Source organism: Lissotriton helveticus, chromosome 11 (assembly GCF_964261635.1).
Source record: "Lissotriton helveticus chromosome 11, aLisHel1.1, whole genome shotgun sequence".
Taxonomy (NCBI): Eukaryota; Metazoa; Chordata; class Amphibia; order Caudata; family Salamandridae; genus Lissotriton; species Lissotriton helveticus.
Window position 1 is genome coordinate 515,273,917 of NC_136072.1, and position 72,089 is coordinate 515,346,005.

Here is a 72,089-nt window from a genome sequence, read left to right on the forward strand (position 1 = left end):
CCGACCTCCTGGTGGAAGATCTGGTCTCCAACTATCTTGCTCCCGCCAGACTTATCTAAATTCTTCGCGGTCGAGCGTGCACATCGAATCCCAGGCGGAAAGGTTAAGCCGGGTGCCCCCCCGAGACCTATCATTGCTAGACTATTCCATTTCAGGGATAGAGATGCCATCTTGCAAGCCTCTCGGGACAAGGGCCCTGTGAAGTTCGAGAATGCCACCGTGAACTTTTACCCGGACTTTACCCCATTCGTTCAGAGGCAGAGAATGGGATTCCAGGGAGTCAAAAGACAGCTACGGGACTTAGGCCTCAAGTACGCCATGCTGTTTCCGACCAGACTATGTATCGAGTACGAGGAACAAACGTTTTTCTTTGATCGCCCGGACAGTGTCAGTGACTGGCTTGATTCTTTGCCAAAAAGGGATGATCGTACTGAGCACCCCGGCGGTGCCGACGGTGGCTCGCCGGAGCAGGAGTGACTTGTGGATCCTGACGTCTGAACTTTCCAACTTTCCCAGCTGAGTTTGGACAATTATTCTTTAGTTCTTCTTTTAGATCGGCCTGAGGGTGGCGGGGGTGAAAGGGACTCTTCCTCCTCCGGGGTTCTTTGTGTAGATTAGTTTCTTGATGGGGCGACAGGCACACTGCAAGTTGGGGTGGCTTTTGAGTCTTCCGCAGGGGTGCAGGGTGGGGGGTGTTGTAACGGGTTTAAGTTGGGGAGTGGTGTTGGGGTGTGTGTGTGATTGTTTCCGTTCACAAGGCATCCAATTGTTTTCTCTAACTATTTCGGTCATTGGGCTCCGTGTGGGGGGTGCTCTGCTTCTTCTCTGGGATGGGGGGTGGTGAGTTGAGACTATTATCATGGAATGTTAATGGGTTGGAGACAGGATAAAGCGAGGGGTAGTGTTGCAGTTCCTCAGACGCCATTCACCCGATGTTGTTCTTCTACAGGAGACTCATCTTATAGGGAATACGTGTCGAGCCATGAACAGACGTGGATACCGCCTAGTTGCTCACTCCGGTTTCACCTCTGGCTCCAGGGGGGTTGGCATTTTTATCCGGTCTTCTCTCCCCCTTGAAATTGATGAAGTTATACTTGATGATAGAGGGCGCTACGCTGCGCTCACGGGTAGATTGGAAGGGAAGACACTGTCCATACTCACGATATATATCCCCCCGGGCCTACAGGCCTCCACATATGCCGATTTGTGTAGGGTCATATTGGGGCTGCCTGAGGGTCTTCTTATCCTCGGTGGGGATTTTAACTCCGTTGTCTCTGGTACTGCGTATCGTTTTCCCCCCAGGGACTTGGCTAGATCTCATATGTGGCTGAGCGACTTCCTTGATACCTTTGGGCTCATAGATAGCTGGAGGTTGATGCACCCTACACAACTTCAGTACACCTTCCATTCTGGGGCACATGGTAGTCTCTCCAGGTTAGACTATTTTTTAATGCCATCGGCCCAATCCTCCTCCATCAGTGAGGTTCGCCATTTTCCCAGGGGTATTTCTGATCACTCCCCCTTGTGGCTTCGGCTTGCGGTAGGGGTGGGCAGTGTAGGCAGAGTGGCTCCTATTAACCCCTGGTACTTTCGTAACCCCAAAACCCGTTCTGAACTTGTTAAATCCATGGATCATTACTTCAATGACAATGTGGGGTCTGTTTCTTCTTCTGTTTCTTTGTGGGAAGTTTTTAAGACCGTCATTCGTGGGCATTCTCTTTCACTGATTGCCGCTGCTAAAAAGGCTAATAATGAGGAGCTTGTGCGCCTAGAAACTGAGATAACTGCACTAGAGAGTGACCTTGATACAGGAGTAACACGTTTTAAAATGCATTCTCTCAGTCTGAAACAGGCTGATTATAGGTCCATCGTCACTGACGCGGCGAAGGGGATGAACAGAGGGCAACAGGGCAGGATGTATGATGTGGGTGACAAGGCCGGTAAGTTGATTGCGTGACTGGACAAGAAAGAAAGAGTGAATCGTGTTGTCCCCGTGATTGAGAGGCCGGATGGTGAGTGTGTCACTGACCCAGTTGTGATCGTTGAGTGCTTTGTTGACCACTTTAAAACAGTGTATGCCTCGGTCTGCGATAGGGACGAGGAAGACTCCCGGTTCTTGCTTCGTGACATCGGGTTGCCCTGCCTTTCCGAAGATGACAGAGACCTCATGGATGCACCCCTTACGGCAGACGAAGTAGCGGGGGCTATACGTTCCCTCCGCTCAGGCAAAGCAATGGGCCCCAATGGATTACCCATTGAACTTTATAAACTGCGACCCGACAAAATGGCGCCCTACTTGAAGGGTATGTTCCTTGAGGCTTTGGACTCGGGTTCCCTTCCCGCTGATCAGGGACTTGCCACTATTGTGGTAATTCACAAGGAGGGTAAGCCACGGGATCGCTGTGCCTCGTACAGACCTATATCTCTGCTTAATGCCGAACCCAAAATCCTAGCTAAACTGTTGGCTAATCGTTTGATTAAGGTGATCGGGGACCTGATCTATCCAGATCAGTCAGGTTTCATTCCTCATCGAAACACCGCCCTTAATCTTCGGAGACTTCACGGAGTTCTCGCGAGGGCTGAGACTCTCACTGAGTCGGCCATTTTAGCTTCCCTTGATGCTACCATGGCTTTCGACACTATTGAATGGCCCTACCTTTGGGCGGCCCTCTCAAAATTTGGATTCGGCCCCGTGTTCATCGCTTGGGTGAAACTTCTTTATGAGATGCCCCTTGCCCAGGTGGTGGTTAATGGGAAGGCGTCCGGTGTCTTCACACTTGGACGTGGCACTTGGCAGGGCTGCCCGCTGTCTCCATTGCTCTTCGCCCTCGCACTGGAACCGTTGGCGGAATAGCTCCATTGGGAGCCTTCTATAAAGGGCATTCGGTGGGCTCCCGACTTCGAGGATCGTATCTCGTTATACGCAGATGACATTCTCCTATATCTTACTTCCCCTCAGAAATCCTTGAACGTGCTCTTCGATGTTCTGACCTTCTTCGGGAAGAACTCGGGTCTCATTATTAATTGGACTAAATCCTGTGTCTACATTTTGGCTGGTGGTCTCCCCCATTGCCTCGTAGATTTCCGATTCAAGTAACTGAGACCGGCTTCAAATACTTGGGGATATATGTCTCCTTGGACCCCACCGTTCGCTACGAGCGCAACCTGCTATCCCCTCTTCAACGGCTGAAGCTAGATGTTACACGCTGGCGTCATTTGCCACTTTCACCGCTCGGTCGCGCGGCTCTCTTTAAAATAATGTCGCTGCCTAGATTTTTGTACGCTCTCCAGAACTCATTTGACCCCGTTCCCTCTGGCTACTTTCGAGAGGTGGAAAGCCTACAACGGCAACTGGTCTGGGATGGCCATGCACGCATTGCTCTGTCTAAACTTACGCTTCCGTGGTATGACGGAGGCATCGCCCTTCCCGACATTAGGCGCTACTACTGGGCCTCCCAATTAAGCGCGGTTAATCACACAACATATGTTCCTGGTCCCGCCCCTGCCTTTGCAATGGATAAACACCCTCTGCCAGGGGGGGGGGGGGGGGGGGGGGACTTCAATAGGGTGCTGTATTCCAAGAGGCTCTGTAAAACACTGGCTGGACCCACTAAAATCGCAGTCCGTGTGCGGCATGATGTGAATGCGGCCTTGGGATGGAATGATAGACTCACCCGCGCGACCCCGTTGTATGACTCTGACAGTCTGGGTAATTTATGGCAAACGAAAGGATTTGATAAATGGGATATGATTGGAATCACTAAGGTGGGGGATCTTTGGTCTAAAGGCGACGTTAAGACCTTCGAGGCGCTTAAGACGGAGTATGAACTTGGGGACAGAGAATTCTTCAGGTACGCTCAAGTCCGACATGCCATACTGTCAGTCTTTGCTGTGGGTACAGATATTTCTGAATCCTCCCCCCTTGAGGATCGTATTCTGGATGGATATGTGCCCGACAGCACTATCTCATTAATTTATAAGAAGCTGATATATAACAGGGCTGACCTGCTAGTGCGCTTGAGGGCCTCGTGGACTGCTGACGGTCTAGAATTAGATGATGAGGACTGGCAGTCCGCTCTGTCCTCGCCGAAAGAAGTTGCCATACCCGCACGCCTTAGATTTGTTCAACTTAAGATCCTCCACCGTGTGTATGTCACTGGCCCGAGTCTGGTGCGCATGGGTTACTCTTTTGATGATTTGTGTAAGCGTGGCTGCGGTATGGCTGGTACCTTTCTTCACATCCTATGGGAATGCCCGGAGGGGGTTGAGTTTTGGTCCCGTGTGCATGTCGTGATGGAGAGGGTCACTGGGGTGGCGCTACTGCCCGAAGCCAGGCGCTGCCTCCTGAATGTCTGGGAGCCCAATGACTACAATACGGCACAGATCACCTGGGCGACCCTTGGCAATATGATCGCCAAAAGGGACCTTGCACAGTTCTGCGGTTCCCATAGACCGCCGACTGTAACGTTGTGGGAAGAGAATATGGACTGGTGCATGTTTCGCGAGAAGACTGTGTATCTGTCACGAGGAAGGCCCAAGAAGTGGGGTAGAATCTGGTAACAATGGAACACATATCGTGGCAATGTATGCACTCCCCCGCAAGATTCGTTTCCCGATGTAACCTTGTCCCCCTGATTGGCATTCCAAATATTGACTTAATTGTATTGTCGTTGGTTTCCTCGCTGCCCCCTTCCCACGAACAATTATGATTGTATTATAAATGCTACAATGATGATGCGCCGAGTACATGGACCCATGACTGTGTTCCCAATTTATTTTTCTGCCTTGTGTATCCTGTTATTGTTTCTGTTAATTTTCAATAAAATATTTTTTTTAAAAAACAAAGAGCAGAACAAAAGATTCATACGAACAGGTAGTAATACATGTCCATAATCCTGGCAGTGGAATGCCAAAATACAAAGTCCTGCGCAATTTCAAGGATGGTTAAAAAAAAAAAATTACACATTAGGCAATACTCGATTATTTTCTGTGACTTTCGATGGATAATGCAGCCATGCAGCCAGCACGTGTTTCATCTAAAAAATGACTTCCGAGGGACTGTTACGACACCCAAAGAAAAGTTTTTAAAAATGTAATCTGAATGCCCACGTGCAGTCAGCAATGGGGTGATCAAAAAGTGTTTTTGAAGGAAAGTAGAAGTTTTTCTAAGTATAAAGCAAAAATTGCCCAAAACCAATACTATCAAAAAAGAAAAACGTATCCAAAAAAATAATGAAAAACCATGTTGAATGGCAAAGAAAAGCAAACAGTTCAAAGTGTTCAAGTGTAAGAAACCACATACCAAAAGGAAAAAAGAAAAGTGTGCCAAGTAGACCAAGTACACCAAATGAAATAGTGCCATAAGTGACATCTATGTGATACCTAACCATTTTATATAAAGCTTTGTGATACAATAAGTCAAGCAAATGCAATTGTCTGCATATCACCTTCTGATCATAGTAACATATACTTGAAAGAGCTGATCGATTAAAAACCAATGTGCAATAGAATTGCATATATCTGCAAGAAAAATGATAAGGACTCCATTACAGCACGTAAAAGAATTTCACCAATACTGTGGAACCAAAATTAAAGGATATTACCAAAAAATGTACTGATGTAAGTACAAATGTGCCTTCTTAATATTCAGATAGCATCGCACATAAAAATAAATAGTGTACTCTTTACTGGACCATCCTCCATGTGCGCAGTACATAGACGTCTATGCAGAAATTTGACAAAGAGAAATAGCACATCAGAGGAAGCTCAGATTCTTGAGATGCAGAGCTTAGATCCTGTGACTATACAGAATAACCCAATATGTATTGGCTATATTGTATAATGCCATAGAAATCATAGTCATAATGGTTAAGAGATACCAAAAATGAGAACATGAGGAAAAAGCCACATGGCCTGGTACTTGCCGAAGACCCCTTTTAACGAAGAACCCCCCAAATCTTCCCTTGGATGTATGGGTACCCCCCCACCCCCCCCAGGGCAAGCATTTCAAACCACACTGTTCTTGGATTAGGGGGAGTGACCCCCCGGCCGTATTTATTACATATTAAAAACATTGATTATTTATTTTTATTATGTACACTTTATGCAGAAAGTCCAGATACATTGATAGATATATGTCACTTGCCTAACCCTAACATGCTCTAATACAAATTCCACTCCTAACGTAATCTACAAATGTAGATACTTTACTTTCTGCTTGTCCCCTCTAGAGCCTACGGCAAGGTCAATGACTGGCAGCCCCAGATCCTGTTAAACTACAAATACTACTCCACCGGAGTAAGCTTGCGTAGGGGGTACAGCTTATCGGACGGATACTTTCCCCTGGGCCTCCCCTACGCCCTAAGCCTTAAACTCCATAACGGGGGCACTGGCAGCCCCAGATCCTGGTAGAACTACAAATACTACTCCACCAGAGTAAGCTTGAGTAGGGGGTACAGCTTATCGGACGGATGCTTTCCCCCGGGCCCCTCTAAGCCTTAAACTCCATAACGGGGGCTGCAATTCTGCATACTTGCGCCCTGATGCACAGGCGCGTGCGAGGGTGGCCACTGGCCTACTGGAAAGAGTGACTCCCCTGGCCCCGCACCCTGACAGCCTACTGACCGGCTGTCACTGCCCCTGGAGTTACATGGTGCTGGCCGCTAAGGGCCGAAGACTATGCTTACCAATCATGACCTTACCGGCACAGGCCAGTATAGTTGCCCGACTATCTGGCCTCCCCCTGCGCTCCCTAGGAGGTCATGCCCTGTGTCTCGTGCCCTCCAACCATGCTTAAGATGTCTGCCATAAATTTGCAATTCCCTTTGGATGATAAGTGAAACCCTGGTTTGTTTTACAAAAGAAAATGCTCCCCCTGGATGTACCTATGCCTAATGACTTCAGTTTTTTCATCAGTACCCTATGTCCCAGGTGGAATAAGTCATTCCCGCTTAGGTGCGGGATCCAGATTGCTGGTGGTCCCTTACTAACGGGGGCTGCTTCTCGTAAAGCGCGGTTCAACAGCTCCCTGAATTTTCCTACCCACAGTCCACCCTATCCATGAAACACTATTTTAGTTTCTAAGTTACGCGCCCGGCCTCGTGGGCTTCTCAAAATGACAGACATATGATTGACCAACTACCCAGATTTCCTCCTGTTCCTGGGCCCTGGAATGCACTTGGGCCATCACCTGAGCTGTTCGTTCTTGGACTGTTGATCGCCGTCCATCTGTGTGACGAGGGTACTTCCTCCTGTCGTGGTGATGGGCCAATGCAGACTTCTCCCCTGAGTCACAAGGTTGAGAAACTGCAGGCAAACGTGACAAGAACAAACGTAAGTGCACTGCCCCACTGCCCAACTATTGGAGATAACAGTGGTCCCATACAAAAGAATTCTTTCAACCACAATGAATATAGACACAATGGAACTATATTAGTTTGACAGGTCCAGCCGGACAGAGGTCTCAATCTTTACTTAATCGGGAATCAAAACACAAAAATGTAAACGGGAATTCATCAACAGTTCAACGTAGTGGGGCACAAGCCTGCACCCAAGCACATACAGATTGTACAGTGAGGGAACAAGAAACAAAACAGGGCTATTAGGCAAAAGCTGCGAGTTTCTGCAGTATACAATAGGGCAGAACATTCAGAGATGCACCTTTACATATACATGACATAGTAAACTTTCTGTATAGGGTGCACAAAAAGGTCGACGGCGTTTCGATCCCACTACGTAATCATGGGGATCATCATCAGAATATTTAATACAGCCTAATATTGATAAGCCTCTATTGCCTAGAAGGAGGGAAAGGAAGGAGAGCATAAGAATAGTAGAGGACATGAATATAATGAATGCACACGTGAATCGGAATTAAAACAAATTGTGACTAGGGGGCAGAAATTCGGACCGCACCAGTTTATAAGAGGACAGTGTCATATAAGATGAACACTTATCCGGACTCATGGAGGCCCATCGGGTGTGGTGGTGAAGAAGGTTCGTCCGCACTAGTTAAATGTTACCATTGTATTAAAAGTCGACCGCGTGTACGAATAGCGGGAGGGGAGTGAAGATGAACTATAAGGCGGATAGCGTGTCCTATGTTCTAAGAACCGTGTTATAACAGTGCTTACAGTGATTGGTAAGACTACCGGGTAATGAAAGGAACGCTATTCATTGAGTCCAGTCTATAGGTGAATCATGACGGACGACGCGATAATAGTTTGGCCGCTACGTGAGTGTACAAGCTGTATGTGAAGGATTATAATTATACGTGCCGGCGCAAGTGAAAATTTGATTAAAAGATCGGCGCAGTGATAGGAAGTGTAATAAGAACCGGGGCTTACTTGGTGGCTTCACCCTGACGCACTCGTGGGTACGAGCAGGGGAGAGGGGTGGTGATTCGGGCTGCCCTGGGGATGGAAATAAGGGGAATAAGGATCGGAAACGGGAGTGAGTAAAATCAGGGCAGTGGGGAGGCCGAAGACGAGATTGTCCTACCAGATATGGGAGCCAGGAGGGGCGCGTCAATTGGGATGAGATTGCGTTATGGATAAAGAAAGGACCCTGTAGGAAGTAAACCGGAGATCAGTAACCTGGGGTGGGCTTACAGTGCTAGGAGTTATAACCAATGTGTCAGAGGCTTACCGGGTCAGTCGGGTTGTCTCCTTTCCTGTCAGTGCAGTGGCGAGTTGCCGGAGAGGGCTACAAATATGTAAAATGGAAGGGGGCTAGGGATTGGCCGGTAGGGGGGGCATAGAAATAGAGGAGGGGTGATGCGAGGGAAGCCATCTTGGGAAGGGTCATGGAATTGAGTGAGGGACTGCGGGATGTCATAGAATGGGAAGAAGGACAAGGGGGAAGCCCGGTTCTTCCTATGGATCGGTGATTGCAATGAAAAAGGGTGATAATAGATTGGAAAACAAGAATAAAAAGAGAGAAGGATCACGGTGTTATGCATGTCATTACTCATTTAAACAAGCAGCCTCATATATGATTACATAACCCTGTAATTAATGGGCAGTGATAGAATTAATACACTTGGAAAAGGCAGTTTCTGATGGATTTAGATTAGATCAAGGTGGTCCAGTCTTCTTGCATGTTCAATCCGGAGTTGAGACTGTCCGTTTTAATGATCCATTTCAATTCTTCTTTGTTGAGTAGTTTTGCGAGGTCACCTCCTCTGGGTGGTAGGATTACTTGGCTGATCACTGTCCAGCGGATATCATTTTCACTGTGTCCTTTGTCATTGAAATGTTCAACCAGAGGAGCATTGAGTGTTTTGCATCTGATCCTACTCCGGTGTTGTCCGATGCGTAGTTTGATTTTTTGTTTCGTTTGGCCCACATAGATCATATTGCATGGACAAAAGATGGCATATACGAGATTACAGCTGTTGCGGTTGATGAATGTCTTTAACTTGTTTCTCACATCTTTAAAGGTAAATTCTTTACACTCAATAGAGAGATCCCAAACAACACAAGTACCGCATTTGACATGGCCCCTTAAGGGCGGGAGTGACCAAAGATCATTGAGTGTAGTATTCGGTTTGGGAGTTAAGGGGAGAGCTGCCCTCACTAGATGATTTCTTAGGTTTTTGCTCTTTTTGAATGCAAATATTGGAATTTCCAGATCTAGGTTACCAGAGTTCAAGATATGCCAATTTTTCTTTATACTTTTTCGGATTCTGTTGGAGGCCATGGAAAACGTAGTAACATATACCAATTTGTCAGTGGATTTTTTAGGTTTGGGTTCCAAAAGAGTATCACGAAGGCAGTACCAGACCCTTTTCATTGCATTTTTGATCAGGCGACGGGGGTAGCCTCTATACCTCAGTTTGGCTGCAAGTGTATTAGCCTCATTGAAGTAATCAGTTTTTTGGGAACAATTCCTTCTAAGTCGCAGGAACTGGGAGTACGGTAGGCTGTCTCTAAGGGCTCTGGGGTGGCAACTACCGTAACTGAGTAATGTATTTCTCTCAGTTGGTTTGCGGAACAAGGAGGTGTAGAGTAAACCATCTTTATGTTGGATGCAGAGGTCAAGGAATGGAATGCTGATATTACTGTGTGTAAGGGTAAAGGTAAGACCATTACAGTTGTTGTTGAGCCAATGCAGAAAAGCTGTTAGGGTATCAATGGGTGCACCCCAGATGAGAATAATATCATCTATGTAGCGTTTCCACGTAAGTATCCCTTTGTGAAACAGGTTGGTAATGGGGAGGATGGTTTTACATTAGAGCCAGTCCATGTACAGTATAGCCAGGGTTGCTGCATAAATGGCACCCATGGATGTACCACGGACCTGTTGGTAGTATTCGCTATCAAACATAAAAAAGTATCTTGTGAGGCAAATCTCTAGTAGTTGTATGATAAACAGTGTGGGCACGTTGTGAGGACGAGGTCTACTGTTCAGTATGTTTTCCATCACCATGAGTGACTCTCTTTGGGGAATGTTTGTATAAAGAGACTCTACGTCTAACGTACATAGAGTCTCTTTTTCGGAGTCAAAAGGGTGATTCTCAATTAGCTTAATCATAAACATACTGTCTCTAATAAAACAAGCGGTACTAGGTACAAAATCCTTCAAAAAGAAATTAACATAGTTACCAAGTGGTTCAAGGACAGACCCACACCCCGACACAATAGGTCTACCTGGGGGATTCTCAAGTTTTTTTATGGATCTTCGGGAGGGTGTAGATCACCGGAGTTCTGGGGTTAGTCACATTTAGAAAACTGAGTTCATTTTTGCTCAAGAAGCCTATTTCATGTGCCTCTGTGGTGATTTGTTTAATGAGTTCTTGGAGCTCCCTGATGGGATTAGTTGGCAGTCGGCAGTAGTGATCAGTGTTGGAGACTTTTCGGGCCAGCTCAGTTTTGTGATTATCAATGTTCGGCAGAACTATACCACCCTCTTTGTCTGCTGGTTTTATGATGAGGCTATCATTATTCCTTAATGAGGAAATAGCCTTTTTCCCATCTAGCGAAATGTTGTATGGAATAAACAAGTGTGTTTTCTCTAAAGCAGCGGTTTCTTTGAGTATGACTTTCTCAAAGGTAGTAATCTCTTTGGGGATCATGTTGGATGTAGGGTAGAAAGTAGACGGGGGTCTGAATGGTGTGATGGTGGTTTTGGGTAGACTGGGATTTTGATCGAAGAATGCCCTTAGTCTGATTTTTCTAAAGAACCCAAGTAGTTCAGACTAGAGGTCAAGGAAGTTGGGGTAGGTTGTGGGGACAAACGACATCCCTTTACTTAACACATACACAACAGCACATAACTGTGTACCTGTGCAAGCTTCTCTCTGAGTTGCAGAATGAAGAACTTGTAGTTAATTGTGCAACGGAACCGGTGGGTTAAAGCATATGCCGCTGCACGCTGCGCTTGTAGCAGTTAGAGGACCACCTGCCGATCCTCTTGACCTGCTCCCTTAGACCCCTTGCCACTGCTTCGGTGGACGGCCTAGTTCTAAAAGAGTGGGTCCCAAAGTTAGCTGAATCTAGACCAGCGTCATGGGTGGCCAAACCCATGACTCTTTTGACTGAAAGATAGTGAGGAGTGACCCTATCGCCATGTGGCAGGAATGGCCCATTGATGACATCATGAGGCTGTACCCCCCCTTTACCACCCACACCGTCAGCCCAGGGTGCATAGTTACGGTGTGACACAACGCTGACCACCAAATGCGTAAAAAGTCACTGCATAGGTGCTGTGTGCCACCACATACGCATCTAGTGCAAAAGTGTACAAGCACAGGGTGCATAGGTACTGTATGATACGACCTAGGCATCTAATGCCGAAATGTGCCAAGCACACAGGGAATATGTGCAGTGTGACACCGCAGGAATATACTGCCTAATGTGAATAGGGTGCATAGGTACCGTGAGACATACACGGACATCCAATGCATAAGTGTTCAGGCACACGGGTGCTGAGGTATTGTGTGACACAATACATTAATAGTATAAGTGTACGAGCCCACAGGTGTGACGAACCCCAGTCATATACGCTTGATTGCACAAGCACAAGGGTGCATAGGTACCGTGTGACACAACACGGACAATCAATGCATAAGCGTTCAGGCACAAGGGTGTTGAGGTACTGCGTGATACAATACATAACTAATTATAAGTGTACGTGCACAAGGGTGCATAGGTATTGTGTGACAATCCTCAGGCATATATTGAGTACCTGTACAAGCATATAGGTGCAGAGATAGAGCGTGACATAAACCAATGCATACGTCTACCTGGGATGGGTGCATAGATGCTATTTGCCAACAGACTCCTAATCCATGTGCTGTGTGTAACAGCACATTCGTGTATATGGCACTCTCAAAAATTGGGACACAAGGCCTGGGATGCATTGATGTGACATCACAAGTACTGATAATGTATGTAAGTGACATCCCATAGGCAGGTGCCTCACAGGACTGACCTCAAAGACTTGGAATATATCGATGTGACCTTACCACATCTTGGAATGTCTTGATGGGACGCAATAGTAAGCAGTTATGTTTTAACCTGACAAAACGCCACTGGTCTGACCATTCAGTGGCAAATATTGGTCACTCCATGGGTGCTTATCATTGCATTCTTCGTGCTCGGATTGACCAGACACAGTCTTACTCTATGAGTAAGTTCTACGACAAAATGTGGCATGAAATTACAGCGAGGTAACCCAGGCTGTCATCACTGTTTAGCAAGCTGTGATATGTTTGCTTCCGCAAGGATTCCTTTGTGGAACTACAATGAGAATAACGGGTAATCTACTGTATATATACCTTGCTGGCTGACCCAAAGCGGGGCTTTTAAACTTTAGGTTGATCACAGACTTTCAAGTCCAACCTCTTAGCCTAGCCTCAGTTGTATTAAATCAGGAACATTTAAAACTTTACTTTCAATGAGAGCACCTAGCATATTGCCAGTTGCATCACATAAGTAACATTGAAATCTGACTTTCAATGAGGGCGCCTAGCATGGCACCAGTTGCATTAGGTGAGGAACATTGAAATCATACTTCCAATTAAGAGCGCCTAGCATAGTGCCAGGACACAGTGAAATCATACTTCCAATTAAGAGCGCCTAGCATAGCGCCAGTTGCATTACATAAGGAACATTGAAATCAGACTGTCAATGATAACGCTTAGCATGGCACCAGTCCCATTAAGTGAGGAACATTGAACTTAAAATTCTAATGAAAAGCACCTAGCATGGCACTAGTTGTATTACATGAAGAACATTTTACATCAGATTTTCAGAGAGATTTTGAGAGCGCTAAGCATAGTACCAATTTCATTCAATGAGGAACATTGAAATCGTACTTTCAAATGAGAACGCTTAGCGTAGCACTAGTTGCGTTAGCTGCCAAACATTGAAATCTGGGCATGACAGGCTGGTGTCCACTCGCGCCCAATGCAAACTGTGGCCAGATCACAGGATCTGCGCCGAATCGCAGTGTGCATTCTGACTGCTAACTTGAACTTTATTGTTTTGACCAGCAAACATATCCTTCTTAAAATCACAATCAGACAAATTGGTCACAAAAATGGCATCCCATATATCGGAACCTCAGTCCGCTACGCATTAGCACCAGAGACTTATAACAGCCATCTAGCCAGGTGAAAATCTAAATGCCATGTTCTTGTTATTAGTTACTCTCGGCGTAAGAGTACGGCTCATTTCATGGCTGGTTGACCCGAAGCTGAGGGACTCGACATTATGTTGAGAGCACTTAACATAGCCCAATCGCATTATATGAGGACATATTCATATTTGTTAGGCACCGGGAGATTAAGTGAACTCATGCGCACCATACGATACAGTCGTGCTAAGATGGACATAATACGTGTTAACCACCCCACGGTAACACACACTCTGTAACAGGTGTTAACACCCAGATGCTAACACTTATGTGGCAATACCCTAAAGCGCTCATGTGGTAACAGTCACTTTGATAACACACTGTACCATTCACACAGTAACAACCACTTGTTAAAACCTAAGTGGTAACCCTTACACAGTGACCCCTTGTTAACACCTATGTGGCAACACACGGTCACAGTCACACGGTAACACCCCCACGGTAACAGCACTGACTATGTTTGATTTCCGTGTTCTTTCTTATTCCCTCACGCCTTATCTCAACTATTTCTATCCTGTGGTCACGTTGCACACAATAAACGTTTGCGTCTGAATTTGCGATGTGGTACCTAAATCAGATGCCTAACCTCTCATTCAAAGGGCCAGGATGCACATGCCCAATCCAGCCACAGAGGTGGTAACCCTATTTGCTGTGCAAGCATCCCCAGGAGATCCCTGTCATATGCCTAAAAATTACAAGCAGAAAAAACAGCATTCCACTTACCCTGCAAAGTGTGCCACTCCTTTCTATAGGCACCTGATACCAGGCACATGAAATCAGGTCATTGATCAGCATTATTTTTGATACATCACCGGAAGGCTGGGCTCCCCAGCAATCAGAGGAATTCATACACCAAATGAATTTACTGGAATTCCACATGTGCCATAACACATGGCAAGACAGACGCCATTCCCCAGAGATAAACAAACTTCCGGGGGCTCGAACATGGAAACATTCGAGAAGTTGTGCGGCACTCCCCTCGCCCTAACACTTATGCCGACAACCACAAAGCCACCCCCTAGAGGAGGCATGAAATAAACTAGCTATCAGTGGCATTAACAAATCACCCTACCACTACTGGGAGGTGAAGAAAGTTTTTACATAACCACACCAAGCTTCCCACAACAGACATGCGTGGCCAGCATACAATAACCGATAACTTATGTATGAGAAAAAACATTTTCATTATTTAAGCACCACCACTCTGCAAGGAAAACCCTGATCCGTAACCCCAATGTCTTTTGCACAAAGCGCACAGCTTTGCATACCTCTTCACTATCAGTGTGGTCCAAAGTGCCTCAGTGCTCATAAGCTTGAAGTGGCACCCTCAAATGTTTAACCGCAAGAAATAAAGGATGAAACTTATGCTCAGAAGAAGAAAGGACTTCTCATAGTGCAGTGTCTGCTGGCATCGCCCACCCCGCATTTCAAGCACCAAGAAAAATGTTGGAGCAAACTTCCTCCACTGTGGGTCTATGCCATTCTACCAACAACGGGAAAGAATTCAAGCGAAACAAAGACAGCAGGCGTCTGTAAACAGTCCGAATTTCTAAAGCCAAATATGCTTCAATATTACGCATAGGTGAAAAGGCGGGATTTCACCTCTAGAGTCTGCTTACCATTCTCCAGAATCCCGTCACAGGTCGACTGGACCTTTTTACCTGTCATAGAGTGAATTTAGGTAATCTAATCACAGCTAAACAGTTCACTTCCGAAATACCAAATTACTTTCCCAAAAGAACCCCTGACTAAAGACTGAATTTAAAAGGTTTATTACATAACCAAAAATAACTGGAGATACAGGCACCTCAGCAAGAGGTTCAGGAGATAAACAGGTACTAATACAAACATAATCCTACGGAAAAGTCTCAACCAGCTAATGAAAAGAACAAGAATCAACTCCAGAATCATTAAACTAAACAGGATAGCTATAACTTGAGTCCTGGTACTCATCAGGATAAAAGACATAGATTCAGATTAGTCTGTCCCTACTCTATGCTAGATGACATCCCTACTCAACAATAGCCCAACATAACCAAAAGGTGTCAGCCGTGGAGACTTCCTAAGAAGTTCGCCACCTTCTCTCTTAGACTAGAATTTCCATCACCGCTGCTAAGCTCCTTGCCCATGCGACCGCTCTCTCTAGCTCCTCAGCCATCTGCTCTGTCTCCACCCTCGGGGCACTGTCCCTAATACCAAGCCCCACAATGTTAATGACACACCTTCTGATACGCCCCTCCAGAAGGTGTTGGATTCTGGAAACTTCCACCATGGCACTGGTCCATCCTTGTCTGTTCAGACGTCCTTGGGTCTCAGGCTTTTCATCCTTTCAAGTTGCTTCTGTAAATTCCTGGTCTACTCCTCCATGTCTGAGTCTAGCATCCTATCGCTCATATACAATGGGCCTTTCTACTTCTACTATCTGCTTGATGAGGCGCCTGCAAAAGGAATACACGCAAATAGCTCACAGTCTACAAATGTTGCCACATCTTCTAAAAGCTCTTTTATAAAACATTTCCATAGTTAAATGTTTAAGCAAGACAATTTTCAACAGGCCTGCTCCATTTCTGTGTACTAGGCCTCAGCTGGTTATAGGTCCAACGCTTTACATTAGCACTTCTTAGTTCACTAGGCCTCTTAACGTTAAACAGCAACTACATTTCCTACTTTAAGCTAATTATCGGGAATATAAAAAGTCTGTTATATTTCAATTTAATCAATCTGAAGGCACATTAGTAAACCAATTAAACACTCTTATCAATGGTGAAAGATTTCATTTCAAAGCATCTCTACATTATAGTAGTACATTACATTACGGGGTGCCGCTCGTCTTGAGGTTTTCCAGCGTTTGAACTTTGCCTAGCGCTACAGGAGTAGCCTTACTGTTTCCCAGCTTTTTGTGCCTGCAAGGGAGGAGAAAGTTACCTGCGAGGCCGCAGAGGAGGTGAGAGGCGCGGCCCCGGGACTGCGAGGTACAGCGTCCAATACCACCAGCTGTTTCCTCTTCCCGCGTGAGCCGCGCCCCCTCCCAGTGCCACGCCCCCTTTCCCTCTCTACAAACTTAAGCAAGGCCTTTAACGCGCATCGCGGGACGCGCACGGGTCGCAGCCCGGGGCGAAGCCCGGGCAAAGGGCGGGCCCGTTGTTGCCCGTTAGTGCCCGGGAGTGACCGGACCGGGCCACCCCCCTTGGTCCTCATTTTCAACCCACAACTGTTTCAATTCCTACTACTGTTAACTTCTAGAACCCAGGCCTTCTAAAATATGTCCACCATGCCTGGCAGAACTAGAAGTAACACCAAAAAAGCAATGGCTGTAGCACAGGTCATTGGGCCAATAGACCAGTTCATCTCCCGGGTCAATGAGACTATTGACCACAGCATTATTCTATTGGAGAAACAGGTATCTTTGGACCTTATGAATGCTAAACGTTCGTCTCTGGGTCATTTAGCAACTGTAAGCTCACCTTCTCAGCATCCCCTATTTAATCGTTCCCTCCCCTTACCTTCGCCTGCTGTGGGTTCCTATACTGTCCCTAATGCAGTCGATTTATCGGTCACCCATTCAGATTCTGACCCGTCGTATGTCGACCTTGAGGCCACTCCCGATCTAGAAGCCTGCCAATCATCTGAAAAGCCAGAGCTAATCGCAGATGAACTTCCCCAAGTATCAAGGCCAGGTGTTATTCCTGTATCCTTAGAACCAGGGAATTCTGGCTCTGCCAATAAGGCCTCTAAAACCAAGGGAAAGAATAAAACTAACACCAGGAACCACAACCTTGTTTCACCTACCCCTTATTCTGCAACAGGGGTACCTTGTTGGGTCGAAAACATGGTAATTGATCTGAAATCGGACCTCAAAGCAACGATAGCGGCTCAAATCAAGCCTCTTATATCTAAAATTGATAGACTGACGTCGCTAATCAACACAAAATGGGCTAACATGGCAAGCGGGAATGTGCTTATCCAGACGCACGGGAAAACCAAAGAAGTGCCTCTGGCTAACACATCTGGCAGCAAGCCTCTGAGAGATTCTTCCACTAAGGCCAAAATTCCATCAGATAACCGAGGAATAATACAGCATTCGATCCAACCAGGGGGTAAATCTGTGGTATCTCCCCCAACCCTTAGTGTGACTGGTCCCTCCCCGGAGACGCAGACATCAACCGGTCCAAAAAACTGAGCAATCAGCCAATAAAGGGTCGCCCTGGCTTAAATGCAAACCCAACTTCAACTTCTCCCTCAAACAAGTCTCAGGATCCCGGGGCAAGGCCGGCCCGTTTCAAAACAATCAATTTACCACCGGAAATGTCCCCCTTTGTGGTTGTTTTGACGGGTGTACCCCCACTGAAGGAGGGAAGAAGAGAAACCTACACTGAACTGAGAAATAAGTGTGCCCAGTGGCTCCAGTTGCACAAACCTTTACCCATCCATATGAGTGGTGAAATTCTCACGGTGCGCAGAGGCGAGTGGGTGGGTAGAAATACTAAGACCATAGCAGGGGATGTAATTACTGTTAAATTGAGGGACACAGGGGCGGTGAACTATATATGTAATACACCCTCTTGCGGACCTGCTACCCAAATTAATCCTCTTCCCCTGTCTTATTTTCTACCTGTGCCCCCAAGACAGAACCCACCTAGATTTAGCTTTCCACCTAACAGAGGGTACATGCACGCCCCACATCATATTACTCACCAGTGGCAGCAACCATGGCACGGTCCAGCTCCTCTGTTCGACCCTTTTGTTTCCCAGTTTGCCCACTGGAATAGATTCTGCGCACTGGATGAAGTCGATTGACTTAATCCTGATGAAATTCCCTCCACCCATCTTGTTATTAATAGGGGAGAGGGGGAGGCCCCCTTGGTCACATCCTACCCCCTACGCCCTAACCTTTCAACTTTGATGGTTACCAGTATGACCATATTAACGCCCTTAGCTCTAGATGCAGTTAGTAAAGCTCCCTGTAACCCTAGAGACACCCATGGTACTGGAGGAGAGACCTTTAAGGATACAATAAAAATTCTTAGTTGGAACCTCGCGGGGATCCACAGGAAATTAGGTCTGCCTGAGTGGAGCGATCTGGTTGAAGCTCACAAGATATGTGTGTTCCAGGAGACCTGGAGCATTGAACCACTCTATCGAGTTGGGTTTGTCACCCATTTTGTTCCAGCAGAAAAACCCAGGCAAGGGAAGGGGCGTCCCTCGGGGGGGCTGATTATTTGGGTAAGTGTCTCCCTTAATTGCCGGATTACCCCTAAGCAGTCAAATAACCCAGATCTCTTGGGTATTTCTCTGTCCAATCACCGCAGAGGTTTGACCCTAGATCTCTACAATGTTTATGCTAGAGGCACTAAGAATGGGTGCACCTCATCTGTAATTTCTGACCTCGAAGCGCAACTTAGGGATTACAAAGAAGCTGACCACACCATTGTAGCAGGCGATTTTAACTGTACATACGAGCCATTACCCCTGGATGGAATTCCTGACCTAGGCGAGGAAGACAGCAGATGGGGTATCCCTGCACTCTCCATCCCACCGATTAAACGATGGACTCGTAGTGCAGTCCAGTTAAATGCACTGACCCTGGAGTTTGGGCTAAGAGCCACCAATGGCCGTACATCTTCTGATCGGATGGGTGCCCCAACGTTCAACAGGGTTGGCCATACCTCGAGGATTGACTACATCCTGTTGAGCTTGGGGCTCTGGAGATCGGTCGATGATATGGTAATCACACCAACTGTGGAGAGTGACCACAATTCGCTCTCCTTAACCATCATGAACCCTTGGTCTAACGGATTACCCTTAGTCCCATCTAAATGCAGCCAAAGGGACACTGTCTCCTCTTGTGGGAGACGCCTAAAGTGGAGCAAAGTTGCCAGCAACGCTGACAAACTTTCTACTATAGAAGAGGTCCTTATGTAAATGTAATGTAAATGTAAATGTAAATGTAGTATACTTGTAAAGCGCACAGCTGCCCCAGCAACGGGGCGTCCCGGCGCTGTATAACTCTGGGGAACCCGTCCTGGCTTTCCCTGTGGGATGGTCCCTTGCTGGGAGTCCCCAAGGTGGAGCCAGGCATCCCCGGAATTGGTGGGGCCGTTGTGGAGATTAGGCAAGCTAATGCCCAGAGTTGCCGAGTGGAACCCCTGATTAGAGTAAGCACTGAAGCGAGAATTATCGAGTCCGCTGACCAAGGTCCACGACCCTGCCGCGTCGGGAATTGAACCCTGGTCCCGGGCTGACTTCTGCTCTCAGGCCTGCTGCCTCTAACCAGTGAGCCACACTACTCCACTACTCTTATAGCTTCACAAGCAGAGATCAATACTATTGATTTAGCCACGGTAGCTGATAGGGCTACACCCATTTTCGAGGAAGCGGTCAAGGTTATAGGAGAAGTCTTTTGGGTAAAGAGCACCAAGGGGAAGAATACGCCCCAGAACAAACCCAAAGGGACTCACGACTGGTACACTGCAGCATGCAGGAAAGCCAAGACTAGATTAATTGAGGCTGTTAAGGGCAAGTCCCAAATCCTTATACAGACAGCCAGGAAAGCACACAAGAGAACACTGGGGCTAGCAAAAAAGGAGTGGGAAGAGGCCTACTGGTCTACCCTCAAAGAAGCCAGCATTAAGAAAGACTCTAGATGGTTCTGGGATACTATAAGAGCCCGCAACAGGCCTGATAGCGACCTGATAACTTGCAGTATCCCTAGTCAAGCGTGGGTCCAATACTTCTCAAAGCTATATACCCGTCAAGATGACCATATTACTTCTACTGTCTCTTGTGATCCTGATGGAGGGCTGGAGGCTCCACCGTTGTCCACCCTAACCTGGGCCATTCAGCCTAATGACTTTGACTTCTCAATTAAGGAAGTGGACTATGCAATAAGTACCATGATCCCCCAAAAGGCGGCTGGCCTGGATGGCATCCCCGGTGACCTTTTGAAATTTGATACCACGAAATGGGGGAAACTGATCCACTCCCTGCTTGTTGCCATCTGTAGGGGCGCCCCCATACCCTCCTCATGGAAAGGGGCTGAGGTGGTCCCTATTTATAAAAAAGGCCCCAGAGATGACCCATCTAATTATAGGCCTATCAGTTTGTTAGATACTACCCAAAAAGTAGTGGGCAAGTCTTGTTGGTCAGAATCTTAAACTGGATTGAGGAAAACAAAATCCTCTCTGACTATCAGGCGGGCTTTAGAGTGGGTACCGGGACAGTAGAACAAGCTTTTAGGCTCATGATGGTGTACTGGAAAGTTGTGGTCATAGGCAAGGGCAGTCTTTATCTCGCGTTCATCGACTTAAAGACTGCCTTTGACCTTGTACCCAGGGAGACCCTTTGGACCGTACTGGCTGATATGGGGTTCCCCCACTACTTGTTATCCCTACTTGTGAGGCTGCATCAAGATAACTTTGCCCAGGTTAGGTGGGGCCCCGGGGGGGAAAAAACAAGTAGCATCCCGGTTGAGAGAGGCGTCCGCCAGGGATGCGCTTTAGCTCCCACCCTGTTTTCCCTTTACATCAACGGGGTGGTTGAGCATCTTCGGAAACATCCTTCAGACGAACCATCCCTGGCTGGTGAGCGCATACCAACCCTCCTCTTCGCGGATGACACCCTTTTAATTTCTAAAACCCCCATAGGACTCCAAAGGCTCCTTGACAACTTCCAATCCTTTTGCACCAAACGTGGCCTGGTAATCAACACCAGCAAGACCAAATACCTTGTGTTGAACCCTCCAAAAAAACAAGCCCGTCCTCCTATCCTAAATGCTGAACTCTTGGAGAGGGTAGAAGTGTTCGACTACCTTGGGATACGCCTCTCTCACAAAATGGATTGGACCCCCCACCTGGACAAAATGTTGCTATAACACAAAAGGGTTACAGGAGCTCTCCTGAAAGAACAACGCTCCTGTGCTATAAGACCAATAGCTACTGTTCTTGAGATCTACTCGGCTAAAGGGGTCAGCTCTGCCCTTTATGGGGCTGAACTTTGGGGGTCATCTGTCACCGATGCCTTGCCTACATCAGAGAGGACATTTTGTAGAGCGATTATGTCTCTCCCGCAAGGCACCCCCACAGTTCCTTTAATGTTGGATCTAGGTTGTCGCCCAATTGATGACCTTGCTAAATTTCGTCCACTGCTGCTTTGGGCACGCCTGTGGCGTGTGGAGGAACTCAGTAGATATGCGCAAGGCCTAGCAGAAATTATGGCACTACCAGGGTGGCACAAAATAAAATGGCTTAGAGACATGAAGCAGCTGCTAGTAAATCTGGGTTTGAACGAAGCATGGGTAAATAGAACTTCACCCCCGAAGCTAGCTCTCAAGAAACTTTATTGGGACTGGGTCCTATCTCAGAGGAATACCAGATCCACTATGGGCAGACTTACGGAGGACTTCTTGAAGTTTAAAGATCAACCTAAACGAGAAGTGTACCTTGACATCATTGAAAAACCCTTCGATAGGGCTTTGTATTTTAAATTCAGAACAGGCACTCTCCCCCTTTATTCTTTTACTTCACGCTGGAAATCTCGTGCACAAATTGCAGAGCTTTGCCCTGCATGCCTAGACAAACCTGAGTCACTGGCACATCTTATGTTCGAGTGCAGCGTATACGCGAGACCCAGGAGGATCTGGCTTAAAAACCTATGCCGGCAGCTGGGCACCAGGAGTCACGCGGCTGCAATCAGGATACTAATCTCTGATAGCCGTGCATCCTATGTTTGTGCTATAGCCAAATTTTTATCATGGGCTTGGTCCATTCGAGCTAAAAGGCTAAAATTGTCTGTTTAATTCTATTTTTAACCTACTGACTGATCGGATTTTTATATACACTACTTGTAAATTGGAATTATCAAAACATCAAAATGGTCTATAAATTGCCATTATTGTTTGTTTAAACTTTCTAACATATTGATTACTTATTGTATTGTTTTGATAAACCACTAATGAGCTCATTTTCTTATCGAATGCTCATGTTTCCTTTTAAATTCTAAATTGTTTTTAATTGTTTTAATTGTTGCATTGTGATTTTTTGCCCTGCTTTTATGATAATGTATTATCGAAATAAAGCCTTTTTGACTTGACTTGACATTACAGTAAGCATGGATGTACACCTTATAATGTTGGTTCTGCACATTTTCTAATGCCAATTTACTTTAGTACCTTGTCATACTTTGCATCTAAACATGATTAAAAGTCCTCTACATAGGCGGGTGCTGACTACTTGTACATATGCTGCACCCCTACGAATCTCACTTCAAATGGCGCTCTCTCAGTTCCCTCCTTTGATGACCTGTGCCATCACCACCCTCACATCCTCTTCAGGGTAATAACTAAACTAAACAGAGCTTGTGGCCATTTTCCCTCGTTTGAGCATCTCCAATGCTCTCAAACTGCGGTATTGATTGTCTTGCATCCTTTCCATTCGCATCTCTTGCGCTCTCATTGATCTCGCCAATTTGTTCGACTTGTACCATTTGTACAACCTCACTAAACCCCACAAGGCAATCACACATGCCACTGCTATGATGAGGGGCTTCAGTACAAATCCAAGGAAACCCTTCCCTAGGTTGGCAAACCAGTTTCCCACCTTTCCAAATCCCTTGCCAACGGTCTCCCATGTATTCTCTTGGGTCAAATCCTCAATCTCATAATGGATTGCAGTAATGTTGGTTATATATGTCTCCAGATCCTTAGAGTTGTCTGGTATATAAGTGCAGCATTCCTGAATCTTCAAACGTTTACAGACTCTGCCCTCTTTTGCTAGGATGACGTCTAGGGCAAGACGGTTCTGTAAAACCATTGTCCTTATCGACAACATCTCACCCTCAACCAACACTAATGACTTGGCTGTATTCATTGACAGTTCGTCCACTACAGTTGCTAACCGTCTTATCTTGATGTCATTCAAAATGACTCCCAACATAGGTATCGCTGCTCCAAACACATCTCCAATTATTGCTCCAGCACTCTCCCCTCGCTTCACCCTCCTCTGGGACCCTCCCTCCAAGAGAGAAAAATCCTCAGTATGGTAAATCTTGGGAAAAAAAATTGCTAAGTAACACGTTCCATACCACTTCTCTGGCAATCTCACATACGCATTCTTTCCACAGACAAAATATACAGTAGGGATCACCTGTACCACGCTCTTCAAGAAATCCTTTGTGTAGTACTCTAATGTAAAGGTGTGTTCACACATGGTATGACCCACATACACATTCTCATAATAAGTCTGTGGGCGGTGAAGGCACAACTTCCCCTTCTGTACTTCATCTAGAGCTATTGGACCATAACTCCCTCTTGATTTGTGCTTCTTCTCTTCTTCGGTCCAATCTACCTTGAGTTGTCCTGAATCTCGCAACTGTTTTTGCTTCGTGTACCTATCTTCCACCTGCTCAATGAACTTCTTTTCTACCTCTGACAATGAACAAGTCAAATTGTGTCGGTGCGCATACGGGGTGTCTAGCTCTTGTGTGGGAATGAAAAAATATCCCAGTCTGTCTTCTGATTTATAATAGTCCCACTTATTCAAGTGCTTGTAATTTGGGACTTCTGGTAACACAGCATCATAATTGGAAAAATAATATTCAAAATGATTTCTCCCATATTATATGCTAATCAACAAACTACATGAAATTCCATATGTCAATGGAAGGTGATGGTATCTAATACCCTCGTCTACTGAAGCTGGCAATTGCATACACACATAACAGTCCTTTGCATCCATCGCATCAATGTATTCATACAACAGTTTTGCATAAGCGTTCTGTCCAAAATTTCCTTTAGACAGGTCAGTATGTAACCTACGACTTTCTGCAGCCAGTAAAGCCTTCTCTCTTCTTTCTCTTTCTTCTTTCTGGCTAGGGGTATTAGGTGTCGGTGTCCCCTCAGCCTTCTCTACTTGTTCGTGTGGTGCAAAATATGAAACTGAAACTACTATAACTATAAGGAGTATCACTCCTGCTAAAAGGGTGCCTACTATGCACTTGGCTCTACGATTCGGGTTTCCAGGCGCCATGGTCTCAGCACAAGCAATTCGTTCTTGGAAAGCACCCAAAGTCTCTTTTCTTTGTTACTTGAGTTTCTTGAACCACACCTGGCAACAGAAGTTCCCGTTTCAGTTCTTCTTTTACTTCAGCATCAGACAGCCCTAACCCTTCTCCGTCCTCTGTGGAAAGTCCCTAAATTTCTTCTTCTTCCACTTGGCTCTAGGTTAGTTTCAACAGTTATTCACAACAGTCTTTTTCAAAGTTCCTTTTCAAAGTAATATTTCAAAGGTCAAGCAAAATCAAAAAGTTCAAATTTCAATTCACAGTTCTTAATAGTCTATGATTATACGTGATCCGATTGCCTGCAACACATAATCCAAAAGTTCCATGCGAAGCACAACTTCATCATAGGCTGGCATGTCCGGAACAAAGGTGGGAAATATCAGTCTATCCAGGAGTAAATCACGTATCTTGCTTAGGAGAGGGGGATTAGGAATGGTGAGTGTCAGTATACCTTCAATTTCAAGTCCAGGTACCAACAGCATCACTTCCAGCTTAACATTGGGGATTGTGCTGGTCACCGCCACTGACCTCACCCTCCCAGACCTCAGTACCCCTGGCATTGGTGAAAGGGTAGGTCCACTCTGGAGTGGCGTATCTCTGGCAAGGTACTCGCACCCTCCTCGACCTTCTCGGACCCCTCTGCTCAGCTCCTTCGTTTCCCCCTTCCAGATCAGATTCTTCGGACACAGGGGCAAATTCTCTTTTGGAAGCCAATCTCACATTCATTCGCCTCCGTCTCTCGGGCCAATGAGCCTCTGCACCTCTTGCTCGCCGGCCTCTTGTTTGCACAGCCTGTTCGTCCTCACTGTCAGCCTCTTCTGCACTCAGATCATCTTCTCCGCCACTTCCCTCTTCTGGGGCGGATTCAGTGTTACTGTCGTCATGGTCATATACAGCCTGATCAGGGGAGTCCCCAACTTCCACTGGCACCCCCACAGCTTGACTTGTCCCCTCTCTCGGATCCTCTTCTTCGTTGTTGTTCTCGTCTACGAGAGGAGCTGTTCCTTCTGCGGGTGCTGGAACTCGTCGGGTGTGAGAAGCATGGACCCAATTTGGCAATCCGCCACACTTCACAGCAGTAGTGGTTTTTAGAACCACTTGGAAGGGTCCTCTCCAACGTACATCTAGGCAGCTCTTCCTCACGTGTTTTCTTACTAGGACCCAGTCACCCGGGCACAGGTCGTGACAAAGGTCGCTGGCAGCCGGAACTTCAGCAGCCTGCACCTGAAGGGACACAGAACGGATGACATCAGATAGTCCCCTGCAGTAATCAAGAATCAGGTCATCTGTGATATTCAGCAAAGCAGTTGTAGGAATAGATGGCAGTCTCAAAGCCCTCCCCATCAGAATTTCATGTGGCGAGAGCCCTGTCCTCCTATCTGGGGTAATACGCATACTCATTAGTACCAACGGCAGTGCATCGGGCCATTTCAAGGACGTGGATGAGCACACTTTTGCCATTCGGGCTTTTAGGGTTCCGTTGATCTGCTCTACTATGCCTGAAGCCTCTGGACGGTCGCTACAATGCAGTCTTTGATCAATGTTCAGGGCAGAGCAGAGCATCTTCACAACTTCGCTATTAAAATGTTTTCCTCTGTCCGATTCCAAAGAGGTCGGAACCCCGAATCGTGGCACCAATTCCCTCAACAATAGTTTGGCTACCGTGAGTGTATCGCACCTACGAGTGGGGTATCCCTCAACCCATCTAGAGAACACACACACGATCACCAAGACATACCTGAGGCTATTACACTTCGGCATTTCAATGAAATCTATTTGCATCCTGTAAAAAGGTCCACCGGACCTTCCAATGTGACTCAGTGTAACTGGTGTTCTCTTCCCAACATTTATCTGTTGACACGTCACACATCTCTGACATACTGCTTCCGCAGCCTGTCTAAACTAGGGATTGTACCATGTCTGCCTGAACACACGCAACATCGCATCCCTTCCCAGATGCACAGGACCATGTATCTGTCGTGCCATCGCACTCACCAGTTCATTCGGCAACACAGCTCTTCCATCAGCTGAAACCCACATGTCCAAATCTCCCTTGACACAACCAGCCAATTCCCACACCTTTTTCTCATAATCAGACGTCTGTCCTTGCATGTCTCTCAACTCCTCCCATGTATCTGCCACCTCAAGCATCATGCTTAGCTCAGTTCTCTCCCTGGGTCCCTCAATGTGTTGTTCAGTAAAGGAGTATCCCTGCTCCGTACAATAGCGTGCAACTTCATCAGCATAGCGATTCCCCATGGTCACCAAATCGGTGCCCTTGGTATGAGCTGTCCATTTCACTACCGCTATTGCTGCTGGACCCTGCAAAGCCTCCAGCAGTAACCTGATGAATTCACCATTTCTGATTGGGGAGCCCGATGACATCATGTAGCGCCGCGGAGACCAGAACTGGCCGAAGTCATGAACTACCCCAAATCCATATTGGCTGTCGGTGAAGATGGTGATCCGAATCCCGTTGGCTGCCAGACAGGCACGCGTCAACGCAATGATCTCAGCCACCTGCGCGGAGTGTACTCCTTCCAGGCAGGCTGCTTCAATTATTCCAGAAATAGTACAGACAGCAAACGCTGCTCTCAACTGACCAGTATTGTCTCTTATGCATGAGCCGTCGACAAAATAAATTTCATCGGGGTCTGTCAACGGCACATCAACAATAGCCGGCCTAGGTTTGGTGCATAGTTCAGTTACATCAAGACAATCATGGTCTTCCCAATCATCATCTATATCATTTGGTAGTGGCAACAAGGTAGCAGGATTCAAGACAGAGCCCCTTCTGAGGGTCACATTCTCCGCAGCAAGTATAACCTGCTCGTAGCGTGTGAGCCTGTTGTTGGTTAAGTGCTGCGTCCTGGTCCTCGTCATCAACAATTCCACAGAATGGGGTACATGCACTGTCAGTGGATATCCCATCACTATACTTTCACATCTTTCAATGCTGACACCTGTTGCAGCAACGGATTTGAGACATCCGGGCAACGCTGCGGCTACTGGGTCTAAGGTAGCCGAAAAGTAAGCAACTGGTCTACAGACTCCTCCATGATCCTGTACTAAAACAGCTAAAGCACATCCTTCCCTCTCGCAGCAGAATAATGCAAATGATTTGTGGTAATCTGGCATTCCCAGAGCCGGAGCACGACACTCAGTCCTCTCTCAGCTCGAGAAAAGCCATCATACAATCTGTGTCCCATGGTACCGGATCAACCACGTCCTTGTGCGTCAGTTTCTGCAATGGTTTCGCTTTCAGGGAAAAGTTTGCAATCCATTGTCGGCAGTAGCCAACCATGCCCAGGAACATTCTAACCTCTCTTTGGGTCGAGGGCACAGTCATTCTCATGATCGTTTCAATTCTGTCAGGTGACACCTTCCTCTTTCCCTGCTCTATCCTGTGACCCAGATACTGCACTTCTTGCAGGCAGTACTGTAACTTGTTAGGTGATACCTTGTGTCCATTCTCTCCCAAATGGTTCAACAAGGCGATGGTGTCAATCCTACAAGCATCTTCGGTGTCTGACGCAACAAGGAGGTCGTCTATGTACTGTACGGGAACTGAGTTCTGTGGCAGTACCAGACTCTCCAGATTCCTTTTCAACAACTGATTAAAGATCGATGGGCTCTCTGTATACCCTTGGGGGATACGGCACCATGTTAAGACGGGACTCTCTATTTTGAACGCAAAAAGAAATTGGCTTTCCTCATGCAGTGGGATGGAAAAGAAAGCTTGACACAAATCAATCACAGAAAACCACTCAGCTTGGAACAGTATCTGAAACAGTATTACTGATGGATTTGGTACCACTGGACAACATGGGACGACTATGTTGTTAATTTTTCGTAGATCCTGCACTATCCTGAACTTCCCACTTGGCTTCTGCAAGCTCATTATCGGAGAGTTACAGGGACTGCCCATAACCTCCTTCAGAATCCCTTGTCTAATCATGGACTCAATCACGGGTTTTATTCTTTCCAATGTCTCTGGAGTCAGCTTGTACTGTGGTGTTCTAGGAAAGTCAGCATTCGGTTTCACTTGGATTCTGACAGGCTCTACTCCTTTGATCAGTCCTATCTCCTCCCCTGTAAAGTCCCACACCTCCGGCGAGACCGAATCTCTCAAATCCCAGGGAAGTTCTTCCACCGTTATGGCAGGGTACAATTCAATGCACATGTGCGTATTTGCAACTTTAAAATCAGCATCGTCATCATTAGTCTGCAACTCTACTCCCTTGGGGGTACAATAGATGGTGCAATTGAGTTTACACAAAAGATCTCTTCCTAGCAAACATACAGGACTGGAATCGCACACTACAAACTGGTGTCTATCTCTGAAACTTCCGATCTTTACCGGAACTGGCTCAGTCAGGGGATTCGTCATCCTTCTGTTCGCTACTCCTACCACTTGAATAGTCTGTCCTGAAAGGGGCAAGTTGGGGACGACTGCGGATCGCACAGTAGACCTGGAGGCACCAGTATCGACCAAGAAAGTGGTGGGGTGTCCGTCTACGTCAGCCTCTACAAAGGGTCCCCTCTGATCTACCTCCAGCACTGCTCCAAGGGTACAGTCTTCCTCCCCATTCAGGCACCGCCCTGACACTGGATCAAAGAAATAGTGCTCATCTCCCTCGACTATGAAGGGCATCTGCTTGTAAACCTTATTCCCTGCTGAAATCTTAGGTGGTTGAGGAACCGGAGCCCTAGGGGCCGATGTCCCCCCTTTTGTCATTTGGGGCTTAGTCACTGTCACCTTCCGTATCGGAGGGGCTTCGACTTCCTCCTCCTCCTCCTCCTCCTGCACCTGATTGTCCGGATTATGGGGGCACTCGCGTCTCCAATGCCCGACCTCATGACACTGATGGCACTTGGTCGTCTTTTTCAGGGTCGCTATATCTATCCTAGGTCTCGGACCTTCTTCATTGTCTCTTTTCTGTCCCCCTGACTTCCTCCCCAAGGTGCCATTGCCTGATTGACCCTGTCCTCCCACTTGCATCTGTACTAACATCAGTTTATCCTTAAGCTTCTTTGTCTTCGAGTCTATCTCATCACTGCAGTACCTCGCATACCGCAAAATCTCATCAAGAGGCTTGTTTTGCCAACAGATCAAATGTTGCTGTATCATGAGGCAGATATCAGGCCTCAATCCCAGCACAAACTTGGATACGAACTGTCCCATATCCTTCGGATCCATTACGTCTAATCAGCTGTACTGCTTAAAAATCAGCAATAGCCTTTCATAGTACTCATGCACTGTCTCTTTTGGCTCCTGCCTAGTCCGATCTATTTTTACCCAGTCTATGTCCTGTGGTGGTACCTTAGTCTTCAACCATGTGATTGCCTGTTCATATTTCGCCATCACCCTTGGTGACGGTCCATTCGTGGCAGAATCGCGTTCTGGCTCTGCCGTGGGCCATTCAACACTAACTTTGCACGCTATCCACAAATCGCTTGGGACCACAATGTCAAACAGTGTGTTCAAATCAATCCACAGTACCTTTGAGATTTTGACAAACCTCTCTACCTGCTTGTACCACTCCACTGGGCTCTCGCGCAACTTTGGGAAAGTGTTTGTAAAGGCAGCCAGATCTCCCCTGCTCCAGGGTACATGTACATACCCCCCATGAGCCACCTCCCGCAAGGGGTATGCTTCGGCGTGCATCAACCCTCCTCCCAGGGGTGTCCCGATAACACTCCGCCTAACAGTCTTTTTCCTTGACCACCTTTCCTCCCACTTCTCCAAGGTGGACCATGTTCGAATTCCCATGATCAGCTCCCTGATGTGGGTTTTTAACCCGATCACCCTCTTTTCTTCTAGGTCTTGATCCGAGTACTGTAACCTGTGGCCCCCTTGTAGGGCTTTAGTCTTTGTCAAGTCCACCTCATACTTGTTCGCTAATTCTGAGAGTTTCTCATGAGCTGTCCTAGCCTTCCGAGTGACATCCTTTGCCACAAACAACAGCTCATCTGGTTCGTAAAGTTCAATCCTTTCTAGTGGCAGTGTGCCTTCCACTATCTCCTCTACTTCGGAATTTAGTCTCAGCACATCTAACCTTCTTGCCTTTATTGCCGCTCTCAATGTGCCTTGGCTAGAAGTTTCCTTAGAGTCCCTCCCGTTTCCATCCTGACTCTCTCTTCTGTTCTCCTCAGGTGTGTTAGGAGGAACCCTTCTACCGTCGCAACCCTCGCAGTCCCACTCCTGTCGACTGTCTCTGGAGGTGCGGTGGGACGTCCCCCTGCTTCCCCCACCCCCGTGTTCCCATTCCTGCCTGCTTTCGCTAGCTGCACAGTGAGAACCCATCTGATTCCCTTCGTTCCCTGACCCAAACACATTCCTTGATCTGTCGCTCTGGGTGTCTACTATTGTTTCCCAAGTTCTCAAATCTGGCCTTAACTCCCTCATCGACCTCGGCCTTGGTCCTCTCAGATCCATCGATCCCCTCCAACCCCCTCTTTCTTCCGAGGAGTCTGCCGACGCTACCAAAGGGGTGCTCCGTTCTACAGGTCGGGGTAATGTCTTCCACCCATCTGCCACATTAGTTCTGCCATCGCTTGCACTCCTCTCACTCCCCATCTGGGGTGGACTCTCATTATGTGTCTGTTCTGGATTGTACACTGATACTATGGGACCTATGGTAACAGGTACTGTAAGGGCGTCTGGCAGTTTCTGAGAATGGACACCCTCTTCCACCCGTACCTTCTGTACTGTAAATCTTCCCACTACTCTCGTTACCGGGGAGGGTGGGGGTGCCTTTTCTCCCTTCTCTGGGGTAAACTTGTCCCCTGAGGTGTCCCATCCGTTCCCCATTCGGACTCCACCTTCCCCTTCTGGGGCTTCCCAGTGCTTTGCCGATGTTGGTGTTCCCTCCAGCTCTGGGTTGTATGGGGGTGGTCTTTCTGACAACAGCCTCTCTATCAGGCTGTCGTCTGTCTCACTGTCTTCATCCTCTGTGCTCTTTTTCTGCCCATCCCCTGCACTTTCCAGCAACGGATACAACTTATCTACTACAATGGTCTGTACCCTCCATCTCTTTTCCATGGCATCCCATCTCGCTTCTTGGACCGCCCTTACCGATCGCTTCACTCTTTCCTGTCTCCTGTCTCTGTTCCTGTCGTGGGCTGCCCTGATCCATGCATTGAGCGCTTCAAACTGTGTTGGTCTGGGCAAAGGTCGCAATGCAGCCATAATCGCTTTCAACTGGTATAACACTTCTAGTCTAAACGTTCCATATTTAGGAAAGGTCAATTCCTCGTTTCCGTCTGTCATCTTACACCAATTATCAAGCCACAATATGGTATGTAACCCAACATTCGTTGCCATGTAATAAGCTGGAGTATCCTCGGGTGGAGCCTCCTCCCCACCCCGAGGTTCTATCTTGTTTTCTCCCTTGAAACATCTTCGCAATACTTTAAAACATTTCATGATGAAAACTACAACGTTTCCTTGTTTACAACACTCGTTCACTTCCTGATGACAATCCACCAAACTCAGCGCGGCTTCACGCTAACCGCCCTATCCCAGCGTGGCTTCACACTAACCGCCCTATCCCAGCGCGGCTCCTTCTGACGTCACTCGCCTCCGTTTCGCAGCAGTTCCCCTCCTTTCTCCGATGTCTCGCCGGTCACGCATGCGTCCCAATCATACACTAGAAATGATTGCTTCCGACCAAACAACCACTTCCTTGACTGTACGGCCACAGTCTAACTGTAATTGTCACCAAACCGGCAAATGTCTGTCCGCGAGCGAACGGACAATCACCTCAACTGTTCAACACACGTAACTTCCGACCAGCGTCCGTTACCCATGCTCCCTCTATCCTCGTCCTTCGGGCGATCAATGGTACCTCATGACCCCCTTACAATGGTCGACAATTACTCTGGATGTTCGATACACCCGAACCACATAAACTCCCCTTGAGCTTAAGATTTTCACCGGTTGCGCGCGCTCACAACCTGATCCTCATTCACTCTACAGGCATTCAACTCCGCAAGACATCACAACATAACAACACAACATAACACCGCAATCTAATAACGCATGACCCTTTTCATACTCACTCTCCTTCGACCTGCTGCTTTCTGCCGCACTGTTACTCTCCGTCAGTTTCCGTGGAACGCCATCCTCCGTCCGTGACTCTCTGGACACTCTTCATGTTCTTCTCTATGGGCCTCGGGGAAATCTCAACCTACTTCTAGATTACCCTTACTCCAGAAGAGAAACCATCCTACACTGCTACCAACTGAAAAGGCGGGATTTCACCTCTAGAGTCTGCTTACCATTCTCCAGAATCCCGTCACAGGTCGACTGGACCTTTTTACCTGTCATAGAGTGAATTTAGGTAATCTAATCACAGCTAAACAGTTCAATTCAGAAATACCAAATTACTTTCCCAAAAGAACCCCTGACTAAAGACTGAATTTAAAAGGTTTATTACATAACCAAAAATAACTGGAGATACAGGCACCTCAGCAAGAGGTTCAGGAGATAAACAGGTACTAATACAAACATAATCCTAAGGAAAAGTCTCAACCGACTAATGAAAAGAACGAGAATCAACTCCAGAATCATTAAACTAAACAGGATAGCTATAACTTGAGTCCTGGTACTCATCAGGATAAAAGACATAGATTCAGATTAGTCTGTCCCTACTCTATGCTCGATGACATCCCTACTCAACAATAGCCCAACATAACCAAAAGGTGTCAGCCGTGGAGACTTCCTAAGAAGTTCGCCACCTTCTCTCTTAGACTAGAATTTCCATCACCGCTGCTAAGCTCCTTGCCCATGCGACCGCTCTCTCTAGCTCCTCAGCCATCTGCTCTGTCTCCACCCTCGGGGCACTGTCCCTAATACCAAGCCCCACATTGTTAATGACACGCCTTCTGATACGCCCCTCCAGAAGGTGTTGGATTCTGGAAACTTCCACCATGGCACTGGTCCATCCTTGTCCGTTCAGACGTCCTTGGGTCTTAGGCTTTTCATCCTTTCAAGTTGCTTCTGTAAATTCCTGGTCTACTCCTCCATGTCTGAGTCTAGCATCCTATCGCTCATATACAATGGGCCTTTCTACTTCTACTATCTGCTTGATGAGGCGCCTGCAAAAGGAATACACGCAAATAGCTCACAGTCTACAAATATTGCCACATCTTCTAAAAGCTCTTTTATAAAACATTTCCATAGTTAAATGTTTAAGCAAGACAATTTTCAACAGGCCTGCTCCATTTCTGTGTACTAGGCCTCAGCTGGTTATAAGCCCAACGCTTTACATTAGCACTTCTTAGTTCACTAGGCCTCTTAACGTTAAACAGCAACTACATTTCCTACTTTAAGCTAATTATCGGGAATATAAAAAAAATGTTATATTTCAATTTAATCAATCTGAAGGCACATTAGTAAACCAATTAAACACTCTTATCAATGGTGAAAGATTTCATTTCAAAGCATCTCTACATTACAGTAAGCATGGATGTACACCTTATAATGTTGGTTCTGCACATTTTCTAATGCCAATTTACTTTAGTACCTTGTCATACTTTGCATCTAAACATGATTAAAAGTCCTCTACATATGCGGGTGCTGACTACTTGTACATATGCTGCACCCCTACGAATCTCACTGCAAATGGCGCTCTCTCATAGGTGTGACAATAACATAGCTGCCCCTGCTTTGATTCACGTGCTTTAAACAGTAACGCACTCGTAACCCGCACTAGGTTAGACATTTGCTGAGGGTTGGAGAACAATTGTGGAATTCACGCAAACGCAGCCACACCTTCTCCTCAGAGCAATGCTCATGAAGATCGTCTTCCGCGATCTTGAAAACCGCCAACAGACCTGTGGGAAAATAAAAAGAAAAAACAAGTTACGGGCCGCCGATGGCCCGGGGGTATTCCTGGTGGGGGCGCAAGGATCAAGAGACTGTTCTTGCGCCCACCGCCCCCTTTTAAGAGGGGGCGGTGGAACCACCAAGCAGGCTGGTCTAAACCAGTCTTCCTACTAAAGTCCGGCGTTCGTGTGAACCGTAAGCACTTAAAGTGCTTCTGGTTTACTTCCGGGGTCTGGCGCGACCGCCCTAGGGGCAGCACGCACTAGATAGTGCATTGCCTTGTCCAATATTAGCATAAAGATACGAAAATTGGTCAAAGCCTATTTGGTCCCCATTGATTGTTAAAGGTGACCGCAAATATCATTTACAGATGCGCTGATAAATCTTGATGTGGGTACACTACTTCCAAACCATCCAAAACAAAGTATTGCCACCTGCAGAGCTTTAAGTGTGTTGGGTCCTGCAAGGTCTCAGATGCGGCAGTAATTAAAAACTTTAAAATCTGTCCCTATTGGGTCCTACGTCATGCCCTTTACAGGCAAAACAATGCTCATATTCACCAAAACAACTGTAGAAAGACGTGAGGCTATCCAAAGCAGCGATGAAGTCCTTGTTTAGATTACATTAGAACTTTATCTTGCATTCCATATGAGTATTTGTGCTTTTTTCCATATGTTGTGTTTCTAAAGATTTTTCATGCAACATATGACTCTTTTTTTGTGAACAGAGTCTCTTAGTTCTGGCTGTGGGTGAGTGTTCATGCCAGGACACAAGTGAGAGCTCTAGAAAACAGTCTGAAGGCAGTGTGAATTTCTCACAGTGCCTGTCAGTGTGTCGTAAAGATTTTCAGACTTCACGTAGCTAGGCTACAAAAAGACTTAGGGGCATATGTAGGTAGGCGTTTGCGATTCGCAAACGCCGAAATCCGGCGAATTTTGGCGTTTGCAAATCGCAAACGGCATTTTGATATGTAGGTGCCACTTAGCAAAATAAGGAGTCGCAAAAATTGCGATTCCTTATTTTGCTCAAGCATTTAAGGAATCACAATTTTGCGATTTCTTAAATGCTATGTAGGGGTGCTTTTAAAATTGCGATTTTGGCTTAAGGAATCGCAAAATACCACCTACTTCAAGTAGATGGTATTTTGCGATTTCCTGTCAAAATGCATTTTTTTTAAAATATCAAGGTGCCATGTGGCACACAGACATGCCCTTAGGGCATGTATGTGCTCCACATATACTTACAGGCACATTCCAGGGGTGCAACAGGTGTCCTTTGGACACCCTGGCACCCTTGGAATCTCGATTCTGAAATTGCGATTTTCTCATAGAAAATCGCAATTTGAGAATGTATCCCCATTCATTCCTATGGGCCTCTTGGCCCATGGGAATGAATGAGACACTCATTCCTTAATTGCGATTCGCAATTTGCTAATCGCAATTAAGGAATGTTAGAGATTCGCAAAAAAATTGCGAATTATTACCTACATTCCATTTTGCAATTCTCAAATAGCGATTCGTTAAAAATCGATATTTGAGAATCGCAAAATGGAAATTACCTACATATGCCCCTTACTCTTGCTGCTCAACCTGAGTCTGGTCTGCTGATGTTATTATGGTCCTATGCAAGCCTGCCCCCCTGGGCCTCTCTTTCCTACATTGCTCTGAGAAGGAACTGTACTAGAGTGGACAACATAGTACCTACTATTGCCACACTGGCACACTTCCAAATAATTGAAAATTAACACCCCTAATCCTATCCATTACCACCGCCCACTTGTGCCAGTTGTGCTTCTTATCTCTTTTAGTTGGGTACACCTTGTTGGAAAATCCCAGCCTTACACTCCCCCTAACATTATTGACTAAGCTACGCCCCTGTCATTTATATTTACTTAAGATAACTATTACTGATGAATTTAAGTGGCAGAATAATTCCAAACCAATTTAGAAAAACAAAGTACAATTTAATGAACAAGATGATACCAGAGATATGCAATCTGACAGTTTTAGGAATATATAGCGTCTAATAGATCAAAGTGTCATTTGCGATCATCTTATGGTGCTGGACTGGAGGAAAGTCACAAGTTCAGGCCAACCACTATGGAACGCAGGCCGGATACTGGGACCAGATTTGTCTCGCTGAAAGAGTTACCTTCTTCAAGTCCAGCGCAAAGAGTTCAGTTCATAATGTGGTTGTCTGTGAGGAGCAGGGAGATCGTCATGGATGGTCTTCACTGTAGCTCCAAGAGCAGGCTGAGCGACGTGGTCTGTTGTTGCTGTAGCGCCAAGAGTCAGTCGGGCATCGTAGACCGTTGTTGATGGAACTTTGTGATTTTAGTCACTGTGGTCAGCCTTTGCTGTAGTAAACAGCTCCGATCTCACTTTGACTGTTGTTGTTGTCACTCACTGTTGGATTAACAGTCGGGTTCACATTTGTGGTTGTTATGGTCAGAGTCTGTGCAAACGGGCCCGTTGGTGGTCACAAAGAGCCCAAAACTTCAGGATTTCACCTTTTGTCTCAGGAGAAGTTAATCAGATACCAGCCAAGATACCAGGACCTGGAGATGCACCTCTTGGTGATCAGGAACTCACCCCAGCAAAGGCAAGCGGGGGTCCTGCAGGTTCAGCTGCAGGTTCGGGCAAGTCCAGTCCAGCAGGTCATCTGGGCAGTTGCAGGGAGGCCGCTGGAACTTGTTCTGTCCATGTACATCAAACAGTAGGCCAGCCAACCAACCCTTGGAGTCACTCAGGTTAGCCTAGGATGAAAGGGGCAGTCTGTCTTCTAGGAGAGCCAGGCAGTTCTCAAGTAGGTGGGCAGTCCTCTGGAGTGGGGGCAGTCCTTCTTCTGTAATGTCATCATATCCAGGAGGGTACTGATAATTGGCTCTGGAGGTCCAATATTTATTTTCACCTGTTAAGGCTCCAATAAGTCTGGGGTGGCAACAGACAGGGCAGGCCTGGTATCAAATTCCTTTTGTGTGCAGGAGGCAAAGTCCTTTGACATTTAAGTGGGACTGGGTGTAGTTCCTCCCAGTCATCCTGCCAGGATAGGTCCCCTTTATGTCACTGTCGCTGTCTAGAAGGAATACACAGACCCCAAGAACTATTCATGTGATTCAGGAAACAGGCAGAAGGCACAAATTGTCAGGACAAGAAAACACCAATGGCATTTTCAGAACTGTGACTTGAAATCCAACTTTACCATGAAAGAGGATTTTAAATTGCAAATCATTTGAGTGTAACCCCCATATCTCTATCTACTCCCAATCAAAGTTTTCATTTGTGCTAATCAAAGGCACAGTGAAACAACAACTTTAGGAGTTTTTTACTGCCAGGACATGTAAAACTTAAACCTACATGTTCTAAGTTTTAAATTCAATTTGCACCTTACCTATAAGCCTTTAGGGCTATGTGTGGTAAAAATTATCACTACCCTGACCCCACTCCCTACCTAAGCCCGAAATCCTATCCCCCTACCTCGTCCCCCACCCTGAGGCCTAACACCTACCACTCCCTGCCCTTAAAAGTACCCCTCACCCACTGTTCTGAGAACTACAACCCTGCCCTCTACGACAAACTACCCCAACCCCTGTCCCCTTTCCTGAGTCCTAAAACGTACCCCCATGCTGTCCTTAAAGCTACCGCTACCCCTTCCACTGCCATGAGTCCTAACATCCTGCCCCCATTACATAAACTACTCCGCCGCCCAAACCCCAGACCAACTTACCTTGCTGCATCCTGGTCCTTCCTGCAGTGATCCTTCCAATTCGTCTCCCCGCTCGCTTAGATAGCTATAATGCTGACAGCCTTAACTATACGTGGTTAAGGCAAGCATTGTTCAGCTTGCAGGGAAATGACATGCGTGCTTAAGGTCACGTTGTAAAGGTTGTTTCCCGTTTGAAAAGGCTACTTTAGTGAGTGGCACAATGAGTGCTGAAGGCCTGCTGGTAACATTTAATGTACAGTCCTTGGCAATGTTTTGTAACACAGGACGGTGAAGTAAATTAAATTATGCCAATTAGGTGTAGTCCAATTTTACTATGTTTTACGGGGAGGGAACAAGCACTTTAGCATTGGTTAGCAGTGGTAAAGCCCACAAAAAAATTCAGCAAACAGGACGGGTGAAGGTAAAATGTTTGGGGGAATACCACACCAATAATGTCAGGTCTAACAGCGGGTATCATGGTCTTAGGTTTCAGGCCTCCCTGATATAGACTGTTAGAAGAGTGTCACCATAGATATTTCCACCTGCCTACCAGTATTAAGTAGTGAAAAATTTACTTTTCCTTTTTATATGTGAAAGCATTGGTTGCATAATGATTTATTTGGGTGGTATTGATTACATACTTGTGGACTGGGTACTATTCCACCCCCGCCACACCTGCGATAGTAGGCCTTGGACTGTTCTGCCTCGCTACAGGAGGCCTCATTTATTAGGACCTTACACTGCAGTTGCATCACTTTTTGTTATCCTGCGGCGGCGTAAAAAATGTGCCACACAGCACCATATTTACAAAGTGATGTATCAAGCAGATGTGCCACTTTGTAAACACCTGCGCTACACTATACCTGCAACAGGTATAATGTATGCACGGTGGGCGTTCAGACGCAGAAAAGTCTTGTAGAAGTGGTACTGTGAAATCTAGGAGATTTCACTGCATCACTTTTACGGTGTCACTGCGTCAAATCCTTAGGCGTTAGGGGCCATACAGGCCTTTTCACATGGGGCTTGCCCCATGTGAAATGACACATTGACGGAGCAGTGCCTGTTTCAAGACACACTCCAGCAATGTGCCATTTTTGCGCCGAAGAATATGTCAGGATTCCTGACGTGTCTGTCAATCCTTGGCTAAAGAAAATACGGCGCATCCATGGTGTCACACGGATGGTGCACTGAAAAGTGTTGCATCGCTGTTTCACCCCAGCGACGCAACTTTTTCATAAATAAAGCATGGAGTATTTAGTTCCCAGTAGAAGGAAGGGTGTGCACATATTACTTGAGAAGGATTCTGTTAGAAATGGGATTTCTAGTTGGCTAGGGCTTGCGCCTAAGCTATGCAGAAACCACCTCTCTAGTCAGGGCAAGGGAGTTACACGCTTTAAGATAACCCCTGCTCACCCCCTTTGTAGCTTGGCACGAGCAGTCAGGCTTATCCCAGAGGCAATGTGCAAAGCACTTGCGCAACACACACACACAGCAGCAATACACTGGGCACACCACAAAAGAAACTCCACGCAAGGTTATATGTGTGTATTATCATAAACACATTGGAATCGTAACCACACAATATACACTGTGCTAAATGGCACCAGGTAGTAACTACTGGTAAAATATTGAACTCAGCATGATCACATTAGGCATAAACACATTAAAGTACACATTTGCAAAGTGCACAATCACCCGTAAGGGTCTCTAGGCGCTGGGGGCCGTCGGGAAGATTAAGCGAGCTATTGCCCAGAGTCACATGGTGCTGGGCTAACCTGCCGCCGGAGCCGGGGATCGAACCGTGGTCCCCAGATTCCAGCGTCAGTCAACCTGGCCGCGGCGCCACACCTCTCCCACATTATGCAATCTCATTAGGCACAAACATCATAGCACGACATTTGCAAAAGGCATCACATTAGGCATACATCCTAATACCCAGCAGTGCACCCCAGTAACACTAGGGAGGTGCACACATCTCCTGGGGCCTTACGCCACATCAGGACACCAAGTGACCCCAGGCCAACTGGCCTTCCTCGGGGCCCAAATGCCCTCTGTCCAAAAGTCAGGGCTCTAAATTATAGGGCCTTCCCACTGGCCCTCTGGCTGCCTTGGCAGTGAAACCAATGTGTGCAATGCACTGGGGTTGGCAGAGTGTATCTCACTCCTTCCTTGCTACCACAATAAACATGCCCCTGCCAGCGTTCTCGTGGTGCAGCTTGGAACACCGATTCCTCAGCACTCACTGTGCCTTGGGAGGCCCTTGTTCCCGGGCCACTCTCGTAACACTTCTGCCCCCAGTAGGCACCCGCAGTGCCAACAGTGCCGCGTGAGCCCCCACTTCACTGGGGCTCATCTAGTGCCACTACTGGGCACTAAAGAAAATGGCTCAATTCCAGCCCCACTCACCGGGGCTTCTTGTTGGCTGGTTCCCGGCACCGACAGGGAGTCTGGCAGCCCCAGAAAGCTGACAAGTGGCTCCTCCACTCTGCTGGCCGCCTGGGAAGACTCCGGTCAAGCTCTTCTTCCCGCTGTCACTCTCTGGGAGTCACAGCGGCTACAAGCCGTTTCAAGGCTCCATCTCCGTTGGGGAAGCTCCGCCCCGGATCAGGCAGACTTGCCTGACTTCCGGCCCGTGCCTGGGCCGACCAGCCCCTGGCACGAAGTCTCCTTTTCTTGGGCATCCTCTTTGGGCTTTGGGATGCCCTCTGTCACGGCACGTAGTCTCCACCCTCCTTCGGCACCATGCAGTGCAGGGTAGGCTCCCTCCTGGATTTTCCTTCTGGTTCGGGGGTATTCAGGCCATGCCCTCAACCAGGCACAGCCACCTGGCTTCCTCTTTGGCCGTGCTTCTCCTGGGTCACTGCTCGTGAAGTGGGGGCCCCTCAGCAGCGCACAAATGTGGGGTGGGCTCCCACATCACCGAAAACCCGGGGTAGGCTCCCACTTCCCTGAGGAAGGCACATCATGCGGGGTGGGCTCCCGCTCCGTTCGGATGCAGTGTGGGGGGATACCCACACCAGGATTCTCTCTGGACGATATGCAGCCTAGCACTGCAAGACACCAACGCTATCCTCGTCCTGGAGCAGCAGAGAAAAAGGTGCAGCGCTCACAATGAGCTAGAATCCCAGAGTTCAAGGGCAAAGGCTGGGCCCAGGCAGGCCAGCTCACAGGGCCCTCCAGCAGAGGGGCAGTCACTCGTGGATGTTCCTCCTGGGGCCCAGCAGGCCCAAGTAGCACAAACACGGCACAACAAACATGGTGTCATAGCCCCAATATTTATATTACATTTTCCCTTTGTTCCGCCCTGGCACAGGGCTTAGGGAACCAGTCTCAACTGGTTAAGGGGGGTACCGGAGCACTTTGTTTTACAGTGGTACTACTCACCTTTGTCAAGTAGGGGCTTGGTCATCAGACACACCACAGTGGGGCAGAGCCAGCATTCACACAGGCAGGCACAGACCTATTCAGGGTTAGGGGACTACGGATGTATGCCGTTACAACGCATACTTTTACAACGCCTACCTTTACAACGCATTTTTTACAATGCAACATCCATTACAACGCATTCCATTACAACGCATGCATTTACAACGAATTTTTAAAAACTACCTTTACAACGCATTCCATTACATCGCATACTACCTTTACAATGCATACCATTACAACGCATAACATTACTTTGCATGTAAGGTAAGTATTGGATAGGGTAGGGGTAATAATTACTATTCTAACTCCAGGGGGTGCAACAGTAGGGTAAGTGTTGGATAGTGTAGGGGTAAAAATTACTATTCTAACTCCAGGGAATGCAACAGTAGGGTAAGTGCTGGATAGTGTAGGGGTAAAAATTACTATTCTAACTCCAGGGGGTGCAACAGTAGGGTAAGTGTTGGATAGTGTAGGGGTAAAAATTACTATTCTAACTCCAGAGGGTGCAACAGTAGGGTAAGTGTCGGATAGTGTAGGGGTACAAATTACTAATCTAAATCCAGGGAGTGCAACAGTAGGGTAAGTGTAGGATAGTGTAGGGGTAAAAATTACTATTCTAACTCCAGGGGTGCAACAGTAGGGTAAGTGTAGGATAGTGTAAGGGTACTATGTGTTGTAATGCTATGCGTTGTAATGGTATGCGTTGTAATGACTGCGTTGTAATGACATGCGTTGTAGTGGTGTGCGTTGTAGTGTCATGCGTTGTAATGGTTGCGTTGTAAATGCATGCGTTGTAATGATGATGCGTTGTAAAAGTTTCGTTGTAATGGTAGTGCGTTGTAAAAGTTGCGTTGTAAAGGTTGTTTCCCGGGGACTACTCCTCCCACTACTACAAATGCAGACTTCCTATTCAGCCTAGCGCTGACTCACCCTGCCCTCCCTGGAGCCACACACCTCACCAGCCCCTGTCACTCCAGAGCCAGACATGCAATACATATCAGGCAGGCAGAGACACATAGCACACAGAAATTCTAGCTTCTAAAATTGGCATTTCTAAAATAGTAATGATAAATCTGCGCACACCATTACACAGCATTTATTATCACTATTCCAAACATACCAAACTTGACCACACTGCTCCTCTCATATCAGGAATTAAGGTACATGTCCTACATTTTACCTACAATGCACCCTGCCCATAGGGCTAGCTAGGGCCTACCTTAGGGGTGACTGACATGCAGTAAAAGGGGGTCACAGATGTGGCAACCACTTTGTGTGGCACGTCACAGCAGCAGTAACACTGCGAGCACAGGCCCTGCAACGGTAGAGGCCTGTGACAGGTTTGAAAGGCTACTTTAGTGGGTGGCGCAATGAGCGCTGCAAGCCCACCAGTAGCATTTTATTTACTGGCCCTGGGTATCTGAGATACCACTTTACAAGGGACTGATAGGTAGATTAAATACGCCAAACAGGTGTAGACCATTCTTACCATGTTTACCACAGAGAGCACACACTCTTTACACTGGAAAACAGTGCTAAAGTGCCCAGAGTCCTACAACCACCAACATCAGGTCAGAAAAAAGACTAGGAGGAAGGCAAAAAGTTCAGGGATGACCCTGCAAAAAGGGCCAATTCCAACAGATTTATATCCTTCTGAACTAAAAACCCACTGTTTTACATTGATGGGGGTTGACAAGCCCTGTCCACATTCCTCTCTGTGCACGCCTGAAGACGCAACACAGAAAATAGTTTGCAAACACAGATGATGTGATGATTAACTTAGTGGTGAAGTTGATGGGCTGTCAAATTAGAAGGGAAAAACTGGGGCAAGGTAGATGATTGGTAACTAAAAACTACTGCATTATGCAGCATCACAGGAGCCACCTCAAACGTGCAGTATGGACATATAAACTAAACCCTATTGTTAATTCTAAAATCGCAGTCCAATTTGTCATAGATAATCAACCACAGAATTCCACATTTATCATAATTGAATGCATATTTTTATTTGCTTTGAATCGCCATAGAAAATCCATAATTTATTTTCGAAAGCTTTTTATTTTCACCAGATGTTGCAAACCACAGAAAATGCCATAAATTGCCTTACTGAGGGCTCAAACGTGTATAGTGTCAACACGTGAGAAGGGCCGCTTCACGCTGCTTTGTTGCAATCAGGCGGGCAGGAGCCCAGAATACCGTCTCAAGTTCTGATGCCGCAATTACAGATCGAGAGTAGAAGAAGTGCTTTTAACTGGAAGAAAAAGAACAAAAGAAGAAATTTTTCCCATTTTGCGATAAGAGCCTGCAGGTCAGGACACATAATCAGCCGCTTCATTGCCACAGCGTTTAATCTCCCTCTTGAGAGTTAATGACATGTTGGGCTCTCTCTTCTGAAAGTGAATGATCAAGTCTTCTAGGCAATCACTGGCGGGTCTCATCTTCCTGGCCTTTTTTTATCGCTGCATCTTGGGGCAGACTGCAGCCTCGCGCTGGAAAAACGGTTTATTCTGGAAAGCCATAATAAGATCCGTTCTGGCTGTTAACCTTCCTACCTTGACCACCTATTAACCCCAAGGGAAGAAGGGGTCAGGTTCTGGAACGAATCTGTGTGTAAACAAAGAAAAAGAGCTTCATTTAAAGAATGGGGCAGCTGGCTAACTGAGCCTGTGGTCACAGGTTTGGAACCACCGGAAGTCCTTTTTTTCCTCATCAGACTTTGACCAAAAACAAGAGAGATATAAAAAGACCCAAGGGGGAATGTAGGAGGAAGAGAGAGACTCAAAAACCCTGAAAAAGGGGGGAAAAGCGGGACCCTCTAAAAGTAAATAAAGGGGCATGGAATGTCTGGTGGTGGATTAAAGAGGTATGAGATGGAATCAAGACTAACCAGCATTGATATTCGGCACACTGAAGTTCCAGGGTGCCGGCCAAAGATTTCAGAAAAAATCTCTCGGCCTGGCACCTATTCTTTCATAAATTAAGCAGTACGGCAGGTACACTTGAGACACCACCACCTCTTTTGGCCCTATTTTGAGTTTGAATAGGATGGGATTTTTCTTTGAATGTGCATCTGCTGACTTTTGGCAAAAAAACGATGCAGGCCGGGCCCCTAAATCAGGTTGGCCCTCAGCTTTTTTCCCCCCCAGAAACGACCCCTGAAGCGAGAGATTCTATTATAAAAGCAAGAATTATATATTGCTGATACAAGGGAAGTTTTCTCCCAGGGCGCAGAGGACATGTTTGTTGTTCTCTTGCCTGCATCTCCCATACTTCACATGGCAGACCTAGGAAGAAAACAAATATATCCAAATGAATGCCTTAAATAAGGTGGGTGTTCAGATACATTGCAGCCAGTGGTCTTCTGGTGTGTGGATTGCTGTTCTTGGATTTCTGACGAAAGAGCCAGCTAACGCTCTGTTTGTGTTACCAAGTGGTTTGCCCACCTCCAAATAAAGTGTGGAATCTGTAAATGTGGTATAGTGGAACATTCATTTGATTTCAGCAGATTCCCCTTTGCTGAAACACTTTAAACGAACCTCTTAGTAACACTTATTAGCAAGAACACCAGAAGGGGCGTTGTTCACTTATCTGGATTAGTCAATATTGTCAATACTATGGCCATCTTGAAATACTACGTGGCTGGCATCAACAATGGTTCTACTTTCTTTAGCACAGTTCCATAATGGAGATAACTGTTGATATTACTGGTCTCTCCCATGGTGGAGCAAGTGATTTTGGGGTCTGCATCTGGTAATATCATTACAATTTTATGGCTTCATATTGCAAACTTCTCAATTGCTTCAATCACCACAAGTCCGATAGCAGATAAAAAGTGGAGAGTTTAATATCAAGGCAATCTCGAAAGTGACCACCAAGATACAGGTACTGAGTATTGGAGAGGTCTTATCTATCTGTTTGAGCGGTAATAGTTACCACAAATCATGTAAACATAGAAAGAATAGTTCAAATAATAAACCTAAAAAATATAATTTTTCAAGATGTCCATGTGTGGAAATGTAAGGGATTTTTTGTTTTATGACAATCAATTTTCTGACTCTCAGAATGTTGTACTTTTATTACTTAAATCAGTTACATGTTTTCTTTACTTATCTTTTCCTAGAAGGAAACTACATGATTGGGCTTCAATATTTCCCTCGGAAATTTTATGAATTTTGCAATTTTAAATTCAAAATTATCACAAAAAATTTCCTTTGAAGGTGCGTGTGCTCTTTTTAAGGTATTGTGCGAAGATGTTAAAATCTCTGCACAGTGCAAAAGTTGATACTCACTGTTGAGAACGGCATCAAACCAAAGTGGTGCATGGTGATAGCGTTAGGTTGCTTTCTGGGAACGGGAGTACATGCCAGAGAATGGAGTCAAATTGTTCAGTAGAACACAGTAAGGCGAGGGTACAAAAGAATTTCTCACTTAACAGTTCTAGGTTTCGGTTATAGCTATAGACATGTTCTCTCATACGAAATATACTTACAAAACACAGAATTGGATTTTTCTGTTTTAGGAAATTATTCTGCACCCATGCAGAATCTCACGTCTCCCTCATTCACAATCAGTAGATTACCACTGAAGACCACCAGCATGCTTGTCACCACAATGCCTTGACCTCAAAGGAAACATACAGTGGGCACCACTGTAGCACCAAACACTGTGCAATGGACTTCCAAATAACCCAAGACGCTTCTGAGTGTGCTATTTCCTTCTTTAAGTAAAACGCTGTTCCCTAAAATTCATTGTAAAATAAATTCAAATGAGAAGGAATTGGATAACTTCGCAACCACACCAGTGGGATAATTTGATGTCACTGGTGTAAAACAAGGCATAATTGGCACAAAAACAGACTCAAGGCCCTGAAAGCAGAAACCCTCCAAAAGATATAACCAGCTCTACAAGGCTGCATTTGATCACACGTATCCAAATTACATTGAATCCTTTGCTGTAACCCTTCGATTTTGATGTTCGGGATAGCATCACTGGCTAGCTGTCCTTTGCCAATGAAATGTGTTGTTGATAGCAGTGACTTCATGAACATCACTATCAAAATTTGCTCTAAAAAAAGTGTACAGCAGAATAGATTTATGGACCATATAACTGTCCATTGACTCACTATTTCTAGGAATGTTCCTTCACAGTGAAGATGTACCCCAGAATGACCACGATCCCAGGGCTACATAAGGTTCTCTTGTTTCGTTCCTGCAGGCACAAATGTTTTTTCACACATTTTACTGTACATCCTCTGAGAAGTCCATGCTGCAAGGCAAAACATTCTCCTTGAATTGGCAGTGCTATATTCTGCTTGAAAAACTATGTTGAGCATGGAATAACACTACACCAACACTGAAAGGTATAAACATCCAGATTCTTTTGTGAAAAAAGGTGCAAACGTTTGTATTAGTTGGATGCTAACTATTTGTTACTTTGTTACTTTTATTCTCCTTCTATTTCTTCCTACGAATTTGTTGTTCAAACGTATACTTAGCGACATGCTCCTTAATACCTCGATGTGCCTTCCACAAGACTTTATGACAGAACAAAACAAAAGTTAACTAATGCCAATCTGCATAAATGTGACATGTAAGAAACTGGGTTTTTGGTTCGGGGAGGGGTGAGAATCCTACTCAAGCAGCAACCACAATTCTTGTCAGGGTGAACCACAAAAGGTACTAAATTAACCTGTGCTTAACCCTCTGGTAGCTTGGCGCAAAAGCAGTCAGGTTTAACTTAGAGTCACTGTGTTAAGTATTTATGCAGTACTCAAACTGTAATAAAGTTAAAACACAGAACAAGAAATATCCCATACCAATTTAGAAAAATAGAGTAAAAACGGCCTTATGCAACAGGTTATCCTAGTTTTGGTGTACCATGCCAGAAAAACCCCAGGGGCCATAACTCTGAGACCTGTAACTGCACCTGCAGTGGCTAGGGCATTAATGGGGACTTTTACCTGAGAAGCGGTTCCCCAAGGAACTGGTACCTGACGGGGTCACCAACTTCATGTCTGCCTACACGATGTCTGTGTGGAGTGATTGTGGGGTGATCAACTGGTTCTCTACACCTTATCATGCTCAGACAAAACAGGTTTGCTGGGAGGGTCAACAAGACCCTCAAAGGCATTATCATGGACCTGCCTGAGCCCAGGAAGCAGAAGTGGGACATCCTCGTACCATGCCTCTTGTTTGCCTGCAGGGAGATGCCACAGAAGTGAGTTGGGGTTTAGCCACTTTAGGCTCCTCTATGGCCACTCAGTTTGGTGAACGTGGGTGGGAGCAAGCTCCCCAGAAGCGCACCAAAGTAATCAGCTACATCCACGCTGTTCAAAACCTGATGCAGCACTTCTGAAAGTCTGGAAGAAGGCCAAAGAGAATCTGGATGATAGCCAGGAAATAATGAAACTCTGGTATGATCAGAAGGCCACTCTGGTTGAGTTTCAGCCTGGACAGAAAGTGTGAGTAACGGAGACTAGTGAGTCCAGGGCCCTACAAGACACTTGGTCAGTGCCTTTTGAGGTGAAGGGGAGAAACAGGGAGGTCACACACTTTATGGACCTCTAGACCCCCAGGAACCCCTTAAAGGTACTCCGGGCTGATTTATGTTGGGAATGCGCCACGTTTGCGTCACACAACTGCGGCGTAAATGTGGCGCATCCCTATGACCCATTTACAACGTGACACATCTAGGCAGATGCGTCACGTTGTAAAGCCCTGCGCCACTTGTGGGCGTTCCGGCGCAGGGTGGGCGTTCCGGGGCAGATGCGCCTCGCAAAAGTGGCTGAGTGAAATCTATAAGATTTCACTCAATCACTTTCCGGCCAATGCTGCGTCAAAACCCTGCGCCTGCTTGAAGCAGGCATAGGTCTTGACGCAGCATTGTAAAGATGGGGCACCCCCGAGCCTTGCTGGAGCTGCGTCGCGCTTGCGACGCAACTCCAGCAATGTGCCACCTTTACGGCACAGATGCGTCACGCATCTGTGCCGTTTTTGCCCCATGGTGCGCCGCATTGTAAATGCGGCGCACCATGGGTGGCGGAGCAGCGGCTCAAAATAACTGGCGCATCCCTGGGGATGCGCCAGTTATCATAAATCTTCCCCTCCATGTCTATCATCTTAAGTAACACTATGAGAGGTCCAAAGACACAATGCTCCTCGTGATGGATGATGTGGTGGTGCTGGACAGTAAAACTCTCCTCAACCACCTATCTTCCATTGAGCTTGTTGGGTCAGTGTAGAGTGTTAACCTCTTCAACACCCTGATGCCAGAACAACAGGGGGAATGTCCCCAGTTGCTGGGGCAGTTGGCCTCTCTGTTCTCCCTCGCCCCTGGGCTTATACATTTGTGCACCCACATATCAATACAAGAGAGAGCATGCTTGTAAAGAACTACATTGACAGACTGTCTGACAAGGTGAGGGCAAGCATTAATGAGGAAGGCTCCAAAATGCTGATTTTGGGAATGGTTTAGCCTTCAAATATTCACTGATCACGCCCAGTCATTCTGCTACCCAAAGCTACCCCATGGGTGCTACCCAGGACTCAGGTTCTGCATGGACTACAAGGGGTTAAATTCAGTTACCAAAGCTGACACTCACCCCATCCCCAGAGTTGATGAGTTAATCGACAGGCTAGTAGCTGCTATCTTCCTGAGTACTTTTGACTTAATGTCAGGAGACTGGCAAATTACCCTGACTGAGAGGACTAACAAGAGACCTGCATTTTCTACTAAAGAGGGCAATTTCCAATTCAGGGTGATGTTCTTTCAGTTGATAAATATTCCTGCCATCTTCCAGAGGTTGGTCAATAGGGTCCTGGCTGGGATGGAGGCATTCTGTTCTGCCTACCTGGACAGCATACCTGTCTTCATCCCGAGCTGGGAGGAACACCTCAGTCACCTCCAGAAGGTGCTTCAGACTCTGCAACAGGCAAGCCGAATATCAAGGTCAGCAAGTGCTGTATAGGACAGGGTATTGTAGTGTATCTGAGGCACATGAGGGCAGCAGCAAGGAGCACCTCTCTCCAAGCAAGGATAGTGACTATCCGATCAAAGGAGCCCCCAAAATGTTGACTGAAGTGAGGGTCTTCATGGGCCTCGTTTGATACAGTAGGAGGTTTGTTAAGCGCTATGGCACCATTGTTTTACCCTTAAATTAGTTGACTAAGAAGAAGCAATCCAAGAAGATGATCTGGACAGAGGCCTGCCAGAAAGCCTTTGACACCCTCAAGGAGGCCATGTGCATGGCACCTGTGCTCAAGGCCCTCAACTGCCCCAGGAATTATTTGTGGAGATAGATGCTCCAGAGCATGGCAGAGTGGCTGTAATAGCACAGGTAAACAGGAGGGCCTAGACCAACAGGTAGACTTTGTCATCAGAAGATTACCCCTCAGTTAACTGATGTGGAGTGCTATTAAGCAAAAGGAATTTGCTGTGTTTGGGAGTCACTTTCGGGTTCAGACAGACTACAGGCCCCTCAGATGGATCTTGCAGTTGACAGGGGAGAATCCAAAATTGTTGAGGTTGTCCATTTCGCTACAGTAATTGGACTGTACCATGGAACACTGTCTTGGAACTGACCACACCAATGCTGATGGCCTCTCCAGTTTTTTCCGCCTTAGTGATGAGAACTCCCATAAAGATGGGTAGTTCTCTCCACTTTTAACTGGGTGGGGACACATGTTAGAACTGACATGCTTGGCGTGGCATATTTAATTTACTTCTAAGTCCCTAGTATAGTGATACATTGATATATTGTGGTTGAGTGTCTGACAGCGCACACAAAAAACGAAGGGGCTCGTTAAGAGTTTGGCGGTGCAGGATTGAACCTCCATGCTGGCGGGCTGCTCCTCACCACCAAACCTGTGTTCTGGCTGCCAACCAGATTATGAGTTTCTTTGTGTCTGGTGGGCTGTTTTTGGCATTCTCACGGGGGTGCCTCCGATAATGGATCCCACTATGGGAACTCCAAAAACTGTTCCTGCACTGCATGGACTACCAAGTCCATGCGGTGCAGGAACTGGGGTGCATGCACAAGGGGGAACATGTTGTGCCCCCCTGCATGCATCCCCATGCAAATGGGCAACAGGGGTGCCTTTAGGTCCCCCTTTGTTTTAGGACCGCCTACCTTTTCATGGAGGAAAGACCTCCATGACACCTCAGGCGGTCTTGAAACTCGTAATATTCTTGGCGGTGTTGCAGGGGCACCACCAGCATATTACTCAGGCCATGATCACTGCACTACTGCCAGGAAAAGTCGGTTCCCTGTCTGTGGCAGTGTTTCAAATGGCATCCCGACCACCCAACTTATAATGGGGTAGTTGGACCATCGGGGCAGCGGTGGCTTGACAGCCACCTCAGCAGCACTGGGATTCTTGCGGTCCATGGACCACCGGACTCATAATCAGGCCCTAAGTTTATTATCTTATCAAAACAATATTGCACAAAGTTCCAAGCATTAGAACAGATGCTTCAGGGGAGTGGGATTGGAAGCAGAAGCTCCTCAAAATCAGAGAAAGTAAAAAAAAAATTCAGAGATCCCGAGTGCTCCAACTCAGAGTGCAAGTAAACCAAATATTCACAGTTGTTTTATATCTTCCTAGGAATTTAATCCCATTCAAGAAATTTCAATTTCTCAAATTCTAGCCAACACGTTTTTTGTAGTTCACATTTTCACGACTTCATCATGGATGTTCCTATTACCATTAATCATTCACCATAGCTAAAGAGTCCATTTCCTCATTGGCAGTTTTGGGACAAATCTCATTAGTCATTAGTATATGAATATATAACTACAAGACAGGGTCTTCCAAGTATCGGAGTGTACTCCGACAACACTGACCGTGTATTGGTATTGATCCATACAAGTAGTAAAGTGGTATACAATATACCCAGACCTGGTAAAGTAAATGCTACTAATGGGCCTGCAGCACTTATCCTAAAAACTTAAAAGTACATGTCCAATTTTTTTTTTAAAAGTGCACCCTGGCCTATGGGCTTATTAGACTCTATCTTAGGGATGATTTATATGTATTGGCAGTTTAAAACTGCACACAGGATGCTGAGGGAGCCTGAGACCTGTTTTAGTAGGCTACTTAAGTGGGAGGCACATTAGGTACTGCAGGCCCACTAGTAGCATTACATTTACAGGCCCTGGGTACATGTAGAACCTCTTAACTGGGAACTTATAGGTAAATTAAGTATGTGAATTGGGTATAAGCCAATTTTACCATGTTTGAAGGAGAGAGCATTTCCATGGGTAAAGTGCACAGCTCATAATGCCAACAAAAAATTTCAGCAACCAGGAGGTGAGAAGGTAAAAAAGTTTTGTGGAAGATCACACAAAGGCTGTCAAGTCCTAACATGGCCGTTTTAACAAACACATTGAATTGTTTTATGGTTTAATATCTCTGTATTGCATGAATTTCAGAAGAGTCAAGGAACCTTTCACCTCAAAAGAGAGATCCTTATGACTAGAATGGAAATTCGACTGATCCATCATCTCTTGTATGTACTATCTACACATATGTTCCCCCCTTCCACTCCGAAGCCACCGAGATCATCTGCGGCGTACCCCAGGGCTCATCCCTCAGCCCAACTCTGTTTAACAGCTACATGGCACCGCTTGCCCACATCGCCCGTCGGCGCGACCTAAACATTATCTCCTATGCCGATGACACCTAGCTGATCCTCTCCCTCACCAAGGTCCCCCACACCGCCAAAACCAACCTTCACTAAGGAATGAAGGCCGTCGCTGAATGGATGAGGAACAGCCGACGGAAGCTGATCTTGGACAAGGCGGAGGTCCTCATCCTCGGATCCACCCCTTCCGCCTGGGACGACTCCTGGTGGCCGACCGCACTGGGAACCGCCCCAACACCCACCGACCACGCTCGCAACCTAGGGGTCATCCTCGACTCCACCCTCTCCATGACTATACAGGTCAACGCCATCTCCTCCTCCCGCTTTAACACCATCCGCATGCTCCGCAGGATCTACTAGTGGATCCCCACTGAAACAAGAAGAACGGTCACCAAGTCCCTCGTCAGCAGCAGGTTGGACTACGGAAACGCCCTCTACGCAGGAGCCTCGGCCAAACTCCTGAGACGGCTCCAACGCATACAGAACACCTCTGTACCGCTGATACTTGACATCCCTCGCCACAGCCACATCACACCCCACCTGAGAGACCTGCACTGGCTACCTGTCAACTAGAGGATAACCTTCAAGCTCCTCACCCATGCACACAAGGCACTCCACAACACCGGACCAACCTACCTCAACAGACGACTCAGCTTCTACACCCCCACCCGCCAGCTCCGCTCCACCGTCCTTGCCCTCGCCACAGTCCCCCGCTTCCGAAGTGCGACCTCCGGCGGCAGATTGTTCTCCCACCTCGCCGCCAAGACCTGGAACACCCTCCCCATCCACCTTCGGCAGACCGGAGACCTGCTGACCTTTAGAAAACTCCTCAAGACCTGGCTATTCGAGTAGTAGCAGCATACCCCTCCCCAGCGCCTTGAGACCCTCACGGGTGAGTAGTGCGCTTTACAAATGATATGATTGATTGATTGATTGATTGATATGTTGCTGCCAATAATGCATATAAAATGTGGTCAAATTTGTGGAACGCTTAGAAAAATTAATTATCAGGAAATTAGCACAAAGATGAAGATTGATGGGCCCATTCACAAATAAAGGAGTAGATCTACACACAAAAATGTAAATCTGCCTCCAAGTACAAATATACTGCTTTTCGGAATTCATAAATTCCTTTTGGAGTCCACATCGAAAACAGAGCCTGGTGACGGTTTATTTGGGGTTTCCATGGGAAATCACATGTTCTGCAAATTGGTATACTATTCCCTCTGTACAGAGATCTCCAAAGCGCAGAACTCTGTACAGGGGAATGGAGTCCCCTGTGCAAATGCACACATTTGTTTTCCTCCACAAGGAAAATATTTTTCCCGAGTGAGAAACTCACTACCACCAAGTATGGGCATGATCTATTTCTCTTCTCACCCTGGAAAGAGATTTATCCCAGTACCTGACTGAAGTAGAATGTCACTTTCTAGTCTGGAATGGACAATGATAATATTTTGTGAATGCCTCCTTATTTGTGTTTTCACAAACTTCAAAAGCAACCATGCCCTGGAATCTTACCCTTTGAGTGGGATTTACGAGTGCAGAGATCTCCTTACTAGTAATAGGGCTTATGCCTGCCTGGAATCTCTTTGTGAGTTTTTGGGTGTAACTGTACTCAATCTGAAAAACATTTATGGCCGAATTTACCTTTATGAATGAGACCCTTAACATTCAGCCCAGGCTGGGATTACAGAAGTGTTGTATGACAGATCTCCACAGGCATTTACCCCGCATGCATTTACTTTGCAGTCAGCACCCAGCGCGTGATGTTACTCCACATTACTTTAGCATACAAGTCGTTACAACAACTTGCTTTAGGGGGCACTGGACCTTGTAATAGTTTAAATTACTAAACCAACTCCAGTCTATGTAACAGTAGGCAGGGTGTTGGACTTAAAAATCCAGAACCAGTCCAACAACGTGCTCCTACAGCAAGTCGTTGTAACAACTTGCACGCTAAAGTAACGCATGGTAATATTGCCTGTGGGGTACCAACCTCGTTGTAAAGACTGGTCATGTAAAGACTACAGGGTAAATGATATTTCCCTACAGAAAGTGCCTTTCATTAAATCACCAAATCCACTTAAAGGCAATATAGCAAAGGGGAATATAGGGGTTGCTGATCTGCCAAGTATAGCAATAGACTTCTTAGTCGCACTACTGGGAATTTAAAATGCTGTGCGATTTCAGGGTAGTGCGGCTTCTGTTGTTCCTACCTACAGAATGTCCGGTAAAGTAAAAAAACTGTCTCAACCTGCTGCATGTGTACTGCTTGCTTACTTTTTGTTTGCTTCTTATTTATAGCAAAACGTATTGCCACAGGAAGTGAGATAATCATATTTTAGCTGTACATGGTGCATTGTTAGTTGAAATGTTAGCAATGAAGCTTAAAAACAATTCATCATGTTAAGCACACATCTTTCATAACTCAACTAAACATGGAAACGACAGCACAATCGTTGAAGTCGTGGTTCACTTGGCATGCATGGCAGCTGAGCAAGAGATATCTATTTATTTATTTATTTGATTTTTCATAGCGCTCTTATCCGAATTCTTTGCGAAAATTAGAACAGTACAAAGTACATGTCAATATCACCACATCCACGGCTAAGACTTGGAGCGATTTGTCAAAGCGTTTTGTTTCAGCAGCATCTTAAAGGTTGACAGAATGGGAACTCTTAGAAGCAAAGTGGGCTGGCTCGGCAAAAGAGGTAGTGGTAAGTTAAATCAGGGAAAATAAGGAGCACACAGAGGACGGGTAGGGATAGCAGGAACGGAGAAGCCGCAGGGAGAGGATGGCTGGGAAAATGAGGTGCAAATAAAGGAGATTGAAAAAAGATGGATAATTGCAACTGTTTGAACGGTGTACACATAAAATTTGCAATGCACGGAAAAGGGTAGTTTTGATGTCTATGCATTTAAGATAAAGTTGAAGAGCTTGATGTGGAGGAAGGAGACCCGCACGAGAGTTCTGTACAGACTGAAACAAATCGCTCAATGGTTGGGTAAGCTTGGTATGAAGGAGAGAAGTAGTTAAAAAGAAACAAAAACAGGATTTGACCAAAAAGGGATAAGGGGCTTGATTTTGCAGATGTTAAAAGGATGTTAACGGTTTGTTTCGGCAACAAAGGCAATCTGAAGCGAGAAGTCCATGGATGGGCTGAAATTCAAGTCGTCATTGTGGAAAAACCAAGAATAGAGAATAGTATTAGATGGAAAGTATGGCAGTGGGTCTTCATAGTTTATCCTTCAAAGATGTTGTTGAGAAGGTACAAAAAAGGGGTTCCTGGACCCATAAATCCCAACCTCCCCACTCTGAGGTGGCAGAACTGTTCCAGCAGAAAGAAGTTCGAATGTAGTCTGTTTTTACCTTAAAGACAGCATCAGAAATTAGAATAAACAATTTGTCACACTTTGGGAACTGACAAGAAAGGCATGACCGCCACAGGCGTAGATACACGCAGGGGAGCTCACTCCATCACACAACTGTTCTGCGCCCATGAGGGACATCTGAGCTCACTATCTGCCTGCACAATGCCCTCTTTTGAAAAATATATGAAGCACATGAATCACAGTCTGAATGCAGGCACTTAATTACCAGGCTGGCCTGACTGTGCACTTGAATGTCAAAGGCAGACTTGGGGCAACGCCCAGGACTTTTACTGAAGGATAATAAATGATGCTGCATTGGGTGCAGACTGAGCTCTCACATTCAGTGCTGACATTGGAATCATTCATATGCACCTGCTAATTTATCACTGACTGAGAGCAGCTCCTTTTTCTAGACTGATCACTGGAGCCTATATGTGTGTTAGGAATTATTTGACATTTACAAAAACTTTTTCTGAATGTTTAGTTACTAAAAATCCAAGGTCATCATTAAGTGAGAGCAGACATTTGTCTCTATGATGACATCAAATTAAGTGACATCACAGAAGTGATACTGGTTTGAACTATTTATCTTGTGCCTATTCTTGTGTGTAGAAACTTTATTAGACCTGTTGAACACACTGGTCTGGGTTCCTTCTTGACCAGGAAAATTATCCACACAACACTCAGAACTATAATAATCAGCACAGACAGGAAAACACATTTGTTTGTGCATCAATCAAACAAGCATTGGCTGAAACAATAGGGGTCAGCTGTAATTCTGTATATGTACACAATGGTTAATATTAGCTAATTGACCCTTTAACTGTTGGGGAGTTTACATACCTATTTGTTGGAGCAGTCTTCTGATATAAATGGTAGCACATTTGTGTGGGTAGGCCTAGACCCTGTGATATGAAATTGTCCATAACGCACCATGGACACATCCCTTTTTTCCCACAGAATTCTTTTTTGGGCCATAGCTCATCAGGCACCTAAGGAAAACTAGCAAACCAATTAATTTCTTTTAACTAGACACCTAGAGGAATCCAGTATGAGGTAACTTGAATGGCTCTCACCTGGTTGTTTTATCCAGAATCCAGTGCAAACCTCAAACATCGACTAAAAAAACACATTTTCCTCACATTTCTGTGAAGAAAGTTCTGGAATCTGTGAGGATCCACAAATGTCCTTCCAACCAGCATGCCCCTAAGTCTTTTGATAAAAATGGTGCATCACTTTTGTGGGTTAACCTAGTACCTGCGAAAGTAAACAACACACAACGCAACATGGATACATTAACATTTTTCCACCGAAAACGGACCCTTTTTGGCAATGTGGCTAGATGTGGATTTTGGCTTTAGCTCAGCCGCCACTTGGGGAAACCTAGCAAACTTGCACCCTTTGGAAAGCTAGACACAAAGGGTAATCTAGGGTGGGGGGATTTGCAAGGCTCTCTCTATGTTTTCCTACCCACAATGCTCTGTAAACCTCAACCTTTCCTTAAAATTCCTTACATTTCTGTGATGGAAACTTCTGGAATCCATACAATGCCACCAACCCAGCGTTGCCCGACTTATGCAGATAAAACCGCTACGCCACTTGTATGGCTGGGCCTACTGCCCACGACAGGAATGAATCACACCAAGGTCAGTGGGAGTGCAGGTAATTGTTAAATGCATTAGTCTGCAAAAACAGACAGGTCTTGAGACTTATTGAATTCTCCAGGTGATTTCATAGAGTTCAATAATATATCTGGATTCTAACTTCCACAGTTCTCCTTCTCTGTTTCCGCCCCAGGCTTTAGGTAAGACCCTGTCAATACCAAAAATGGTTATCAGTTTAGTGTCTAGATTATGAACTTCTGCAATTAGTCAGGCCATGGGGTTTCTAATTGCCCCTAAGTGTGCTGAAATCCGTTGGCAATCAGAGAAAATGTAGCTACCCTCGCATTGTAGTTTACATCGATACTGGCTTACATAGACACAAAAATCTCTACTTGGAATGACTTTGGATTTTTTTCTCATCCAACCATTTGGTAATTTATTTTCATTTCATTTCAGAATACTTTATTCGTCATAAGACAAAATCCCATAAAAGTACAGATAAAAAAATCACAATGTAAAAAACTAAACAACTGTACTAAGGGTGAAGGAAATACATGTACAATCCATCCACAGGTCAAGCCACTTCTCATATATCATTCATCTTTAGGGTCATTAATAGATAGGCCTCGATTGGATAGATCATAATACATTTTAAAAAGGGGTAACATATAAAATGATCGACATGAAATGCGTAAATGTTCAATCCCTCCATAATCAAAATTACCCTCCTCCCATCCAATTCATTGATGAGGCCTTTAACAGGCAGATGCTGCGAGCCATGTATATTCACCCCTCGCCTCTTGTATTTCTAAGTTTCATGGCGGTCCTTAACACGATTACAGTACAGAAAAGTGTTAAAACATCTGTGGACAATTTCAAAAACAATAGGGCCACCATTGCCTGTTTAAAACTAACATTCTTTAAAAGACTTTTTAGAAACAGATTCCTTGGGCGCGAATAAAAGGGACATAATAAGACAAAATGAAGGGTATCCTGCGGAGACCGATGCCCTTCAACTCTGTAGAAGTAGTGTCACCTGCCGGAACCGCTAGAATATGGTGTAATAAATTTAGTCTGAAGCGTGTCATCATGAATCTTTCTTGGGCATTGTGGAAATAGGACAAATAAGGTTCAATGCCCAGACAGGATTTTGTCAGAAGGAGTGCTCTAACTGATGGTTTAGTCAGCCCTCTATCTTCTCTGTGTTTTACAACATGCTTCTGGAATTGATCCTTAACATGTGCCTTGTCCCGGGGTAGCAATTTTGTAGGATAATTAAATAAGTCAGCGCATCCCATGCCTGTGAGGGTCTCCCTCATGTACTTAAGCCATGGAATATTCAGGCCCCGGTCACGAGCAATACAATCTGTTATGATCTGCTTGCTCAATGAGGCCTCAGGGTTTGTCTACATTTTAACCCAACATGTTAGGGGTTTAAGTTCCAACCTGTCTCTGACGTAGCCAACACACAATTCTTCATGGCTAATGTGGGATGGTGTACTCTGGGGCACTTTTAGCAATCGCCGTAGATATTTGTTCTCTTTGGTTTGTAGATGTTGTGAATCAATAAAACCTCATACCTCACTTCTGTAAAGGATTTTGGCACAGCACATAGAACTATACAATCTTAAAATTCGTTCCGGGGACCAACGACCCAGCCTTCGCACAAAATTCATAATTGACCCGGAGCAGCTAGCTAAGATGCGGCATTTCTCTTCTAACAAAACTTTGAAAGTGAGGCGTGTGTCAAAAATTATCCCCAAATATGAAAACGAGTGCACATTTTCCAAATGATGAGGGCCAATCATATATTCATATTTCCTTTTCGTTTTTTTCCCCACTTCCATAATATATGACTTTGATAGATTGGGGGACAGATCTAAATTCTCCATGAAGCGGACAAAACCATCTATCAAACCCTGAAGCCCTTTCGGGGTACGCACGGGGAGAACAGCGTTGTCGGCGTAAAGCAGAACGGAGATCCCTCTCTAGCCTATCCTTGGTGAGTCCACCCTTAGAGCACCAAGTGCCTGCTCCAGGCCACTTATATACAAAGTGAATACAAATGGGGCCAGGATGCAACCCTGTCTCACCCCCCTTGAGCATTGTAAAGGATTGGTGGTGCTTCCCTCCTGGTTGTATCTAACTTTAGCAGAGGTATTCCGGTGCAGCGCTCAGAAAATATTAACCAATCCCGGGTCCACACCAAGAGCCCCCATTGCTTCCCACAATTTCCTACAGTTCACCCAGTCAAAAGCCGCCGTCAAGTCCATGAAAGCCAGGTACACAGTTTCTTGGCTGGCAATAGTGTACTTGGCTACCAATAAATATAAGTTAAGGCATTGATAGGTGGTTGACCGATCTGGCCTAAAGCCATACTGGGTGTCAGTGATTATATGGTGTTCGTCTGCCATGTCCATTAACCGGTTGAGGATAACCCTTCCTAATACTTCCACAGTCACGTCGATTAGGGAGATAGGCCGATAACATAATGGGCTGTCCTTATTTTCCTTTTTAAAAATGGGCACAATTGTAGCTGTGGACCAGGATGCTGGCATGCCTGAGTCCACTGCTGCATTAATAACCCTGGTCAGTATAGGCGCCCAGAGTTCGACCTGGCTCAGTAAGAGGTCTGGGGGAATCTCATCAGGACCAGGGGCCTTATTCCGTGTCAGACCCTCAATGCCCGCCTTAATCTCACCCAGGGAGAATATTATCTGGGTGGTAATTTCGCCCCCCCTCTGCTTCGGGCAGGTCATCAGTCCTGCTGTGATTGTAAAGGCCATGGAAGTGCTCAAACCATGACTCTGGTAGAATATGGTTTGCTACCTTTGGTTTGTTTGCGTCTTGGAAGCAAGGATCATTTATGACTTTCCAAAAGGCGGTCGAGTTCTTTGACTTGACCGCTTCCCTCAAGTTTTCCCACGCCTGCTGTTGCAAGGTAGTTTTGCGTCGCTTTACTGCCTGTTTATAAAGGGCCCTGGATGTGGTCACCCTTGTCTTGTCTTTTGGGACAGCTTTTGAAGCTGATTTCAGCTCCCTCAGGGCAATGGAGCATTGATGGTCAAACCACATTTGATCATCCGTTCCATTTTTGTGTGTTTTACTCCTGAGTAAGCCATCAATTTGTTGGGCAACACCCTCAAATGCCTTAACCAATTCTGCCCCCTCCACTGTTAGATTTAAGCAATTCAAAACATGCTGTTCTACGTCTGACATTAAAGCTCTATAAAAGGCTTCCCCATTAATCGGGGACAATCTGAACCTCCTCCCTTGATCTGTGGCACTTACCGTGCCACTCCCCTCCAATCTTAATGAGTGCTTATTCGGGTTTGGATCCTTGAGAGACAAGACCAAAGGGTTGTGGTCACTAAAAATACTTGCATGTATTTTAAAGCTTATGATCCAAATCTTTAGTGTGTTGGAAGTGAAGATAAAATCAATGAAGGAGTCACTTCCTCTGTCTTTAAAAGTTGTATGGACCATTCTATCCTCCCCAATTTTGATCAGGTCCATAGTGTGTGTGATGGCGTGTGTACCCAACACCTTACTTAGCACCCTTCCCTCCCTTGCATGCTCCAAATGCGAGCCGTATTCCAGGGAGCAGGATGACCAATCCCCCCTCTTTACTTTTAATTGTGGGCACAGATGGCAATTAACATCACCGAGCAACACCAACTGGGGTATCATTGCCCCTTGAGCCTGCATACATGCCAGCCTACCCTCCAACTCGTCCAGTCTAATTGTAGTCTGTCACACTAAAATGGCATTACAAAAGTTGATAAAAATCAGCTTGTGACCCTTGCTATGAAATCTAATCCCCTGCATAAAGTCTGAGTTCCAGTCCAATTCACTCCATCTTCCCTGTAACTTCAGGTCCACATATGTAATCAGTCCTCCCCTTGATCTCCCAGATGATGCCTTTCGTGCTGGTCGAAAATACATTTTGTAACCTTCTAGAGGAAACACACTACTATCCACCTCCCACGTTTCTTGTAGACAAACAACCTGGAATTTCTTTATGTAAGCCAGCCAATCAGTATTTTTAAATTTAGCTGAGAGCCCTGCTATGTTCCAGGAAATTATGTCAAAATTATCCTGTCTCAGATCCTCTGAGCTATCTGATATAGTGCAAGTGTGAGGACTGTAAGGTGCATTGAGTACATGACTAATCCCATGAATACCAGGCCCACAAGGTTCTCCAGGTAGTGAGTTTATAGTGATCTCATTTTACTTTGTCATAACTATCCCTCCCCTATCTGCATTAAGGGGCAAGCTCACCCGACTATGAACATTCCTAGTTGACGTCCTCCGGGCCAGTCAATCAATATCATTTAGGGCCGATACATTATTGAGTGGGGCATACCGATTAATTATCGGCACAGTCACATCCCCCCGATAAAGTCCTCCTGGATGTCCCCTGTATTCATCCCGATTATTTGCACAAGTCATATCCCTGTAAAAAAATACCAAGGAGAGCATTTTGATGCTTGAGCCACCCTCATCATAATAGGAACCCTTGCACTGGGTAAGGAGAACAGGTACCAGCCCCAGATACCTTAGTTTTTTTAAAATGACACTATCTCCTGGAAAACACTTCCTGCTACTTCCAACCCAGGACTTCCTTCTATCCATTAAGATATGCCTATGGTTTGAAATATTGAATCCTACATTTCTGTTCATCCACTGAGCCGCTTTGTTAATCAGCATTCGCGGAGTTTCTTCTCTGTCTCCGCTACAGGCCGGGACAGCTGTCAGAACCACTGTATGTGGGCATGATCCAGGGGTAGATCTAAAACCGGCAAGTCCGGTTTACCCCGGACGGAGTCGGCTAATATCCGCTCAGTATTGTGGAATATAAGTATTCTACCCTCTGAGTTAGAGGAGGCTATATTAGGGTTAGTATTTTGGCCTGAGGACCTCACCCTCATCTGCCTGGTATGTCCTGGGCTGATGTTTATACTTGGTACCTTTCCATTCAATAGGCCCTGCGATTATCCCTTTACTTGCCCCATTCTTTATGCCATCAGGCTGTTTATACTCATAGTTCCCACCCTCTTTTCTCTCTAGTATAGTCAATACATTTGATGAATTAGGGCCCTATGGTGCCCCCAATCTATTAGCTGGACGCCCCTTGGTCGCAGTGGTTGAGATGCTATTCTGTGCAAAAAGCAAAGACAGTTTTTCTTCTATCAAATTCATTTTCTCAAGTAGGGGCCCTAGGTGGGTGGTTAGCATAGTTTCCAACCTTAACCACAGTTCATTATCCGCCCCCGATTGATGTCAGCCTCTCCACAATTTTGACACAGTTGGTTGTCTGCGGGACCTTCTATGTCTTTAGGTCTGGCAGCTTTGGGCGCAGCCCTCTGCTTTGGTTTTGATTTAGAAATGGGCTGCCCCCCCCCCCCCTAGTTCGCTTTACTGGGGCCATAGAATCGACCAGTGGTTTGCCAACACTATTTGTACCACTATTTGCTTTAGAGGCCCGTTTCGATCGAGTGACCACCTCCCCACCTTCCCTTGGGGTGATTTCAGTGCCAGGTAATTCTACAGCCAATCCAACCAATACAGTCTCTCCCGCGCCCAACCCTTCCCCCTACAATAACACAGAATTTGGTTCAATGCCCCCCTCACTCTCTTCTACATCAGTCTGTGGTTTTCTGGGCGGCGGCCAACAATGGCGGTTCCCATTTCCCCTCAAGTCCTTCAGCAGGACCGCAGCTCCGCAGCACTGGTAAGTTTGAGATTGGGCTGATACATATTCTGTCTTGTTTTCTGAAGCAGTGCATGCTTTACAGGGTCCACACCTTCTAAAGCTTTTCATAAGATTAGACTGGAGTGGGAATAGTAATTGTTACCCCTTCGAAGTCCAACACTTTCCCTACTGTTGCACAGACTGGAGTGGGAATACTAAATCTTACCACCGAGGAGTCCAACCCATTCTCTACTGTTGCACAGACTGCTGTGGGAATAGAAAACGTAATCCCTTTGAAGTCCGACGCTTTCCTTTCTGTTGCACAGCCTGGAGTGGGAATAGTACATTTACCGCTCTGGAGTCCAGCACTTTTCCTACTGTTGTACAGACTGGAATCGGAATAGCAAATTTTACACTTCTGGAGTACAATGCTTTCCCTACTGTTACATAGTCTGGAGTGGAAATACTAAATTGTATCCCCACGGAGTCCATCGCTTTCCCTAATGTTGCACAGACTGGAGTGGGAATAGTACATTTCACCCCTCCAGAATCCAACACTTTCCCTATTGTTGTAAAGACTGAAGTGGGAATAGCATTGTAACTCTGTCAAAGCTACAACGCTTTCAGTACGGTGGCACAGACTGGAGTAGGAATACTACATTTTACCCAGCGGTGGTGCTGTTTCCATCAACAGAAGTGTTGAAATACTGGTTAGTGGGACTGTTGTTGTGCCACAAGAATTTTTAAACTTTGAATCACAGAAAGGTGAGGGAATTATGTTGTCTTACCCATTATGCAATACAGTGCATTCTGGGAAAGAACAAGTAGTGGCATCCACAGAAGTCACAATACCCAGGACTCCCATAGGGGTGTAGTTTTCAGAAATGATTGGAGTCAGATTTTCCTCAGTACCTACTGACTAAAGGCCCAGATAGTACTGCTACTCATATACCAAAAATCAAGCTAATTCCGGTCTATGTTTTGTGAATCCAACTGGAGGGTTCTTGGGCCTTTCTTGTGCCAGTCAATAGGCTAATCTACACTTGTGGGTTATAGTTTTAATCAAGCGCAGTTTGGGAACACAGGATGTTAGGACATTTGCTATTATCTAGTGAATTTAAATATATTTGTTGATTTCTTATTCCAAGTAGTTGTCTGCAGAAATACTTTTGCACAAACCTTTCTCAGAATTTCTTGGCATTATGGCTAACTCAGAAATTAGAGTCATTTGCATAACACCCCATCCCTAAATTGAGATATTTAGGGACAATTAAAAAATGCACATTTTTATATTCACAATCACTTTAAATGCATTATAGATTTCATTTGGAAGTGATGCATGGGGACTACACACGTGAAAACACTGTAAACCACGTCATTTACTGGTTCTGGGTAGCAAAGCTTTTGGACAAATAAAAACACTATACATGTCTGTGACCAAAAGAGTCTAAAGGACATATTGGCTCTTGATGGGGCTCGGAAGTGTGTGTCTGTGAGCCAGAAACGAGCAAGATGCTGTTTGTATTTTTTCCTAGGCTAAGATTCCAAACCCCATCTCGCCACGTGGGTTACAGAAATGGGTGATGTGTGAGACATTATTTTGAATTTTTCATTAGGTAAAAACAAATGCAGACACCTTCTGGCTCCTATCTAGGGCATATTGTGTAGCTAAGAAATAATGCAAAGGCTATTACATAAACCTGAAATTAAACACAACAACCTCTTTTCAATTTAAAAGTCTTTTCATTGGTAGCATATTTTCTATATGTTTTTCAACAATCTGTAGATCAGTACATATCATCTATAAACTATATGATGCAGTATTAGTGATGAGGCGAATCCATTCAGCAAAATCATTCAATCCATTCTCATGAATTAAACCCTGTCCATTCATTCATTTGCGAATTCTGAGAATAAGAGATATATCGCCTTACTCTGATCCAAAGCCACTTGCTCAAAAACTTGCTGTTAGATGTTTCCAGGCTGTTCCCGATTGCACTAATCCAGTACCATACCCCTGTTGTTAGGAAGTCTGTTTTCCTTTGAGGGTTATTAGTAACCCGTCTCTATAATTTTAAAAAGAAACATTTTGTAAATGTCTTTTGGCCATGGGACACCAGTTTGTGGTTTGAACATGGATACCTTTTAATATTTCGAGCCAATATGCTGTCTTAGTTAAAAGATTTTCTGGGAACCAGGGGGCATATTATCAAGGGGGTTTATCTCCGCTTTTTTGGCTTTAAAAGCCAAGAAAGCAGAGATAAAATTATCTCCCTATTACCAAGCTGTCGCTAACACCAGTTAGTGACAGCTAATAGGAGATAGCGACCATCTTGGGCCCCGCTTTGCATGTCAGTGATATTTATCACTAATGACATGCAAAGTGGGCGTGCCAAGATGTTAGCGACTGGAAACAGTCGCTAACATCGCTATCTCCTATTACCAACTTTTGGAGATATTCGTGCTAAGCGCGAATATCTCCAAAAGCTAACACCTGCCCTGAGCAGTTCTTCACCATGTTATCCAATGGGAGGTGGATAACATGGCTAAGAGCATTTGCTCGATAATGCATGAATATCGCTGACTTTTCAGCGATATTCATGCATTGCGGCCGTTTTTTATCGCATTTGCGATAAACCTTGCTAATAGCAAGGTTTATCTGCGATAAAAATCGCCGATGTGCGGCGATAATTTTTGTCTCTAAACAAGTTAGAGACAAAAATTATCGCTAGTTGTTGGTAATATGCCCCCAGGTTTCCAAGAGGATCAAAAATATTATGAAAAGAAGGGGGGAGGTCTGAGAGAGGCATGTTTTGATAAACTCAGGGGTATATTATCAACAACTAGCGATAATTTTTGTCTCTAACTTGTTTAGAGACAAAAATTAGCGCCGCACATCGGCGATTTTTATCGCAGATAAACCTTGCTATTAGCAAGGTTTATCGCAAATGCGATAAAAAACGCCCGCAATGCATGAATATCGCTGAAAAGTCAGCGATATTCATGCATTATCGAGCAAATGCTCTTAGCCATGTTATCCACCTCCCATTGGATAACATGGCTAAGAACTGCTCAGGGCAGGTGTTAGCTTTTGGAGATATTCGCCCTTAGCGCAAATATCTCCAAAAGTTGGTAATAGGAGATAGCGATGTTAGCGACTGTTTCCAGTCGCTAACATCTTGGCATTTCATTAGTGATAAATATCACTGACATGCAAAGTGGGGCCCATGATGGTCGCTATCTCCTATTAGCTGTCGCTAACTGGTGTTAGCGACAGCTTGGTAATAGGGAGATAATTTTATCTCCGCTTTCTTGGCTTATAAAGCCAAAAAAGCGGAGATAAAACCCCTTGATAATATACCCCTCAGTTACATAAAAAAAAGGCATGGATTAGTTCACACTGGTGAACTACACCGAATAATAGTGAGGCCACTTCAGCTCAGACCCCCTACACCCGCTCAATCTGCATGCATTAATGGGCGTGCCCAGCGAGATAAAGGGACTGATACCTCCTCCCCTTTGGTAAAAAAGAGGTAACAGAGGCCCATCTGCCTCCAGAAAGCCCGCTCAGGCCCCCACTGGGCCGCTGGCATCATCTGAGCAGCACAGATACCGCCCAAATCAACCCCCAGGCTGCCCAAAAAAGCAGCCCATAGCTGGACTCGGGCTTTGCTCGAGTGCCCGCCTTACCAATCTGAAACTGGTTTCTAAGCGTTGTATACGTGGCGTGGTGTAGTCCGACTTTCTATTTAGAACTCACACAGGCTTTTGTTGGTCCACGACTAAAGACACGAATCCGGCAGGGGTGCTAGGAAGGCAATATTCTCCCTGTTTTGGTTACGTTTCCAATGTCTAATATCTACTACGTCTGTTTTTTTTGCATTTTTATGAAAGTAGTTTTTCCTTTTAAAGCTGAGCAGAATACTAACAGCACAGGATCTAATTATATTTGTAAACACTCTTCATTTTTCTGTATTCTTCATGCTAAGCACTTTTTCCTCAACTCAGTAAACGACACCCTTACAAGTGCTTCCTTTGCCGTTTTTGGTCTTTTCTTTCTATTTCATTCTCTGTCACTTTCTTTAGCATTTCTCATCCTTTCCTTTCGATTTTCTGTGCATGTCTCATTCTTTCTAATTGATTCCTTGCTACATTGTGTGCATTTCCCAGTCTTTCTTTGCTGCTTCTCAGTGCATTTCTAATTTTTTCAATCACTCATTACCTTTTAGCCTTTAGTCTCAGCCCTTCTGCTCTCTTTTTCAAGTTTCGCACTCTCTAGTTCTCTCTTACCTCCTCCACTCCTTTGTCCTGCCTTTTGTTGTCCTTTATGCCTTTCTCCCATCGCAGTGCCCTTTCCAGCTTCCTCTCCTATGCTCCCTTCTTGTTTCGCACTGCTTGTTTAGCACCGGCCCCTCCCTAAAGCTTTTCCCCAATCCCAATCCTGCTTAATGGTGACTACACCATGGGCACGTGCAGAAGGCACACCACTGGTGTGCTGAAGGCATGCCAAAGGCAATCCCATTTGCATCCCTCAACATCCCCCTGCTCCCCCTGCTCCCGGCTCCAGGACCCAAAGTCCACCTCCCACCCACTGCTGTTATTCATCTTCCCTTCCCTTCACACCCTGAACCCCAGCCACACCTCCCAGCACCGCTGCTGACCAGAGCGGGCTAATGATAAAAGTGCTTTATCCGGCTCCTCCTGCCTCTTCCCCTGAGCCCCCCAGGCCCTCATGCTTCTCCTCACCTCCACCTCCACCCTCACCACACATATCACACTCTGCATGCTCACCCGACCCCCACATCTCCCAGCCCCCATCCCTCCCTACCCTGCCTCCTCCTCCACTTCTGCTCCCTCACCAAAAAAAAAACAAATCTGGGATGTGCAGCATGACAACACACCTGACCCGCTCTTCCTGGAAGAAACGAGGGAGACTCCCACGTTGGCTCCCAACACTGCCCCAGCTTTCCTGCTTGGATACAAGGTCATAATACAGGATGGAGCTTACATACCTAGAGGCAGACTTGCCATCATTTCAAACAATACATCCAGTGTTCCACTACCTTGGCTAGCACTAACAGCACCCTAGAACATCTGGCCTTCAAACTCCTCTTCACCAGCAACTACACCCGGAGCATAACAACCTCGTCTACTGATTCTCGAGACACCAATCCAACTTTGGTAGCACAAATGTAGACTTTGTCACAATGATGTTATTCAACTCCAGCACCTTCTTCCTCTCCGTGACCTCAAATACCACCTGGAAGACCCCACCAACCCCAACACAGCCATTCTCCTGGAGAACCTGGTAAATCTCGGCCTTACCAAGAGTATGGAAGGGCCCAACAATGCTGACAGACACCTTCTGAACTACATTACCCGCTTCAGTGAAAAAACTGCCAGCATGGGGCATACCAAAATATTATTTGACATGATTGTTTTGTTATATTCAAATACATGGGTGCAAGTGAAACTGGGTGAGGGTACGTGCCCTACCTGTTTTAAAACTTTTAGCAGGTTAAAGCAAGGTTAAGAATTAGCTCCATGTCTTTTTAATCTTTTCTATGACGGATTTACCCCTTTATTTGCAGAATATTAATGCCCATTCACCAAATCTTTCAGGACTGAACTTAAACTACTTGCAGTATGTTGATGACACGGTATTGCTTAGCCATACACCAATAGGCTTATAGCAGCTTATAGGATCATTTAACAACTACATTTTAGCAAATGTCTTACAAATGAATATTACAAAAAAGAAAAATATGACGATAGGGCTAGCTAAACCTGGTAGGCAAGTATGGAAAGCTAATGGGCTAGTAGTTGAAAAAGTAAAATTCTACAAATATGATGATAGGGTATCCTTTAAACATAATTTTACCAATTTAAAGGCCAAAGCTACATTTTTCCATTTGCTTTTTGAACCTTGTGAGACAAACTGTTATGCCCTAGTCATGAGCACTTAGTTAAATTCATGAAGGTCAATATGATTCCCGCATTAGCCTACGGGTCTGTAATCTTCCGAGGCAAAAATAGTAACATTTTGGATAACGTACAAATTAAGGTTTTTTTGTCCACTTTTAATGGTCCCAAACATATTGAACATGCAAATATCATTTGTACCACTGCAATCTACTTTGAGCAACTCCACTCTACAATAATCTACTTTGCACCACTCCACTCTACTCCACTGCACTTCACTTTAAGTACTCTATTACACTCTATGCCAATACATTCCATGTCATTCCATTCTATCCAACACCACTCTGCATCACTTCAATCTATGCCACAGAACTCGACATCACTGCTCTCTAGGCCAATCCACTACAAGCCACTCCAATCCACTGTGCACTGCTGCATCCCACAACACTGCACTCTATGCCATTCTACTCTACATCACTGCAATCTATACCACTCTACTCTACACTGCTGCACTCTACCCTGCCCCATTCCACTCTTCCCTGCACCCCTCCAATCTATTCCACTACACGCTACTCTGAAACAATGCACTCTACATCACTGCACTCAATGACACAGCACTCTATGTCACCCTACTCCACTCTGTGCCACTCCACTCTATAATACTGCCTGTCATTCTACTCTGCACCACGGCACTCTATTCAACTGCACTCTCTATACTACTTCACTCTACACATTTTCACTCTATTGCACATTACAACAATGCCATCTATGTCATTACACTCTATAGCGCTCTACTCTGCATCCCTCCACTCTACATCACTGCACTCTACACCAATTTACTCTATGTCACTCTAATCCACTCTGCACCACTGCCCACTATGACACTGTACTCTGCTCTATGCCACGCTACACCACTCTACACAACTGCACTCTACACCACTGTATTCTATGCCACTTGTTCTGCACTCTATGCCACTCTACCCTGAACCACTCCACTTTACCCTGCACCACTCTACTCTGAAACAGCACTATATGCCACTGCGCTCTACACTGAGGTTCCGTGACAATTTTAAGTGATGTTTTCTACTCGCACGAATATGGTCGAGTCTGGTATCTAAGAACCGCAAATGACGAGTTTAGTAAGTGTGCGCAGTTTCGCTGTGTTAACTTAAACCGTTCATTTGATATGTGAGTTTTTCATCTGTACCCACGGGTTCCATCTTAGATACGGCATCCATTTTGTCTCTTGCCCTCAAGTAGCCAGCGAACGGACGATGTCCGCTTCGCGACCCTGGGACTTCCAAGATATTAGTAGAAGACACATGTTCTTTGTAAATATCTTTTACGATGAGGGGGATGATACTGTAAGGCAGATGGCCCCGCTCGAGGCTCATCTTGCCGTCCGGTTTATTGTCTCAGCCGTGCATCTCATTAGGCACGTCCCTTTGATGCCTGTATCTCGTGTTTCCCGATACCTCCCCTTTTACACTCTTTTCAATCCCCCACTGTTTCCATCTTACTCTGCACCTGTCTTTGTCCCTATTTTTGATCTGTTTTACTGCCGATTGGAATTCACTAAAGTTGGGAAGATGGGTTTTTACAGTTGGGAACCGCCAAATGTTTCCGCACTTATGTTCCGGACCTTATGTGTACCAAAGTGACCAAAGCGACCCCTCTGGGGGATAATTATGGGAACCAGGTTGTAAACTTTTGTGTACCATGTTGTCCTATGAGTTAATTTTGTATAAAAGGAGCGATCCACAGAACCAATTTGAAGCAGTCTCCCCAAGTTGCACGTGTTGTACTTGTCGTGACTTCTGTGTTCCCTGCAGTAATAAACCTTGAATCTTTGACGCCGAAGGAAGTGTCCTGTGTCTCTGTAGTTTGTGCGCCGAAACAGGTATCCCATGAAGGTTATAGGTGTTGTTCCCTGGCACCGCTGGTACTGTTAAAAAGTCCAGTCCTTCAGTTGGCGCCCAACGTGGGGCGACTTCAGCGGTACCGGTCCGGTCCAAAGCCTGATGATCGTGAGGAACTTCGTGTGAAATCTCCGAGGGAAGGTGCACCCCGCTTCATCGATCCTGTTGTCGAAATAAGTGGCCCGAAGTTTTTCCCTGCGAAGATTCCCGCCTCCTGACGGCTGCGACGGACCGATGCCCTGACTGTCGACCTGTCTTCGACGCCCGGCGTAGACCTTATGTACAAGCGAGACGATAGACGGGCCTTCCTGGTGACGCCATTGAAGTTCTGAGTTAAGTATTTGTGGGTCGCTCCCAGTCCTTAGTGGTTGTTCTAGCTTTTTGAAAGCTTTGTGGTTAGCCTTTAAGGCTTTGTGGTAATAGCTCTCCGAGCTTTGTAATAGCCTTAAGGCTTTGTTGTATTGCATGGTTCCATTGCATTTGTGGTTCTTAGTATTGGTTCTTAGTATTATTTGACAGTTGCAATTGCCAAAAACCGAGGGTTTTGACTTACACGAGGGTTTATTGCTTCGGTAATCCTTGAAGTTTGATACTAGGTTAGTGTGCACGATGCCTAGCCATAGTGATTTGTTTCGTATTTTCAAATGTTGCGCAATGGATTCCCGGTTGGAGGACTCATGTCCGATACCTCCAGTTGGAACTCCTATTCATGATCTTTATAGTCGACACGGTGTGGGTCCCATAATCTATAATGATTACTGGATCCGCTATACAAGGAAAGATGGTGTCCTCAGATGGCCACCACACGGAACTTTTGAACTTTCGATTTTAGATAATCTTGAGGCTAAATTATTTTTAAAGAAAGCTAGGCCAGCTATGTTTGATTCCTTTCGGATATGGCGTAAAGAGGCCAAACAGAAAGAAATCAAACAACTTAAAAAGGATAAAAAGCAAGAATTTGTTCCGATAATGCAAGCTATAAAAGAATGTAGACAAGACAAAGAAGAAAAAGATATGGAAATCGCTACTAGATTGCATCACATGAAAATAGATAAATGTTACCCAGTTTTACCGAATAATCTAGAAAAGAAAGAAGAAGATTTAAAGGAGGATTCCTTGCTATCATACTTAATGAAATCACCACCTCCTTATGTACAGGGTGCTACTGCTCCTGTAGCTCCTCCTATAGCTCCTCCTGTTGTTCCTCTTGTTGCTCCAGCGGCTGCGGGCCAGCCCGCTGTTAACCCTACGTTTGTTCCACCACCTGTCCTCGTTTC